Source organism: Neopsephotus bourkii, unplaced genomic scaffold (assembly GCF_033783945.1).
Source record: "Neopsephotus bourkii isolate Nb327-2 ecotype Australia unplaced genomic scaffold, CSIRO-AGI_Nbou_v1 NB_962, whole genome shotgun sequence".
Classification (NCBI taxonomy): domain Eukaryota; kingdom Metazoa; phylum Chordata; class Aves; order Psittaciformes; family Psittacidae; genus Neopsephotus; species Neopsephotus bourkii.
In genome coordinates, this window is record NW_026901456.1 from 3,587,873 (window position 1) to 3,659,007 (window position 71,135).

Sequence of the window (71,135 nt, forward strand, 5' to 3'; positions counted from 1 at the left end):
TTGCATCTTTAGTTTTTGCTCCAGCAACATCTTAAGTGAAATCCTAGTATGTCTTGTAAAAAAAACCCACTGCATCTTGCATTAAACACAATGAATGGTGGTCAGAAAGCTTCTATGCCTTACACCTGCACTGAGGAATTAAAAGGAGTCTACATGAAGGTCAGAGAAAGTCAGGCCCCATTACTTTCATGGGTGTGAGACTTGTGCAAGTAAATGGCCATGCTTGAGAGGAGGGACGAATGAGCCTGGAAGATGTAAGACACAGAATCTAGCCTGGGTTTTAAATAGTGATCTAATTATTTTCTCGTGGATGACAGCAGGGTCATAAGTGACAAAAGTTTATTTATAAAGAGAGTTTTTCCTACTAGATGAGAATAGGAGATGGCCTATTTCCTGCATCTTTTTAATCCTGCAAATATCACAAACATCAGCTCTAGAATTGCTGAGACTTCCCCTGGGTGACTCCTGTGAAGCTTCCCCAGTCTGTGATTGAATGGGAAGACGTGCTGAGATTTTGGCAAAAGCCATGTTCAAGCAAACAAGTGTTAACAAAAAACAATTATAGCACTGGAAAAAGAACCCTAAGGGGATCGAAATGTCTGCCCTGCTCAATGAACTCGAGTCCCTATCTTGGAGATCACAGGTATTAAATCTGTTAGTTGGGCAGGTGGACTTCACTTGTAAGCCCAGAACAATAGCAAAAAAAAAAACCCCAACATTTGAAGCTCATTGAGATACAGCTGGGGGGGGGGGGGGGGGGATGATAAATAAATGAGAGAAGAAAAAAACAACAACCAACCAACCAAACCAAACCAAAAAGGAAGAAAAGGGTCAAACCTGAGCCTTCAAGAAGTTATTCTCTGCCCTGACCTCCCCTCATACCTGTAAGCAGTGGGCACAGAGCTTGCAGGCAACCCCCACATTCTCCTGTCTTCAGTGTCAGGTGCTGAGATTTCTGGTCCTGAGCTGTTAGCAAGGGGAGGCGGCAACTGTGACCCCTGCAAACTCCCTGAAGACCACACTCCACTCTCAACTGCAAAGTTTAAAAGGCTCTGGAGCCGCAAAGCCCAATTCAGCTCCCATGGCCCTGCCAACAGATGGGAGGCAGACAGCACTGGGGATCAGGCTTTACGGTTTCTGAGGCATCACTGAAACTGTTTTCAGCTGCCAGTCCTCAAGAAGCCGTGGTCACACACAGGCTCTTCATCTTTCGGATGCCTTAGATTCCTTACAGCAGGGCAAGGGTAGTTTTAGCTTGGTTGTGTAGTATCCATGAGGAAAGGACCCTGGGCCATAGGCCTTGGGGGAATAGAGGCAATAACAATCCCAAGTAATAACCTAATGACATTCAGAGTGATTTTCAACATGAAAGCAACAGTCTGGTTTTTATTAAGTTATCACTTCATCATGTTCCCTGATTGCCTTCGTTCATGCCTGAGCTGCCTGCAGTCCCCATTAAGAAAAAAAGGAAAAAAAAAAGTGAAAAACCCCATGTTTATAGATAAGAAAATAGGCTCTGCTCCACATTTTAGTGTCAAAAGCAAGTTGAGGTGAAGAGCTTCTCCCGGAGCCCTCCCTGGCTGCTTTGCCGGGACGCACCTACAACGAAAGGCGGTTTCCGATACTGAGCCTTGATGAAGCGAGGGGAGGACGTGTGACAATTTGACATCTCACGGCACAGATCACCCCTTGCACCCCCTCCTCCTTCCGACGAGGACGGCAGAGAAGCACCGCCTCGCCGCCACCGCGCCGCACGGCAGCAGCCCCGCGGGCTGCAGGCGGGACAGAGTTCACATCCAGACAGACGGACGGTGATCATCCAAGGCATCACTTGCCCCATTACGGGCATAAACCCCAGTTTCTCAGACGCGGTAGCAGGATCTTCCTTCCGGGGGGGGTTGGGGTGCGGGTTGGGAGGGGGGGGTGAAGGAAAGAAGAAAGCAAAGGAAAAGAAAGAAAAACGGGGGAAGGAAGAAAAGGAAAAAAAAGGGGGGGGAAAGAAGGAAGTAAATGGAAACAAGCAGAAGAAAGTAAAAGGAAAAAAGGGGGGGAAGGAAAAAAAAGGAAGGAAAACGAAAAGGGAAAAGGAAAAAATAAAAAGAAAAGAAAAAAAAAAGAAAAAAGAAAAAATAGGAAAAAGGGAAAAGGAAAAGGAAAAAGAAAAGGAAAAGGAAAAAGAAAACGAAAAAAGGAAAAGGAAAAGGAAAAGGGAGGAGTCTGCGCAATTCTCCTTCCCCAGGACCCCGAGGTGCTCCGGCCGCTACCCATCCCCACGCAACCGGGGCAGTGGCCAGCGGTTTTCTTCCGGCAGGTACCCCCCGCCTCTGCTCCAGCCACAGGCCGCCCTCGCCAGCCTCCGCCCTGGCTCTCGCCTCCTCGGGGGCTCTTGCCTGGCCGAGAAGGAGCCCTCAGGTCTTGGTGGGGAGCTGCCTGCCCGCTCCCATGCCCAGGATGATGAAGAAGCCGGTGACACCCCGTCACCCGCGGCGGCCCTGCCGGGTTGCCGCAAACTCGACGGGGAGGACGGGCCCCGCCATCGTTTGGGGTGCGGAGGGGGGACTTGTTCGACCTTTTAAGAAGGAAAGGTCCCAGCCTTTAAGAAGGAGAATTACCAAGCCCTAAGAGGTGGAAAGGGGGACGAGCGATGCTGGCATTTTCCTGGTTTTCGCCCCAGCACCGCGGCCCCGGTGTGCCCCATTCTCTTATCCCGCCGCCCCGCCTGGCCGGCCCGGGGCCTGCTCCGTCTTCCCGGGCCAGGGCTGCCCGGGAAAGGCGCCGAGGCTTAATTAGTTGTGCTCGTTGTTGCCGTGTTTTATGCAGCTCCAACAATGCGCCGTATAGAGCCATCAGTCAAAAGGCAGAGGCAGGCTTCCTGCTGCCGCCTCGCCGCTCCCCGACTATGAAATAAATGCAAAGTTTGCACAGACGTGTGTGTGTGTCCCCTCCCCGCCCCGCTGCTCCCCCACCTTCGGGGCTCAGCCCCAGCTCCCCTCGCAGTACCCCTCTCCATCAGCGGGAGGAGGTGGGGGTGTCCGCCCTCCGGGCTCCGCAGCCCCACGGGCAGGTGCGGGCACCGAGGGCTGAGGGTAGCCCGGGGCAAGTTCCGAGTGGCCGGGCACGGGGGGCCGGTCGGGCGGCAGCGGGACACACGCCGGGCGGCGGGCAGCGAGCGGCGGCAGCGGGCCCGGCTGTCGCTGGGACAGATTTTCCCTAATTGACCTGTTACGGATCATCCCCGCAACCGTTGGGAAACACATTTCCACGCTTCACTTCTTAACGTTTTAAATACATATTTAACGGATGGTTGAGGCTTGCCGGGCCAGCTGGGAAACACACGGGTGTAAAAATAATACAACAAAGGCAAAAGGACCGGGGGGAGGAGGGATGCAGGGGGGATTTACCCCGGTGGGAGGAAGCCCCGACCCTGTTGCACGGAGAAGCCGGGGCGAGAGAGATCGCCGGGAGCCGGGCGAGGCGCTGAGGGAGGAGTGAGCCATTTCCGAAGGTCATTTGTTTATTAATGTCCTTTCTGCTTTCTTTCTCTCCCCTATCCTGCTACGGACTCGCTGGGGGGCACTTTGGAGGCAGGGTTTGGTGGACACTAGGGCTTCTTCTCCCGGTCGTTGCGGGGCCGTAGCCGGGGGTCCCCGCTGGGGCTGCCCTTCACCGCCCGGCGGCCTCCGCAGGGAAATCCGTTTGTGGGAAACGGAGTGGCCAAAATCGCTTTTCTCCTTCTCCCCCTTCGACTCCCTTTGCAGCGCTTAAGGGGAGGAAATACTGGGGGGAGAGAATGACCAGGATGGGGGCAGAAGGAGGCACCCGCCAGGGGAAGCTCGCCGGCCGCCTGGTGAGTGTAGCAGGGCAGCGGCTGAGCTTTCCCCGGTGGGACGGGACGGGGCACAGGGAAACACGGACGTGCTGGCGGGAGCCGGGCGCGCTGCGGCGGCGGGGCCAGGGGCTGTTTGTCCCGTGTCCGTCCCCGTTCCCGTCCCGCCCCCCCAACAGCTGTTCCCGGCGCTGTCATTGTTGCATTTTATTATGGATTTGACAAAAGTCCCTCTTCCCCGCCGCGCCCCCCCGCCGGGCTCCCCGCGCCGCGGCCGCCCGTCCCCCCTCCCTCCCCGGCCGCCCGCCCCATCGAGCCGGACCGGCCCCGGTGACATCAGCTGCTCCCCACCGGTCGCCTCCCCCCCCTCCGCCGCCGCCGCCGATTGGCGCAGCCCCCCTCCCGCCCGGTGACATCGTTCCTCCCCGGCGCGGCTATAAAGCCGCCGCCGCCGCCGCCGCAAGGTGCGCGCTGCTGCCGTGCTCGCCCGTCACGGCGAGCCGCTCCCCACGGCCGCCCCGCGCACGGTAAGTTCTCTCCGCGCCCTCGCCCCCCGGCGCGGCACCCCCCGAGCCGCCGGCCCGGCGGAGAGGCGCTGAGGGAGGGAGGGACTGGACGGGACCTGGAGGGAGGGGACGAGACGGGACGGGACGGGACGGGAGGAACCCCCCGAGGGCTGGAGGCGGGCGGGCAGCGAGACCTGACTCGCCGCGGGCGCTGGTCCCAGCCCCGCGGAGCAGCGGAGGAGCGGGCTCACCGACGTGTCGGGCGGGAGGCGGCGAAGCCCCGCGAAGTTTCGGCGGGCTCTGACCCGGGGCCGCCTGCGGGCTCTCTCACCTTCCCGCAGGCAGCCCGGTGCGCGCCGCCGTCCCGCCCGGCGGGCCATGGACTCGGACGCCAGCCTGGTCTCCAGCCGCCCGTCCTCCCCGGAGCCCGATGACCTCTTCCTCACGGCCAGGAATAAAGGCAGCGGCGGGGGCTTCACGGGGGGCACCGTGTCCAGCTCCACGCAGAGCGACTCCCCGCCGGAGCTGAGCGCCGAGCTGCGCAGCGCCATGAGCGCTGCCGGGGTGGTGGTGGTGGACAAGCTGGGCTTCAAGTCCTCGTCTTCGTCCTCCTCCTCGTCCTCCTCGTCCTCCTCCAAGAAGGACAAGAAGCAGATGACGGAGCCGGAGCTGCAGCAGCTGCGGCTGAAAATCAACAGCCGGGAGCGCAAGCGGATGCACGACCTGAACATCGCCATGGACGGGCTGCGGGAGGTGATGCCCTATGCCCACGGCCCGTCGGTGCGCAAGCTCTCCAAGATCGCCACGCTCCTGCTGGCGCGCAACTACATCCTCATGCTCACCAACTCTCTGGAGGAGATGAAGCGCCTGGTCAGCGAGATTTACGGCGGGCACCACGCCGGCTTCCACCCCGCCGCCTGCCCCGGCGGCATGGGCGCCCACTCCGCCCCGCTGCCCGGCCACCCCGGCCACCCGGCCTCGCACCCCGTGCACCACCCCATCCTGCCCCCCGCCGCCGTCTCCAGCGCTTCCCTGCCGGGCTCCGGCCTTTCGGCCGTCAGCTCTATCAGGCCCCCCCACGGGCTCCTCAAGTCTCCCTCGGCCGCTGCCGCTGCCGCCCCGCTGGGCAGCGGCTTCCAGCACTGGGGGGGGATGCCTTGCCCCTGCAGCATGTGTCAGGTGTCGGCCCCGCCGCATCACCACGTCTCCGGCATGGGCACCGCCAGCCTCCCCAGATTAGCCACTGACACCAAATGAGCCCCTCGGCGGGGCCGCCCCGGGCCGCCCCAGCGCTTCCAGGACCTACAAACACGGCCGCCCATCCGTCCGTCAGCCCCCTCCGCTCCCGGGCCGCCGGAGGGGCGGCGGGAGGGGATGGAGCCGGCCCGGGGTCTGCCCTGCTCCCAAAACGCGGGGAACGCCAGCCCGACACGAGCAAAAGCCCGCGCATCTTCCCTATTTTGATTTTACCTTGTCGTCGGTTACTCTGCTGGGAGGGGAAAACAGTCCTAGGCTCGTCGCAAGTGGAGGAACCAAAACTGCAGAGGGGGTTCTACTCGTTTGTTTGTTCGTTTGTTTGTTCGTTCCCCCCTTCCCGGTTTCGTTTCTACAACGCGGAGCCTTTGGAGCCATTCTCGGGTCGCAGCCTGGCTCGGAAAGCCCATCCCTTGCGCACCCGGCCGCCGCTCCGTGTCCGCCTGGCACCGGCGAGGAGCAGCAGGGCTCCGGGAGGAAGTGCGGCCGAGGAAGCCGGTTTATCCCTCCTCTTTCCTCTGCTCCCCCGGGTTTCTTTCTGGTTCGGGCTATGTAAATATACCGTTCAACGGCAGCGGCGCGAATCCGCTCTGCTTGAGCTTGCCGTCCGTGCGCTTGTCCTGTGTGAGCCTCCTGGGTGAGGAGGGGTCGGTCTGCCGTGATTTCGTTTATTTGGGCTCTCGGGGGGTGTTGGGTTTCGGGGATGGTTTATTGTTGTTTTGGTTTTTTTTAAGTGTATAACATGGTTTCGTTTTGGGGTTATTTTGGGTTTGTTTTTCGTTCCTGCCACCTTTAACCAAGTTTGAATAATGCTCTTTATGTGTAGGAACTTTCACACTTGTCCGTGTTGCAATACTGAGAACCTGGGCTTGTTTCTGAAATAACAACTTTTCTTATCGCTGCCCCTTGCAGAGATTTTATCATCTGTTTATTTTTGTAAAAAAAAAAAAAGAAAAAGAAAAAAAAAGGAAAAAAGAAAAAAAAAGTTGCTAAATAATATTTATTTCTTGTTTGGTTGCAAAAAAAAAAAAAAAAGATTCACTGTCGAGATTTTAAATAATAATAATAATAAAAAAAGGCATTTTAAATAAAGGGCTTTATCCTTTTCCTTGCTGCTCCGAGGCGTCGGTATCGGCGGGTGTGCGGGGCAGCGGCGGGGTCCTGCCGCGGAGCGGGGAGGGGATGGGGACGTCTGAGGCGCATCCTTGCCTGTTCCCGGAGTTTTTTGTTACTTTGATTCACCGGATAACCGAAACCGTTTGGGGGGTTTCTTCCCCTCACTTGTTCCTCGCACAGTACGGGCGGCAGGGAAAGAAACGACCGTTCCTGGGTTCGGAATGTGAACACTTTTCTGGCTACCGAATCCAGCTCTTGGCGAGATCTAAATATTAATTAGGGGAAAGGAAACGTTCAACTTGGCGGTGGGGCGTTTGCTCGCTGCAATGGCTTCTGCGCTCTTGACCTTCAACCAAAATCCAACCAAACAAAAACCCAAGAACGGAAAATTATTTGGGGGCAGTCTTCTATTTTCAATAGTTATTATTTTTCCTCCCGAAGCGGATACCGTCTCTCGCCCGTGTGTACTTGAGTAGTTCTGTACTCAGGTGTTATTTGGCCAGAAAATAGCTCGCCCTCTCTTAAACCCCAAGGAGAGGGCTTTCTTCACTCACTCAGAGTGCGGGGCTTACCCTTTTCCTGCAGGGACAAGGAGAACAACCCAAGTGAATCCCGGTTTTTTGAGGGCAAGCAGTTCGGCAGCTCCTCGGGGGGCCGGTGCAGGCAGTGGGGCTCCCCGATTGTGGGTCCCACCTTCCCGCCGCTGCCCGCCCAGGGGAGGGGGCATGGACATCACGCATCCCGCTTCCTTGCCCAAGCAAACCCTAACACCTCTCTCTCTCTCTCGATAAATGGCTAGACAGCGATTTAAAATAACTGATTACTGCATACACATAAATACACTATAGCGCGAGCACACACACACACATATATATATAATAACAAGCCAGGGAGGAGTTTTGGCCACACAGACCCTCGCGGGGAAATGAGAGCGAGCCCGGTCCCATAGGACTTTTCATTTTACTGTGTAAAGAGAAGCGGTTCCCTGGCGGGCGGGCCCCCCCTCGGGTGTGAGGCGGTCCTGGTCCCATTCCTACAGCCCCACCGGCCTCTCTAGGTTTGCTCCTTGCTTCAGCGGCGCTCACAGCGCCAACCATTTCAGGGAAGCGGAACGGCGCTCGGAAAGGAGTGTCCCCCATCCCAGCATCCCCCCAGTGATGATAAATAGTCCTCCCACTCCCCTTCTTCAGAGAATCCCAGCCCAATCTCCCTCGGCCCCTGGAGAGAAGGAGCTTCCTTTCCAAGGGCCCCCCGTATGGATTTTGACAAAGAAAACCCGTTTAAAGGTGGGAGGGACGAAGCCCCGGGGACCGACACCGAGCATCCCGCGGGTCACCCGAGTGCCTTTCTCATCAGGAGAGATGGCCCTGAAGCCGGTAGCCAGGAGGGCGCCGGCACTGCCCCTCGCTTTAGGGCCACCTTAGGGTGCTCACCCTATGTCAATCTGTGCCTCTGAAAGCGATTCTGGCCGTACAAGACCCTCCACTTCTGCCTTATCCGCTGATGGAAGGGGATAAAGTGGTGCAAACCCGGGACTGACAGCCAGGTGTCTGACAGTGGTCTGAGACAGTCTCCCCGACGGCCACCACTCTGCCAGGCTCCGCTGTACGCCAAAGGCCGGGCCGGGCCGGGCCGCAGAAAGGACAGAGGACACCCCAGCCCCCGTCGGAGCGCGGAGGCAAAGGCCTGCTCTTCCACCGAGCCTGGGGGAGCTGAGCCCCGCAGCGTCGCGGCAAGGACAGAGGCCTCCGGTCAAGCCATCCCCGCTTGGGGAGTAGCCCCCTTCTCCCCCGGTTTTGCTCCCGGAGCTCTGCTACCGGTATCCTACACCGCAGCCCTGCCGTCGTGTGTCACATCTCCCCCACCTTTCCCATGTGTAGGGAGGCCGCAATAAGCAGAGCAGCTTTCCCAATTAGCGGAACTCCGGCGAGGGAGTGCTGCTGCGAAGGAAGGGCTGGAGCAGGTGAGAATTAGAGGGAGCATCATTAGGAGCTGCTCTTTGTCTCTATTAAAGGCAATAATTAGCACCCTGACAGATGCAAAAGTCGGCAGTGGCCAAAAGCTGGTAAATCCTGCTCGGCTGCCTCCCTGACCGCGATCCCTTCCCCCCGAGGGTCGTTCGTTTCCCGTTCCTAACAGGTGGCTCCAGGGAGTCCCGATGGGCCGCAGCTCCCGAGATGGGATGGGGGTGGTGTCGTGGAGATCTGGCTCTTCTGTTGGGGCATTTCGGCTCCCCCGGCGGCAAAGACAGCGAGGGCAGCTTGCCCCCTCCGCAGCCCCCTGCCTGTCCGCTGTTGCTCCGGTTGTGGCCTCGGTGGAGGGAGCACCGGGATTGGTGTCAGCCCCTCGGTCGGGGCGGGCCGGGCCGGGCAGCCAGCTGTGATCCCCTGGCCCCCTTCCTACTGGGCTACCTGCAAATGAAATTAGCCGCCCCGCCGCCTGCCTTGTTCCCCATATGCTCCCCTGCACGAAGAAGCGCCCTGCAGGACTCCCCTGGTTGCGTCGCCGGCAGCAGAAGCCACGGCTCCGGCCAGATAAAGTTACGGTGACGCGAGGTAGCCCATATGCTCCGCGCACACCAGCGGTGCTGCCGCGGGTCACCTGAGCCTCGGGCCGGGCCGCATCACCCCCGCAGGCAGCGCAGCTACTCCTGCGCCCCCACCCCCGAGCTGGAGTGGCCCCCTAGTTCTCAGGTGCCCATCCGTTAATCCCCGTTCCACCGAATTGCAAACCGGCCAGACCCCTCCCCTCACATCCCTCCTGCTTTTTTAGGCTGTCTCAGGTCTAACGCGACTTGTCCCGACAGGAGGGAGCCCCCTCCTGCGTAACGCGGCCCAGACGGCTCCCTCCGATGGCCCCACTCACACCCTCAACCCAGCCCTTTCCCCTTCCCTAGCCTCCTCCCCACTTTCTCCTTCTCTTTCCCTCCTTCCCCACTTTCCCTTTCTCCCTTCCCTTTCCTGCCTCACCAGCCTTCGCAAGTATAGCACAGAAAGCAGGTAGAGGGTAGCCAGAGGTTGGTTACACATTTCAGGCAGAAACCGCAGTGCTTCAGGGAAGCCCAGGGGAAGGGAAAGGTTGGCCGTATCAGGGTGCCCAGGCAGCTCCTCCACTCTCACCCCCATGATGTTCTCATCTCATTTCAACAGGGGATTTCTTCAGCCTCTGCCTAGCAGATTTTAAGCCAAGTAGCCCAAAAGCTGCCGCAAAACCCTAGCCAAGGCATGCTGCTCCCTCCAGGGCCATGGCTCCTGTTCTGCAGGGATGTACCAGGGCACCAGCTGTGCCTGCCACTGATGTAGTTCCATGGGATGGAATCTGTCAGAGCTCCCTGCATGAGGCTGCAGGCCCCCTTCCCTTCCATTTAAAGAATGTTTGGAGTAAGTATTCAAATCCCACTCAACAGTTTTCCAAATATGAGTCTTTCAAATAAAAATGTGGTACTTTTTTATCTACAAACCTCTCTGCAGTAATACAAGCTAGGGCCTCCTCAGAGCAGGAGCTGCTTGTGGGTTGAGGTACACAGTCACAGGTTACCTGTGCCCAGTTTTAAGGTGGAGGGGGGGAAAATCCTTTTTTTTTTTCCTTGAGAACCTTACCATACTGATATTCTGGGCCAAACTCCCCTTGGACAGCACTGCAACCTCCCCATGCCAAGCCAGGGTCCTGGATGTGTCCTGTGATAACTGGGGTATTATTCCAGATACAAAAGCTAGAGCTGCGGCACAGCCCCAGGATGCTGTTTTCACGGTTGGAAAGGTGGAAGACTCATGTCCCGTGTACCCTGGCAGCCTGCAAACTGCCTGAGCCATGCTCCAGAGGACACCCCATAGGCCACCGGAGTGACAGGAGCCAAACAATCTCTGATGAACCATCAAGCCAGCAGCTCTCACTTGGTGTTGGAAGATGGTACTTGCAGTATAGCTCTGATTTCCCTGTGTCATGGTGGTGTTTCCATATCTCTATGTGAGATGGGGACTTCCATGCCTGTGACTCGATGTTACTCAGATCATTTCTGGGTGCTCAGGTGGTTTTGAATGTTCAGCTAAGGGCCAGATTTTCAGAAGAGTTACCAGCATCTTCGCAAATGCTCAGCACCCGTACCCAACCTTGTGCTTCTGAAACCCTGGCTGCCTGCACAGCGGTTGAGATGGGAAGGGAGGTTTTCCAAAAAGCCCCTGGCTCCAGCCATGAGAGCTGGCCCTTTCCAGCCTTCCAGCCCAGGTGGGTGCACATTAGAAATAAGACTTGGGCACATTGCAGCCTGCGAGCCCTCTGTGGATTACAGCATCAGCAGAACTGAATTTCCCACCACAGGCATTTGTATTTAATACCTTTAGATATTTCTACTAATAATTGTTAAAGGACACAGTAATTATAATGATGGCAACAGGGCCATGAGACTGTACCAGCTCCATCTCGGGGAAAGGGTGTTGCAGTAGTCGCTGGTTCAGCCTTCAAGCAGGCTCTCATCTGACTGCCCTCACTCCTTGGATGGGACTTCTGAAGGCGAGAGAGGTTTGGCATTGCTTTCGGTGGCCACACGGTTGGACTCAGCAGTTTTGCAGTCCATCCGCTTGAGAACAAGAAAGCAAGAGGTGAATGTGCAGCCTGTTCACCACACACACGCCTGAATAGCTCTGAGGTTGCTCAAAGCTCTCAGGAGTTACAGACAGCCTAGGGTCGAGATCCTCCAAAAGCACAGCACTTACCGCAGGGCTTTTTCCCTAAAAGATGGATGTAAATGCAAAAGAGTGTTTCCCTTTTTCATTCATCCCCATTCTTAGGATTAGCTTTAGAAGTTTTGTTCTGCCATTTATCTTCACTTGTTGGAGATGTCTTGACAAACTCCTGAGAATTAATTTCCCATCAGCTTTTTGCCTCCTCTTCTTGAACTGGCAGGTCAGATCTCACCATATGCATTAGAAGAGGTTATCTGGATGGGCCACCCTGCTCCATTGTCCCTTCTTACGCCTGTCCCTGTCCCAGCAGGAAACCAGTGTCATGCACATGGAGAGAGCACTGAGGGAATCAGACTCCTCTTCCAAGCAGCCCTCCACTCCCTGCCTGTCATCAATCATTGCATCCCGCTGCCAAAACCAATACAATTGGATCAGGCCCAATACATGGGGTGTTTCCTGCAAGTCAGAAGTGTGCCTTTTAGTTTAATATATTCCCAATGTTGATCCTATTAGCAGGAAAAATCAATCAATCACTGTCAGCAAACATCACCAGCCTGCAGATTGATCACAGTGTCAGGATTGTTGGAGGATTCTGCAGATGCAGAAGGCATTTGTTAAATGCTATTTTCAGAGAGACATATACATATATGTATGAATGACACACATTTATACACGTCTTTGTCTGCTTAAAAAAACAGAAAACCACACAGTTCCTTTTTTGTGTGTGGTTGGTTGTTGATTTTTTTCCTCCCAAAAGCAGTCACTTTTGAAAGAAAAATCCTTCTGAGTAAAAACTAGCAGTTTTGGGAGAGGGGGGGGAGCTTGTTTTGTTCCTCCTGAGAGTCCACAGCTTGCTCGGGACTCCCTCAGGAGGAGGGTTTGGCTTGTTCTGCCTAAGGGAAAGGAGGCCCGAGACATGTACTTCAGGGGTGGGAAGACTACAGGCTGAAATATCCAAAGAGCAGAGCTGGCCACAGCAAAAGCCATCAGTGTGCTCTGTGGAAGAGATAACCCACCAAGGTGTAAACCCAGCCATCCCCCTCCAGTGTTCAGCCTTCATCTGGGGCTGCGCTGAATAGCCTACCAAGGTCCTCTCCCCACACCCCCAGCTCCTTTCCCCCACCAGAAATAATGCATCTCTTTAATGCTGCTCAAGCAACACAGAAAGGAGATTTATTCTTTGATGGGCAGCATGGAGAGCTGAGTGTACTGGGACTGCAGGAACCCTTTCCCCATTCCAAACCTGGGGAAGCTTGGTGATCCTAAGAGCCAGGCAGAAGCCAGTGTTTTCCCTTGCCAGCCCCACCTTCTCAGTGACAGTGGAAAGCAGGTTGAACTCCCAGCTCTCTGTGGCGCTGTGAGTGGCAACGTGCACCCAGCACAAAATGCACATGAAGAGAGGGGCGAGGGAGCCTTGCCCGGCAGTGAATGTCCCAGAAGAGATAGGGAAATCTTTTTCCTAGTCAGAACTCCAGCCACAGTGGGCAAAAAACATGTGGGGGAAATGAGCTGCGGTGAGAAAAATATATTGAAGGGCTCTTGAGCTGAGAGATGAGAGAGGGGAGACTGCATAACTATGGCCCCTTCCCCTGTGCTCTCTGGGATACATTTCTGGGACTGGTTTTCCCACAGGGGCTCAGTCTCCACCAGGCACAGGGCAGAAGTACTGTGAGGAAGGATTTGCCTTCTTGGAACCCTCCCTGTCTGCTCCTCACTTCCCAGGATGGCCAGTTCAAACCATTTGAGGCTGAGTTTGCATGAGCCTTAAGCCAGAATCCCCTGAAAGCAAGTCCCTGTTTAAGTGAAGCCCTAAAGATGGCTGCGGGAGTGACCTGTCCCTTATAAAATATCCTGGGTTTACTGCATGGGAATGTGCTCCGTGTTAAACTGGACTGTGCAGTGGAAGGGCAGCCTGGCGTGACCTGGGGAAGGACCATGAAGTGGGCATCTCCAACGTGCAGCTCAGCATCACACCCTGGCAGCAGCAGGCTCCCAAGCTCCCCCTTCATTTTCAGGGAGGGTTTAAACAGAGTTGGCTTAAAGAAGGGAAGCACCCTCACAGGGATTGACCCTTCTTCCTGGCTCTCAGTTATGCTGAAGGTAGAGATCGAAGAAAAGAACTTTGCCCAGATTGCAGAGCCCTCCCCACTTGCAGGCTTTGCCCATGCAAATGCTGCACAATTTAGTTATTCCAACATAGAAGTGTCAAAATGTCTCAATGGGAATGGAGCTTTCTGGTGGGAAGAGGAATGGACAGCAACGCCCCAGGCAGCTTTTAGAGGAAGGGTGCATCACCCATCTGAGATCCTCACAAGAAAAGCTGTACCCTGATCAGGACTTACCTACCCCTGGGTTCTACTCAAGCACCATCCTGTCATAATTGTAATCTGGCATCCCTGACCCAGAAGTAGGAGATAACCCCTGAAACCTCTGGCTTCGGGGTTACTGTCTCTTGTCCACAAAACAAGTGGTGAAGAAGAGGGGAGATAGGAGAAAGGGAGACAAACTCACAGCATATGTGTCCTCAGGAGGGAGAAAAGAAGCCCCTCCTGAGGTGGGGCTCTGAAGAGCAGGATTTGCTTGAGACAACACAGTAAACACACGATTAAGATTCAATTTCTTCTTTCAGGTCTATGGAGGAAAAATGCTCAGTAGCTTCATTAACAAACCTGTCCCTAATCCTGCCTATACAAACTGATCCTTCGGACAAAAAAAAAACCAACAAAATGATATTAGCAGAAATCCACCCAGTCTTACAGAGTCTGTTAGTAAATGAACTTTTAATGTATTGAAAACATATTCATTATAATGTATAAAGAGGTAATTTTCATTTTGTTTGTGTTCTTAATAGTGTGACAGCGTCTTGTTTGTGACTGCCCCTGGGTATAAGCTATCATTGTGTAACTTAATTAGATATTCTACATGCTAGTGTGAGGGACATATGTCTATTCACTGTAACAAACATCAAGAGTCTGCCACATGCTTTCATGTTTCTGCTACGTTGAAATAAAGGCAGAGCAAGTGCAAGCTCTCCCAAGGACCTGTGGCCCCAAACAGCTTGAACACAACCCGCCGGCATTCACTGATTGGTTACAGTTTATTAACAGCCCATAAACATCTCATCTGCTCCTGGGCACTCGTTAGGGTTGTCACCTGCAACTGCCAAGAGCAGCACAATCACTGCAGACGTGAATCGGGGTTTCTCAGACACCGCCTTCGCTCGTCCTCTTCTTCCTGGCTCTAGCGACACTTGCTTTATACGGGGCATGGAGTTGGTTGAAGTGACCCAAAATTAAAAACACAAAGCCCACTGGTGAAGGCTTGGGAGAGCAATAGCTGCAGAGAGGCTACAGCACTGCCTCATCCTTTCAGCTCACAAACACATACTGAGACACCGATGTGCTCAGGTTTCCAAATCCCAGCCTGGGGACCACTGGTGAGCTGGCATCGCCTGTTTCATGTGCTCAGCACCCAACTCTTGCCTATGTTTTCCCTCAGTAGAAAAGCCAAAGATCAATTTTGGCAAAATTAAGGGATTTAAGAAGATGAGAGTGCTTGACAGTGAGTCAGGTCAGTTAGACTAGGATCTCTGACCAAAGGCAGAAATGGATGTTTAGAGGCAGGGTATAAGGACAAAGCATGGAGAGAATAGTATTTCACCCATATGCTGTCTGAGCATTTGGACATCTGTACATACCATTAAATACTTCAGGAAAAAGAGTCTTTGCCTTCTCTGTGTAGTCAACCTAGACAGCACGACCACACTGAAACACCCAGGCAGCACATCTAATTTGGCTACAAGCCTGAAAAATCCAGCTCTACATTCCCTTTCAAATATCTCAGCAGCTTCATTTGCTGTGGCACTGTATGTTGGGTGCTTCATTTGAAAGCAGATCATGCCAAGCCTTTCCAACCATGCCTTCACATGAGACCAGAACAAGACCATAGCAACTAGGGAAAGCTGGGGAGCGATATCAGCTCCCCCTCCATCATGCTAGTTAATCATGCACAGGTACCTGGCTGGGGAAACTGGGATAATTGGTGGGAATTAATGACCTGCTTGCCTGCTGCAGAGACTCACAGTCTGGATACAGCAGCTTAGAGCAGGTAGAAACAAGCCCAAGGCCTGCATTTGTTTTCTCTGCAATTTCTCATCGCTGTTGCAATGCACCCTGCACTGGCTGCCCAGCATCTGGCTGCCCTTTGCTCACATGGAGGGAGAGAGTCCCCCATGGCAGCTGGGTGTCTCTGCACATCCCACGGTCACAGCCAAGACACATGAGCCATGGGCCAGCTAAGGGAGCGTTTCCAGCAGCAGCTTGTATTTCTGTCATCCCAGCACTGCCGGGCACTGGAAGAGGGAGAAAACCCTGCTAGCAGTGACTGTCCAGGAAATACCACGTTTGACAAAGGCTTTCCAAGGCTGTTCAAATGAGTTTGTGGCAGGACTTCTAGTTTTATTATTATAATAATACTTCTGTATTATTTTTAAGAGGAGAAAAGCTACAGTGCTTGAATATCTTTTCGTGAAGCATAGATCTACACACACAAACATGACCTTTCCCAAGCAGGGAGTGCAGGAACCCCAAAATCCTGAGGAGCTCTGTAAGGCACTGGCCTTGGACCCATATTTCACAGAAACCATGGATGTTTCTGCACTGGAACAAGCACCACTCCTGTGCCTGCAGGGCAGGTGGGTTTTGTCACTGAGACTTCAGTTCTACTGTCCCTGCTTTTGCTTCTCATCAGTGGCATGCCCAGAAGGACAAAGGCAAAGAATGACCTCGCATCCTCAGCCCAACTAAATGCTTGTCTCATTTCCTCCAGCATGAATTTTCATCAGTGAGCTCAAAGCTGGGGTGCTGCTTGAGGTCACGGCAAAGGCCGGGTCCAGCCAATGACCTGACTTCAAGGTTACTGGTGAAAATGATCCCTTACTCTCTTTGCCTACCTCTGTTGTCTGGGGAGTCATGGGTCATGTGATTAGAGTCATAAAATGTTTTGAGCTGAAAAGGACCTTAAGATCACCGAGTTCCAATTCCTCAGCCATGGGCAGGGACACTTTCCACTAGACCAGGTTGCTCCAAGCCCTGCCCAACCTGGCTTTGAACACTGCCAGGGATGGAGCATTCACAGGTTCCTTGGGCAACCTGTTCCAGTGACGCACCACCCTCACAGTAAAGAACTTCTTCCTCATATCTAGCCTAAATCTCCCCTGTTTAAGTTTGAACCCATTACCCCTTGTCCTGTCACTACAGTTCCTGATGAAGAGTCCCTCTCCAGCATCCTTGTAGGCCCCCTTCAGATACTGGAAGGTTGCTGTGAGAATTCCAGGCAGCCTTCTCTTAGAAGACACTGTGTTTCCCAGAGCACAGGTACCTCTGAGAAGCTAAGCATGCAAGGAGCAAGTGAACGTTCTGGCCCTGATACTTTTAATGCCACTTTAGTACTTCCAAATTAGGTGTAGATGAAAAGACTAGATTAGAAACCCTGTGAGCATGGGTGCCATGTGTGTCAGCATGCAAAGGCAGCAAAGTTAGAGACTTTCCATTTGTATTTTTTGTTCCCTACTCACATGTGCACACACGCACATCCAGAATGCCCAATATTCCAGACACCTCTATCAAGAGGCCAAAATATGCTTCTTCCAGGTTTGCTTTTTAGGGAAATAAAATTGCTCTGTTTATCTTCACAAAGCCTTTTGCAAGGTGGGCTAGACTGTGAGCTAATCCCCACCGCCTCCCATCCCTGGACCATCCGGCCCACCCTTGGCCAAACAGCCCTCCCAGAGCAACAGGGAGGGGATTCATCTTTATGGGAACCATCTCAGCCTGACATGAGCAGGGCCACTAATTATGGGCTGCGCACTGCTCTGTATGCAGGGGGAGGTTTTGGCAGGGCACCCTGCCATGCTGTCCTGGCCATTGTTCACTGTGCACATCAACCATCTGGAAGAAGCAAGCTGCAAGAGCACCCTGCTCGCTTCAGCAAGCTCCCGCACACTGTCTGTGAGAGGGGACCCACCGGCAGCCGAGGAGACGGCCATGGCCATGGTACCACTCCACATGCGAGGATGAGGATGGGTCTTTCACAAGTATGCCACCAGGGAGCCCCTCCCTACAGCAGCTGTGTCTGCCCCGAGGGACTGTCATCCCAGCATTAGCATACAACATCTGTTGTGTTTGAGCCCTGGCACTGTACGGTGGAGGGTTCAATGCCATCAGCACATGTGTGTGGCTCTCATGTCATCACACAGGCACAGGCAACACACAGGGAGAGCCCGGGGTGGGTGCCAATGTTACCACAAGGTCTGTGCCATGCCAGGGTTGTGCATGCCTCCTCTCCCCGCACCTATACGCTCTCTTCATACACCCACCCAAGGAATAAAACTACTTTAAAAGTTCAGAGTAATCTTTATTTCATTTTTTGAGATGATTATTTGGAGATGTTTGTGAGTGAGATCTGTTTTGCACAGCTTTATGTGCAAAGAAGTCAGGTTTGCTGGCTGTACTGATGTCTCCGCTTGCTTTCTTCAAAGGCTTATTTGGCAGCATGTGCTTGATGAAGGCAGGTTTGTCCAGGCCAGGATGGACAAGCAACTTTTCCACAACAGCAGCATCTTTTGTAGCTAAATGTACCCTGGTCTTGCTGTGAGGACACTGCATCTCTGCAAGCACTAACAGGTTGGCTAATGGAAAAAACATGAGGGAAATTATAACAAGGAAACTATTACAGTGCTCTTTGCAGCAATCTGAGGCTGATCGTTCCCACTATTTGGTGTGTTTACTTTTCCTGTTCTGCCGATCTTCCTCACCAAACAGGAATCATTTTATTGACTGTTTTATGAGGCAAAGGCCTGTGGTGTCTGCCTTGCTTTCCCACGTTGTTCCTCCAGTGGGATCCTCAACAGGGTTTCGCTTCCCCATGCCACCAAATGACCAGGTATTGGACAGATGTATAGGGCATCATTCCACTCAGCATGCAAAACCTAAGCAACTTAGATAGCTAAATTCTACTTAACAGTGTCTCAAGGACCTAAAGTTCTTCATTAAGCTAACTTGCAGGCACTGTCTGTACTGGGAACCTCTCACATAATCAGAGATGCAATATGCAGCACCAGTCCCCCATATGAATTCCCTTCACTGCACTGACTTCCTGTTGTAGGCAGCCTTTAGGTCTCACACACCTGTCTTGCTTTCCACTGTGGCTGCCTAAGCCACCTACACCTTTGCCTCATGGTGAAGTGATGCCTGTGCAGCACCACAGATCTGGACCCAAAGCCACGTGTTTAAGCATCACCCTCCATCACTAGGGGAATCCTGAAGGGAAAAAAAACATAGTCAAAGACTTACTGCTGAAAAGATTGCTTTGCCTAACGTAACAGGAATCCCACATGGCCAGCCCTGCAGGACAGGCTAGGAACACAAGCCATGCAGCACAGAAAGCAGTGTTTCAACTTCCCCCTTCCTCAGGCATTCACTCCACACCGGGCTGGAGCTGTGATGGTGGTGGTCAGTCCTTAAGCTCACTGGTGGCAAAGGTTTGTCTCATGGCTTGTCTGAAATTTAAGCAAACCTGAACTTTGCTGAGACAATCGAAAGGCACATCTCTGTCCCAGGAGGAGGGCGGGAGTGGGAAGTGGGCTGGGAGCTGGAAAAGCAGTGGAAAGATGGGATGTAGTGAAAGGACTCAGCATTGTCCCACCGACCCAGAGGGTTACTAAATCATATTTTTCAAATCTACTATCTTGCTGTCAAAACCAAACAAATGACCAAAGAAATGGCTTTTATCCTAATTTAGGGGTAGCCAGGCACTTTACTCCTTACCATATGCGACTTACATTTCAGTTTAGCAGGTTCTTCTGCGCTTTGCTGAATCCTTAGGGCAGGTTGGGATTTTCAAAGGTGCCTAAGGGAGTCAAACAGCCAATCTCTGCTTAATTGCAGTGGGATTTGTGGCTAGTTCTCTTCAGGTTACCCTGAAAACCCTGTCTTTACTACCTGTGTATGCAGTGGCCTTGTGCACGGGCTGTCAGGCTACGCAAAGATGAAGAGAGCTGACATCTTAGATTTGCATCCTCTGGTCTCAGAACTGGATGCCAGACACCCCCCATTCTCTTTTGGCATCTGGGATCACCCAGTTTCCTTTCTCTGCAAACAGGGGTGTTTTTCTTCCTACATACAGCAAGCAGACATAGAAATCGGCTGCGCTGCAAGGAGGTTGTGCCAGCAGAAAGCAGACCAGGTGAAGGGGGAACAGTACCCCTCTGTGCTCTCCATAAAGGGGGAGAGCAGCTTTGTCTCCCGTTGCCTCCTGTTTTCGCAGGTGCTCTAGGAACTTGGCTGCGGGACGCCCGCCCACCACATATATTACCTTTTGGATGCCTATAATTAATCATTCATCCCTTTCTGGGCAGGGAGAATGGGAGTTCTGCCCAGTGTGGCCCCAGCCCTGGCTGCCTCCCCACCAGCCCATTCGGCCGGTTTGTTCCCTTTCAGCCCTGCTCTTCCTGCCGCTTTCTGCCCCCTCAATGGAGAAGGAGCGAAACCGGATGGCTGGCTTCAGCACAGGGAAATGACTTCAGAGCCACCTTTGTTTCCCCCCTTGTTTCTTTGCCCGCACTTGGCCGTGTGTCGCTATGAAAGGGCTCGTTTGAAGCTGTCTGGGACATCCAATAAGTGGTGTGGCTTCAGCCAGAAACACTTGCATCTTTTTGGGCCGAGGGAGAGGCTGAGCCAAGCTGCCAACTTTCTGCAGCGCAACTGACCATGACATTGGGCATTGTGTTCGAAATTAGCCACAGGCTTCCAAGCAAATTGTCCTTTTGGATTGTATCGGTGTAAGCCCTCTATAGTGTTTGGCTTTGGCTTGCTGAATCCAGAAACCCTCCAAGAATATTTCTTGCTCTCGTGAGGAAAGCCAAGGCTTTCAAAGGGGTTTTATACAGTAGCACATGTGATTTCACTGCTTGCTGGCATGACTTTATCTCGTGAAAGACTAGATACTATTTTGCATGCACCTTCTATCATGTAACACCCTTAAACTGAGCATGCAATTGCCTATTTCAAGTTGTTTGACAAAGAAAAAGCCTAATCTGTTTTTTCCCTCATTTATTTTCAGTGAGTGAAAACCGTGGGTAACTATACATTTTGCATTAATGCATTTCGGGTTAACAGAGTAGAGCCAACTCCTACAAAGTGATGTACTTATATTATTCTACTATTATTATGTAGTTTTTACTGAAGCATCCCAAGAAGCTGCTGATGTCTGCAGCAAAATATACATGTTCACTCAACCAAATTATTTGCTACTGAGATTTGAATTCATTTTTTGAGTGGCCACATTTTAACAAAAACTTTAAGTGTGTTTGAATTAGAAATGACTTTCAATCCTTTCAATCCATCCTTTGCATAGTTACTATACTTAACTGCCTGTGTTTCGAAAATGGATTATTAGTATGAAAACAAAAGAAAAGCAAGAATTTGCCACAGCTACCACATACATCACCCTCTCTACTAACCCCACAGAGTGTGTTAGCTCAGGTACACGCTTGTCCTGGTGACATGCTTAATTCCCACCTCTTCCCCAACACAGCATAAAAGAACGGCTTAAACTTATGCATTACATTAGGACTGTGTGTGCGTGCAATACCCACAGAGGTGCAGGTGCCACATCCCCCATGGTGGTCCCAGCAGGACCCACTGGGGAGGGAGCAGGGCAGCCAGGCTGTACCACAGCTTTATGAGCATCCAGAGAACACCAGGCAAGAGCTGACTTATAAATAGGAGGCAGCCGGTATCGCTTCCTCCCTGGGTGTTGTTCTCCCCTCTCCACGAAACACTAATTTGCCTGTTTCTTTCCTGTTTTTTCTCCTGCCTTCTGTCTAGTAGGGTGGCCAATTCAGTCACCCACCACAAACGCCTTTTTTTTTGCTGTAATCAAGAAGGTGACTTGAACACAATGAGAAAGGCCAGCTCTGGCCCAGGTTTGCCAAGTCTGTGCCGACAGAAGAGGCTGTGTGCCATGCCTATAAGCGTGCCAGGAGCTAGCCTGCAAGCGTGAGAGTTTGAGAGGAGACCCCTGCTTTCTTTTGGAGGGTTTTTCTTTCTTTCTTTCATTCATTCTTTCTTTTCCTCCTGGAGATCTGGGAAATGCAAAGAAGGGGGAGGGATGGTGGCGACCAGGATTGAACTCTTGCAACAATAACGCAAACCTGGTGGATTTTAACGAATTTTTCTTCCAGGGATGAAAAATACCCTTCTAGGAGAAAATAAAAACAAAACCCTGCGATGAAACAGAAGTCTAAGCCGTAATTTTTCAGCTTTGAGCCTGATGCAGTATATTGAGCAGTATATGTGCTCCTGTAATTTTCTCAGAGGACGAGAAGGCAAAATCATGTGTGCATGCCCAGATTTTCTATCCCACAGCAAAGAGACTCCTCTCCCTGCCCGGGACCCTCAGGATGCTCCCACCAGAGGTGGTTGTGAGCAGGGTGTGAAACAGAGAAACAGGAAAAGAGGACGAAGAAAGCCTGATGAGCTTAGTCCTCCCCCCCCCTCTCTGGCTTCACTTGTTACAAGGAGGAAAAGTATCTCATTTCACCACAGGTCCTGACACTTCCTCTGGCCAGGGACTCCTGAAGGGACAAGTTGGTTCCCTATTGGTCCTCACCTATCCCGAAGCCCTTCTACTTCGGTCAAAGGAAAGTCTGCACACACAATGAACAGTTTGTTCAGAAAAAGAGCATCCTTGGGAACTGCAGTCACAGCATCTTCTTGGAGACATTCTCCTTGTATTTTTTATTGTCTGCAGGATGCTTTGGAGTTTCTTTTTCCTCTGCACTGAATTTCTGCACAGGTTTTGGTGAGGAGCCCCAGGAGAATGTAGAGTATGCTACAGCTTTCAAAACAAGCTCTGAACACTGGAAGCACAATTCCCTGGAGCGTGATGTGTACTCCCTCTGCCCACTCGCCGTGCGAGCAGTTTCTGTTCATGGGTCTTGCCACTGCAACCAGCAGTGAAAAAAAAAACCCACCAAACACTGGGCAAAAAGACAGAAAGTGCTTCTCAGGGAAGAATCTCCAATTTACCATTTGGCAGAGCATGAGGGAGTTTTGGAAGTAGGAAAGGGATGCTGAAGAGTGCCCTGAGAGATACAGTCTCACCTATGTGTTTTTCAAGATTCATTAGAAGCTCTTTTCCCAGCCCCACCAGCAACACATTTGCTTCTCAGAAAGATTTTCTATGTTATGAGCCCAAAGCATTGCTGAACATGAAATGATCCCCCATTGGCTTAAACTGTCAGAAGCGTAGAGAAGTGTCCTTCAAAACCCGCCTGCATACTGAAAAACCTTGCCTGTAGCATGTCTGGATTTCATTTCACTTAGGCACTGTGCAGTAGAGCAACTACACGCTCTCACTGCCTGTACGCATCTACCCCTGCAGAACGCAAGCCCCCACCACCCGGCACCACGCCGACCTCCCCGAACACCGCCCACGCCGCAGGCCACAGCCAATGGGCACCCCGCTCTTCGCCGCGCCCGCCCTCCCATTGGCCAGCGCCGAGCGGCCGCGCCGGGTTTAAAGGGCTGGCAGCGCCGAGCGCCGCGCTCCCTCCGCTGCCTGCTCCGAGCTCACCGGGTGGGCTCGCCGGGAAGGGCGGCCTTGGGGTGCTGCTGGTGCTCCCGCGGGGTGCCCCGGTGCTCCGAGCGTGCTTCAGCTTCGCCGTGGGGGTGTAACCCCGCAGCGCCTCGCCAGCAACGGGAATTGTGCAGTCACAGCAGAAAAAAACACCCCACTGCTACTCACACATCCCGCCCTATGTGAGCGTCTGGCTTGTGGGTCTGAACTCTGTCACAGTTAGTAATTATATAATAAACATTATTAATATCTAACTGCTACAGGTGCAGTGCCTTATTTTTGTCAGTCCTCAGGCACCCTGTAATCAGCTTTGCCCTCATCAGGCAGAGCATGTGGGTAACTTGTGGCTGTGAGCTGGCAGGGAAGCATGGTGCCCTTCCGTGCCTGAATCTGTGAGGCTAAATAAAGCTTGTACCAGAGACCTGGAGAGAAAGGATACATCCTCCAAGAACAGCTTGGAGACCAAATAAATCAGGATGTCTGCCTCCCTCCCCCCTGCTGCTGGCATGGCCAGCATTTGTGAAAAAGAACCAGTGACTTTGTCCGCTGCATGAATGAAGCTTCAAGGCTAGTCCAGGTGGTTATTGTACAACTTGGGTGGTGGCAGGATCCAAGATGCAGGTTGGGCAGCTTGAACAACTCCAGGGAAAGGCTTGCCAAGCATTCACCACCTGCCTGGGCACGCTTGTCGGCACCATTGGTATGGGCAGGACATCACTGGGCGCTCGGAAAGCTCCATGTGCTTTCAGAATTGTGCACACATTTACAGTACTTCTAGGAATAAAAGGTCTTTGGAACTGATCTTGCTGCAGTAGGAGTAAAAGACTCCAGGAACACAGTCTCTGAATGTGAAATGCAAAGCAGCTCTTCAAAGCCCAACTTACTAGAAGCCTCTTTCTTGCAGTCATGTTGCTGCCCAGGTCATCTCACAGCCGTTTCTGCCTCAACAGGCTCTTTTTGTTACGGTTCTCATTTCTCCACTTTCACAGTGGAATTGCCAATGCTTTTTATTATGAAAATGTTTCAAACATTTGTTGATAAGAAGAGAGCAGCAAGATGAAATTGTTGCATATTTTGTATACAGGGATTTCAAAGTCCTTCTAAAAATTGGTGCATTTTTTTCTGTATTCCTACAAGTGAAGCAGTGGGTAACAAGTACTTAAAGGAGACATCTGAAATGGCTTGGGCCAGGGATTGCCATCACTCTCTTGTTTCATTCTAAGAACAAATCCAAAGCAATTTCTAGGCAGCCTGGGAGAAGTTCAAAACCTAAATTAGTCTTTAAACACAGGAAGGATAAATATGATTCATTTATTTGGGATTCATTGCAATACAAATCACTTCTTAGACAAAACTAGCAGGTTTCTTTCCTGTTCCTTTAATTAGAGCATAAATTTATTTGGGACTCTATCGCTACCAGTTTTGCTGCTGGATACACGCTTCATGGCAAGCTTTCTGAGTTTGGTCAGAACTAAAAGCACATGGAGCAAATTTCTGTGGCTGTTTTTGAAACAAACCTCTATATCGATTTTCTATGTGTCTCTCCCAAATCACCAGCACCCACACTGCTTCTTGTTGACATTTAACCTGAGTAATTTCTAATGGAAATGGAAAAACAACCTGAAACTTAAGCCAGCCTTCCTCAGGTAGCTCTGATGCTCTGCCTGATCCAAAGTAAATGTAAGTCTAATTCTGTGGCACGGTTTAGAGAAAATGCCAGTAAAGTTATATAATTACCCGGATGGATGGATGGATGGATGGATGGATAACTCAATAACACATTATTGATTTATTAAACAGCATTCTATATTTGGGGGCTGTGGGAGTTCTGAAGGCTTCATTGCAATACAAATCACTTCTTAGACAAAACTAGCAGGTTTCTTTCCTGTTCCTTTAATTAGAGCATTAATCTCATTCCCTGCCAGTTTCCCTTAGAGTGGCCCTTGGAAACCACGAGGACAAAATCCTTTGCTCTTGCAGAGTCAGATTCCTGCTTTAAGAGCAGAGCCTTCAGTCCTCATGTAGCCATTTCCTTGCCTGTGGCAAGGTTACAGTGTGCAGCAGGACACCATCATTTTATAAAGTAAGTAAAGTGAGTTTTGTCTAAGGCAGTGTGAGGCAACCTAGCAATGTAAATTAATTAATTAAAATGCCTCACAGAAGTCATATAACTACTTGCAAAAGAGGCAGCTGAAACAGGAGATAAATAAAAAGCATCTGTGCAACGTTTTAGGGACACTGATTTAGAGGGACTAATGAAAATCACTGGGAATGTTCACTCTGAATAAATCATTCAACTCCAAGCATATGTGTGCTCCTGGTTACGGAAATACACTCTGTAGCTGGCTCTAAACTGCAGGAATCATAGGAGATTCTGGGAGACAATGGCAGAGATACAAGACACAACCTTTGGAGCTGCATCTACATTTAAAAAAAAGACCTTCTTCTGTTTGTGCTTGATGTAGACAAAAATTTATGGCCCTCTGGGTCACAATGGCTTTGTCCTTTCTAGAAGTCCTGGTAAAGGGAAACATAAAAGCTTTCACTTGTCACAGAGAAAGAGAAGGTCTGAGGCAAACCTAAGCCCAGAAGAGAATGAATTCCACAGTTTGAGCTGGAACTCTGAGAGAGCTCTGCTGCCTACATGGAAAAGGTACCTGCAGAGAGGAATTGTCCCTAACTCATGAAGAGCAGGGCTGTCATTTGCAGACTTTGTGCTGAAGCAGGAAACAATCTTTCTGTCAACCTAAGCTTGGGCCATTGTGAAAATACAGCGCAAGACCTTGTGCTCAGCACAGTAGCTTCAGAGAAGCCAGTTCAGAATGCTGACAACAGATTAGATGGATTTGCAGAAGATGTGCTGCAGCCTTCAGTATCAGCCACCACCAGCTGATGGCTTCCTGGCCTGAGGTATCACACACTCTTGTGAACCAGGTGTAAGTTTGAAGCATCTGCCAGGTCAGGAAAATATCTTGTGGCTAGCTTACAATAAAAAGCCTGCACTGAATGAAGGTTAGGAAGGGTACGTGCAGGAGATCAGGGAGGCTCCCTAACTCCAGCTGTGAATGCACACAGGGATTTTTCACAGGAGCAGCGAAATTTTCTGTTTGGTTCTATCTACTCATCATTATCACCTTCACTTTGCTCACATTCAGCAATAGCGTTTTCCTTTCATCCATGAAGGAGCTCACTAAGGTTAGAAGATGTCTCAATTGTGGCAAGGTGACCATGTATGGTGTGCAAGAGGCAGGGCTGCATGCACCTGAATATGGCTGCTACTTGCCTCTCTTGTGACTGACAAAGCCACATTCAGTGCTTGTGGATGCTTTTGTATGGCCAGAGGCTAAATAAATCCTTATGGAACAGGGATCTGGATTTGTTTATCCTGGAGAAGCAAAGCCTGAGGAGACACTAATAAGCAGCTTCCTTCTGCCTACCTGGAGGCTACAGAAAAGGTGGAACCAGCTTCATCTGAGGGGCATGCAGCAAAAGGACAAGGGGCAGTGAACCAAAATCACCCTGATAGAACTTCAAAGTCATCCCCACTTAGAGCAAGCGGTTGGGTCACAGACTTCTCTAGGTTCCTTTGCACCTCAGTTTTTTATGGTTCTGTGACTACAGGTGACAGTATGCAGCCATGCTCTTTAAACCCATGTTGGTTAGCAGTTAACTCCTGTTGTGATGCATGATGGATTTTGGCTTTTCCATACCAGTGAGCTTTAAAAAAAAAGTAATTGCTATTAAACTTCAAATTTTCTCACTGTCCACACGGCCTGAATCAGTACTTCAGAAACTTTGAATGACAACTTAAGAAGATCTATTTTAATGCAGTCAACACAATGGAAACTAATCGTAGTGAAGAAATGCCGTACACCACTGCAACACTGAATATGAATAACTCGTGACAGTCACTCATCTAATAACATGCAGTTGCAGTCCCTGCTCAGCAGCTATGGAAGGTATTATAACACGACTAGAGGTGGAAATGTAAGACCCTGTTTATGTGTGTTTTTCACTGTATCAGTCTATTTCTTCTGTAATGGAAAAGCCTACTGATCTGTTTAAATACAGGCTTTTGGTAAACGAAAGGAAACCCAAACAGCTGGCATTGAGGAGTTTGAGTGTCTCTTTCAATCAGTCTCCCTGCAGGAATCTGTGCCAAGGTGTTTTTTGTAAAATAATGAAAAAGTCTGAGGTTCCTTGGGCTTAATTCAGTAATTATGAATTAGGGCATCTTATGGGAAGGAAAAAAAAACCATAACAGACCACCCCTCCCCCCAAAACCTAGCTTTCTGAATTGAATATACTTGGAAAAAAAATCTGCATGGGCTTCTACATTCAAGAAAATAAAGACATCTTCCAAACACTCAGTCTTTTTGTCCAAAGAAATTTCCTGACTGACATATGTAAGATCAATGAAACAATACCACGTAATAATACGATCGATCCTGCTGCAGTAATGAAACTGTAAGTAGAAAGACAGCAGGTAGAAGACCTCAGATTTTCACTTGAAACAGAATATTCAGCCTTATTTAGCCTGGGTTGGGAGTTCTTTTCCCTATGTCAGGTTTTTGAGTGGAAGAGTAGCCTCACCTGTCAATCAGCTAACTTGCAGCGCTAATAGATTCTGGTGTTTAGGGGGTCAGCACAGAATTTAATTTAACAACTTACAATACGCCCACATGCCCAGAAAATGTGGACAGCTTGATAGGGTTCACTGAGCCAAAGAAGTAAGACCAAAACAGTGCATTAATGTATAGGGGAAGAATAGTTGCAATCAGTTCCCTTGTGAATTGGACAGAGAACTTCGAGATGAAGCAATTATCAGCCATCGGGGATTAATAGTAAAGTGTGAATGCCAAGCTGTATATGTTAGGGGCAGAATATGTTGCCTATAGAAAACAACAAAGAGCGTTTCTTACTATTAAGTGAGATTAAACGTAATGGCCTGATTTAATCACAAAGGCAGAATTAAATTCAGATGGCAACTTCAAAGTGGACACATGCACAGAGCCTACTGCATACATTTACATATAGCTGGCATAGCTTGGCTTGCATCACAATGGAAGAAAGTTTCTTTGGCCACTTAAACAATTTTCTATTCTCGGCTTTTTGTTAACATTCACTGTATTTAGCACTAAATTGCTTTTAGTTAATAAGATGGAGCTAAGAGTTATATTTATTCATGGAAGCTGTATTTTTTATTTCCTTCAAGTAAAAAAAGAAAAAAAATCCACAAAACCCCAACAAAACAAAACAACAATGAAAAAATCCCAACCCACAGCAAAGGGTCAGTAAGAACAGAAAGGCTGTAATCAGATTGCAACAAAAAGCTGCTGTCCCAACCTACCCATTTTTGCCAGCACAGAGAGGTGTCACATGGTGCCAGGCCCAAGTGTGACACCTGACATGGCATGCACGCCCCTTCCTCCCTCCTCCCAGGGCTCCCATGCCAGGATAACACTGTTCAGGCATGTCCCGTGTCTTTTACAAAGCCATGAGAGGCACCAGTGAGGACATGTGGGGCCACCTTCCCCAGCCCCACGTTTCCTTCTTCACCCAGAAGCCTCCTGCTGAAAGCTGCATGACTGCATGACATTGCCAGAGCTCAACCTGCTTCGCTTGTTAAAAAGGCTTTTGCTGAACCCAGCTCATTATCCAAAGCTGTCTCCAGGCACTTCCACCACCAGGCTGGGCAAGAGCAGCACGCCCTGCTGGACATAGTGTCTCTGGGATAACAGCCCTGTTTACCCAGAGTTGGTCTCAATTTGTCTGGGCTGGAGATCAAGAGAGAGCATACACAATGCTCTTCATGTTGAACCCCCACTCATTTTTGACAGTTTTTCATGGCTTGCTTTCCCTGGTGTTCACCCCATGGGCATGTTAGGCACCCTCAGCCTAAATGCAAGTCCACTCTTCCACTGAGAAACAAGTTGCCTGAATTTACCATGCAAGGTTACTGCAGTGGAGCCAAAGAACCATAAAATCCTGTTCTAGCTTCTTTCACAGTCATGAGGTGAAAGCATGCTCAGCCTTTGGTCTGAACATGAAACATGGCTATAAGCCTTCCTTCCAAAACTCCCTTGTGGCTGGCTGGCAGAGCAGTGTTGTGGCACTACATCAGATGTGGTACAAACAGGTATTGAACATGGGAGTGACTTCAATAGCAACAGCTCTTTGCAGTTGGACTGTGTTGGCATAGAGCACCAACAGCACTCTCAGTACAAAAAAAAGATTAGGACCTATTGAGTCAGGCTCAATGAGACTGAGATCACTGAGATATCTAAACCATCAGTGAGATTATAACAGGAAACCTAAAACTTCAGTGCTCTCTGCCAAACCAATGCAGCTCACAGGGAGAGAAGCAGCAGCTTGGCAGAAGTGCTCATTCAAGCTCCAGCCAACCTCACATGGGATGAATCTCCAAGAAAACACTTTGAAACTTCAAAGGCTCCCTCCAGCAGGTTTTGCCTTCAACACACGGCATACAAGGATATCCTCACAGCACAGAGCCTAGAGTCCAGCTCCATCCTAAAAATGCTACGAGAGACCAGCATGCTGTGCTCACTTGCTATCCAGGCCCACAAGCTTCCTTCCCTGAGGACATGAATTGAGAAACTAAAGGAGAAGATATCTTCCGTCAGTACACAGCAATATCAGTGACATTGGTGGCCAAAGACCCAGTAATCATGGCTATGATCAGCTTCCCCAGAGTGACTCCTCTGGAGTCTTGTCCTCTATGTACATCTGTCCCCTTGAGGGGCCTGTCTGAGTCCTGCTCCGTGTCTTTGCCCACATCCTCAGGCTTAGGCCACCCAGATCCCTGCTCCTCAGTGTTCCCAACCGCAGATACTGGATGAAGTCCAGGGCAGTTGCTAAGCCAGAGCTGGCAGTGCAGCTGACAAAAAACCTTCACACTCCAAAGACTGGCTGTAAAAGGAAAAGAGACAAAACAGGCCAGGAGGGAGAACGTATTTCAGAAACACCTTATTTTCCCCCAGGCAGCTGTGAGCAGTGGTGCACCGTTGGCATAACAGCATTAAGAAAAGCTAACAGCTCCTGGGAGGCAGATGGCAGAACCATTTCCCTCACCTCTTACCGTCCCACTGAGTACAACCCACCCAGCCCTAACCCCAAGAAGGTGATCATGTCAAGTACCTATTGCTGGTGAGGTCCAGGTCATGGCAGGAGAAGGCAAAGCCACACAAAGGCCCATCTCCCACATCGAGCAAGCAGAGGAGACTCTCTCCCATGCACCACTCCAGCCATTAGGTTAGCAGAGTATAGCACCCTCCCTGGCACAGGATGGCAAAATTTACCAAGATGCCACAGTTTGTTCAGTGGGTTTTTACAGGGTCTGTTTTGATATTCCTTCTGGGAACAGGAGGAAAGGCCACAGTGCCTTTAAAACAAGTTTTCTAGCAGGGAAAGTCTAAAATCCCTGGCCCTCCTTCCATCAGCCTTACACATAAAATCTGTCAAGGGCACAGCTAAATAAGGGAAGCACAAAGTGAAGATATGGGAGCAGTTAATTTTCTGCCCAGTCACCCACCACTCAGGGTGAGCAGCAGAGCCCTCCGCCTTCTGTCCTGGGGCTGCTTTAATGCCACTGGGATGGGAACCTCTGCTTCAAAGGAGGTAAGACATTTCAGACCCTCCACTGCTCATGGAGAAACAGCTTTCACTCCTTACTCCCTTAACGTTGGCAGGCTGATGGCTCTAATGACACAGCCCAAATCCTCTCACTTCGAAAAGAGGAAGGCCAATTTCCCAGAACAAAAGCCTGAAGTACTAGTGTGACAGGTCACTAAACATGATCATCTCCTGCTCTGGGTAAGAGCTTTGAAGAGGGATCCTGCTAAGTAGGGACAGAATACAGGACAAGGTCTTAACCTCCGCCTGCGCCTTCGGACACTGGGATCGGCACATAAAGCATCTCGAGTGCCAGAGGGGGGGATGCTGAGAGCGGGAGGTGTCGGCCAGGGGCTTCAGCACGTTTCTCAGGCAACTGCAGGGGGAATGTCACAGCTATAGCAACTGGCTCTCCAGTGGCCTGGAGGGGAGAGGGGCCAGCAGCAGCACAGCCATTGTAGCCTTAAGCGAAAGGTCAGGCCATTTCTTTTTTCACTGGTCAGCTGTAAATTTCCCATCAGCTATGATTTACGTGACTATGCCTCTACCTGCCCTCTGGCTGGTGTCTTGGTAATGCACAGCTACATGCATTTGTGCTGTGCCCTCCCCTGTGTCCTGCCTCAGCCTCTCCAGCTCTTCACTTTTGCCTCAGGCCTTGGCTGAGCAGCCACAAGGTCTCCTTCCCACACAGCATCTTCCCCTAGACAACCATGAAGGTTGGGTAGTCATCACACCTGCTTTTAACCATGCAAAAATTAAGTGCCTGGTCTGAACTAGCTGTCCTGTCTCTTTTTTGCACTTATGGGAGGTGCAGAGACACCCACACTTCCTTAGGATGGATGAGGGGACACAGGAGCCCTGAAGAAGATGAGATAAACCCTGCCCTGTGTTTCCTTCCTGTCCCAGCTAATGGTGTCGCTTCACTCCACTTTCTGCCCCGAGAAGCATTCTCTTCTCTTTCATGTATCAAGACTGGGATGTGAGGATGGGTGGGATCTGACAAAAAAGCATCCCAGCATCACATCATCAAGCCACCAATGTGATTTTGAGGCCTCCTTCTTCTGCTCATGCAGTTAGTTGCTGGGGTAATTTCAGTGGCTGGGAAAGCAGGTCCATAAAACCTTACCCATTCCAAACTGATACCTCCATCCTCCCCAGACAAATTCTGACTGCAAACACCCAGCAGGGTTTGGGGCTGAGCAGCCAGGCAGTGCTCAGTGCTTCACCACACAGCTGGCCTGTGCCAAGGCTGGCTTGGGAATCCCTCCTACACCCTCCCAGATTTCACATGGACCAGTAAGGGAGAACCGAAACTGAAGTGAGCCTGCATCGCCATCCCAGCTAACCTGATGTGCTCATTTAGGCCTGGTGCAGGTTTCTTTCTCCTTTGCTTCTCTCTCTAATACAGAGCAAATGCTGCTTTGCCACATCAGGAAGCTCCTGAAAGGACTGGTATCAGCACGGCTCTTGGGGAATGGAGGGCAGGTGGTAAATAGTCTGATATTTATATTTTTCAGGAGCAGCAGCATCTCTAGGGCAAGCACATGGGTCTCCTAAAGGAGGCACACCACCTTCGCACCACAGTTTTATGAGGAGGAGCTAGCTGCTGTCTTGGTTTCATGTGCTCAAAAAACACGCAAAAACATAACGTTTATATCCCACAAGTAAATAAACTTCACACCTTTCACAGTAATAATGTGGGCCGTGTGCTGAGCAAGAGCACAGACCTGATCCTCCATCCATCCTCTTCTGTAGATGTACTGACATTGCACCTGGAAGAAATCACAATCTTTGGTTAGCAAGACAGGCAGTCAGCAGCAAGGTTTTGCAGCATCCCGCTGTCTGTAACTGCCAAAAATAAGTTGTATGGGTTTCCTTTCTTTGTAACCAAGAACAAATATTCTGCCAGCTCATTAACTATTGCCACTGGTTCAACGAGCTTTGGATCGGGTTCATAATCATGCAGACAGTAACAGCGCTGAAACTCAGGATATTTAATTCTCCCCAGAGGTTCTGCTATATGATGGATGAGTTTTATTTATCACTGTCAAACATGCAAGTATGCCTTTAAATTATACCGAGGACATGAATATGCAGCAGAGAGAAGGGTGCTGGAATATGGAATGTATAGAGGTGATCAAAGAAAAACAACATCACTTAGAAGTTTAAAAGGGATATTCTAGCCTTCATTAAGAAATGGCTTTCAAATTATTTGAAAAACACTATGAATACTCATGAGACTAAAAAGATTTAGAGCACAATGTTCAAAGGACACTGTACAAGCTATTTGTGTAAATTATTTCTTCTAGTTCTTTGGCCAAGCATCTCTCATCTTGTATGTTTGGAAACATGGGATTATGAATCCAATTGTTTTGAGAGGAGGAATTATTTAGAAAATACCAAATCCCTCTTACACGTTTCCCTTCACCCTGCAGGACAGTCATAGTGCAGACTACGCACAGGTCTCAGCTTTACTGCTAATATCCAGAGCCTGAACTTTCAAGCAATGAGGGAGCAGGGGAGGGAAGAAAGCGGTGCCCTTTGGGAGGGGGCAGGTGAATGAAAGAGATGGAGCAGGGGGTCTTCAGGCTGGTGGCTTCTCAGCAGTGCTTCCTCTCCTCCTGTTTCATAAGCGCTCCTGAACAAGCACCCTTTAAGCTAAAACTTACTCATTCCCTGGAGCCACTTGGTTTATTAAACCCCAACCCTCCTGCTCTAAGGTCTAGATGTCTTTCTGAAACCAGCTGCTCAGAAGATTCCTCTCTGTCCCCCCACCGCAGGGTCTCCTACCTGCTGGCAGCAAACCAAATCCTGTCCACAGGCTCCTGTGGAGGCACTCATAAACCTTGGCCGACCAAGCACTGCGCCTGCTCTTCCCACCCTGAGTACCCAGCACCTCCCCAGAACCAGCGAGATGCTCAGTGACCACCAGCAGCCAGGACTTAATTTTTACTAAGGTGTCACTTGGGCTCTTCCAGCTGCTGCTTACTGTAATTATCTCATTTACCCAGAGAAATCCAGGCTGTCTGTGTTAAAGGGAACTAGTCAACTCAAGTGGAGATTTTTCCCCACAAGCATCAGAAACAGCAGCAGTGAGGGTTCAGGCTCTGGCTCTCTGTGCTGCTCCCAAATGCTTTACCTCTGCTTGCACTGGGGGACTAATGCTCAAAACCTCCTGCCACCAGCAGCCCAGCCTTGCCCTCCCATCTGCTCCCCTTTTTCTTTATGAAGGCAAATATAGTGTCAGATAAAAAGAAAAAACCCACAATAAAAAAAAAAATAAAAAGAGAAAAGTGCATGCAGACACTAGTTTTAATGACTGCATCGTTAAGTGGCAGCCGATCTCCATTTCATGCATGTTCATTAATCCGCAGCCGCGCTCCCTTTCCCATATGGCTTTGTTTCTGTACATACAGTTGGAGGGAGGCGGGAGAGAGGGTAAGCAGGGGAAAAAGAGGGGGGAGTTGTCGAGATCTTGATGATTTCATATCGTCATAGGTTATTGCTGGTGCCTTGCCAAAGCCGTCAAGCCGAACCATCTGGGTTTGGGAAGGTTCTGCACTTCCCAGGGCTGGGCTCCATATGGGCGGCGCGGCGGGCGTCCCTGCCCTCTCCTGGCCCGCTGTGAATCACACTGATTGTTATTCAGGTGGGATGGCCCGGTCATGAACTGCACTAATCAAAAAACAAACTGCACCAAAACACTGAGGCTCACACACTGGCTCGGGCCTCCCCCTGACCTCTGTTAACCAGCCGCTTCCAATGGATGTAATGCAGGTTGTTCTTCTGGATTTTTGCACCTTCCACAGTTACCAGACATCTGTGTAAATCCCCACCCCCTCGTGTTGGGCATCAGGGTCAGTAATGTTCAACAATTCAACGTGGGAAGTCTCACTGAGGAAGTACCAGGCCATAAATTTCCTTCAACAAGAGCCACCTATCAAGCTAAGCCTTGTTAAGAAGCTTCCCAGATATTAATCACAATAAAGGCCGCCGCTCCTGTACCGTTGTGTCAAGAGAATGAAACAGTCGGAGCCTGCAGATAAAGGTTTCTCACTTCTTTACCCTTTAATATTGGAGCAGTTGTCATTTCACAGTCAATGCTGGCATGCTGGTGAGCAATCGCCCCTCTGCCTTAAGCTTGCAACGCCATGAAAAGCTGCTCAACTCACGCTGGCATACTCCACTGCTTTCCACAGGACAACGGCCTTGTCTGCACCAGTGCACACTGTATAAAGTTCCCGTTGCACCTCGTGGCTGTGTAATCAGGTAAACCCAGCATGCAACTGCACCCCAAAGGCACTTTTATTTGCCAGGGTTGCAGGCTGCCACCGCCTGCCGCTGTGCCCCCCAGCGCTGCAGTTGCAATGCCATCGGTTACTCCATGTGTGTGTTGGCATGCGTGCGTGTTTGTGTGTGTGTGTGCGCATCTGCCCATGTGAGAGAGTTCTGCAGGTCTTGGGATGCCACAGCTGAGGACAGCAGTTGAGGTTTGTGCTGGTGATGGCTCATGTCTGGAGCAGGGCTTTGCCCTCATGTTTGCAGTCTCCCCCAGCATTTGCTATATTTGTTCCCATCTCAGAATTCAAAAGGGGATAAAACACCTTGTTTACAAGAGATCACACTGCTGTGGGAATGTAACTTCTGACGACTGGCTTCCTTTATTCCTAAATGAGAGGGTGTATCAGGACTGCTAGAGGCCAAAGAAAATACAGCAGAGCATTTAAGGGCTTGGGGACCCATTTTGCTTGGATAATTTTTATTATTTTAAAAATCATTGGTCTGGTCTGAGGACTAAAGGACTGCTCAGAAGTACACAGACTCCTGCCTGCCAGGTACAACTAAAGAAAAGAGGTGGCTGGGGTGGAAAAGAATAGGGCAAGGCACAAGCAAAACAAGGTGTTTATCTGAAAAGAAACAATGCAAGCCTTACTCTTTTCCAGATAAAGCCGTGGTCCTTCAAAGACCCACATGTGCACTGTACTTGTGCGCGTGAACAGCCAGCCCATTGATTTCAGAGGTGATAGGCGCGCTGTGCAAAGTCAGAGCAGCCCCTGACCTTTGCAGAACTGTAGCCTAAAATGAATTTATGCTCTTTTAATGGAGATAAAGGCAGAAGGGGAGAACATAACTCAGGGAGACAGTTCTGCTCCATCATTCCCTCCTCGGTTAAGAGCAACTTTTTTGCCTCAGAAAAAACAGTGAGAGCTTAAGCCCTTGAAGCACTTGTAAGTAAGAGCCTCATCCCTTTCCTTAGACAGTGAGCAGCTGGCTGGGTAAGGAGCAGCCTTGCCAGACTATGAAGAGGATGCTACAGTGCTCACAGAGCAGAACTGGTTTCTGAAGGAAAAGAAATAAATCATAGAAACAACTAGGTTGGAAAAGCCCTTTAAGACCATTGAGCCCAGCCAGATGTTAGGTTGTCAGGACTGTCAAGCCCACCACTAAACCGTTTCACTAAGGGCAAAGTGGTCTCCCCTCATGGCTGCCCTTCATGGCTGCCCCTCACAATCTCCACTCACAGCCACCCCCCATCTGCCCCCTCATAGTGGCCCCACACAATATAGCTGCTGCCCCTACCCCTCATGGACATGCCCCATCTCCCAGCAAGATCTCTCCTCATGGCCAACCCTCACAGCCCATGGCTGCCCCTGCTCTCACCTCATGATCTCCCCTCACAGCCACCCCACCTCTCCCTTCATGATCTCCCCTCATGGCTGCTCCTGTTCTTCCCTCACGATCTTCCCTCACCCTTCATGGCCGCCTCTCCTGTCCCCTCACAATCTCCCCTCTCAACTGCCCCACACCTCCCCTCATGATCTTCCCTTTCTGGCATTTTTGCTTGAGGATGGGAGGTTTTTCAGATCCATGCATGCAACATGCACCCATTGGGTTTGTGACGCAGGTGCATGGAAATTCAGGAGCCTCCAGAGCTCCAGAATTTTGGAGCTACCCTCTGTCTGTGGTGGGAGTATAAGTGGTTTGCTCTGTTAAACCCACACCTGTCCCCGACAGAAAAAAGGGGCTCCCCTTTTCATGCAGCTTGGAAAACTGCTTGATCCCCTGGGTTGACTCCAATGGGAAGGGGCACACATATGCCCCTCTGCCAAGCCAGGGGTGATTCCCAGGGCACCTCTGTGCCTACGGGACACGGGTCACACTGGCTCCCATCGTGTCTGGGTGGTGAGTGAAGCAGTATGTCACGATAGCCCTGGCTATGCCTGACAGAGCTGCAAAGCAAGGGTCTCCCTTCATTAGCCCGTTGAGGAATGCAGGCTGATGCCACGTCCCCTTTTTACCCCCACAGCTCTGTTTTTGTGGGGTTGGCAGAAACTGACACTTTTTCTTTTGCTTAATTAAGTTGTTCAGAAGAAGGCTGGTCAAACAGTTGCGTCTACGTGGGGAGTCTTGAAGCGAAGAGAAAGCGGTGGGCGTTGCCAACATAAAAAGGGGGATTCTGTTATTGTTTGGGTGTAGACGGGTCATTTTTTCAAAGTTACTGCTGCCTGAGTGACCACAACTCTGCAAGCAGCAGCAATGAAAGGACATTAAAGCTGCTAAATGCAGCTACCTTGGGCTCCAAAGTGTAAGGGGAAGAAAGAAAGAAAGAAAAAAAAAGGGGGCCAAAAAAGAAAGGAACCAGAAAGCAGGAGCAGTTATTTTCTTTCTCCGGAGAAAACGTTAACTGATGTCCATACAGTGCAGTGAGAATTGCAGCGGGTCCCTCTGAGCGTCCTGTTGCAGGGGAAAAGATGACAAAGCTGGTGCCAGGAAAGCTCTGATAGGCACCCTACTAACTGTCCATCCGCATCCCTGCGTTAACAGCTCATTTGGTATTCATCCCCAGCAGAGGAAAAAGCCCTAGCAACAATTACCCATCTCTTTAAGTCCACCTGGCTTTCAGCAGAAGCCTGCCTGTGTTTCCAAGAACCATTAGTATCCCAACTCTGAGGGGTGGTTCTTGTATTTTGGCAGTCCAAAGGCAGGCCTTTGACCCTCAAAGCTCAGCATTACACACGGCTGTGGTGTCTATATGCTGCTTCATGCTCTGAAATATTCACTGACATTTTACTGCACAGGTTTCAAATCCAGCAGGACGTGGCTTCTAATGCGAGCGACTGAGCAAAGTGCAGGTCTTACGTCCACCAGCACAGCTCTCTTCAGGCAGCCTCAAAAACCCTGACTTAGCCATCACTGTGGTGTGAAGTTAGGCTTATGGTGCACAACATGTTGCTTAGCCACAGTTTGCCACTTGACCAGTACTCATGGGTTATGACTTTATAGCCATGCAATTGCACCTGATAGAGTCAGATACGCATGGCAGGCCCAGCATTGGCATCAGGCTAGGGATTTTTAATTGAGACCATGGATCAGAGGAGGATGCCTGCTGCCCCAGTAGCAGTCAGAGCTGTTTTGGGTTGTGGTGCCAAACCCTCCTCTCTGGGAGCTGGAGGGTTATATCTCTATGCAGTTCACAGACCCACCACTCAGACACCACAGCCTCGAGTGTTTAGCTGTATAAAACTGAGGCTGTTATGCAGGATTTGGAAGCGTCCACACCTTACTTTGACTAAAAGCTGATGAGGAATATATGTTCTTGATCCACAAGCCTGTTTGCAAAACCCAGTGATTTTCCCCTCCAGGGTCTGGACTCAGGCTGAAGGTCCCAAATCTCCCTGAATTTGCAGGCCTTCTCTAAGGAGCACTGCAAAATGCCTCTCTCCATCTCCTTCCCACTGCACAGACTTAAGCAACCAAAACACCCAGTGTCCTCCATCCCCACCCCACCAGACCTCCAGATCCCACTCTAGGGTCTGCTCCATGGGGAGCACACAGGAGACCCACAGCTGTTCCTGATGGCTGCAGCAATCAGCATTCCTCTTTGACAAGCAGTACACGGCTGGCAACTTTGCTTTATTCTAGGTGTCTCTCCTTCCTTCCTTTCTTCCTTCCTTCCTTCCTCCCTCCCTCCCTCCCTCACCGGCTGGAGTCGGTCACAGGTTTTCATGCAGTGTATGCACAGCCCCTCGCAGCCGTGCACTCCAGCTGCTGGCAAGAAAGAGCCTTTTTGTTCGTCTGAGACTCCACCGACATGATGTCTTTACTCCCAGGAAAACAGAAGGCCTTCCTTGACATGGGCAACCCCAAAAGGGTTGGGATGCTGAAGGGAAGGTCCTAAAAGACAGAAAGGAGGATTCACAAGGGCTGGATGGAAGCCATCGCACCATTCCTGGCACTGGCCCTTCCACATGGGGCTCTGCCGCCTGGCAGGACAAAGAGCGCGGTTTTTACCAGCCCCATGTTCTGCTGACGAGCGCATAATAAACTGACAGAGGGAGACGAAGCAGCATTTCAAAGCCCCACGTGCGGAGGAGGTAGAGCATAGCGGGAGTGGGGATGGACACTTTCTGCAGGTGTTCGGCCAGTGTCCCCCTATTTGCATACATTTGCATACTGTCAAATAGTTGCCTGACAGACTCTCTGAGAAGGTCTGGACTGAACCCAAACCTGTCAGGGACTTTCTCCTTGCCAGTCAAGGTTGGCTTTGGTTACAATTAGAGAGAGGAAAGAAGTACTTCTGACATTGCCATATAGGAAACTATGGATGGGGTGAGTTTAAACAGAAAATGTATGTTTTCTTCAGGAAAAAAACCCTCTGAATTACTCTGCCAGGCCTGGGGGAGAAAAATGGGGAGAAAAATGAATTTTACCTCTTTGGTCTGGAGGAAAATATCTTTTTCCCTCCTCACTTGCTGGCCAGCGCTCTGTGTGTTACCAGCTCGTGGGAGAGCCACAGCCAAGGGAGGGCTTTCAGCAGTACAGAACAATAAATAACCAGAGATGGACTTGGCAATGATCTACCTGCCCAGGCACCACACCTGTACAGGGACCTACAAGCAGGAAACAAAGGCGTGATGCTCCTGAACCCCTCAGCCATGGGTACAATAGTGGTGGAAGATGTTCGCCAGTGAGGGGGCAGAGGATGGAGGGGACACGAGTGCTTAGCAACATTAGACAATGGCAAGGCATGAAAATACCTCACGGATATTTACTGGGAGAAAAAAAACAGAAGAGACAATGAGGATATGTTTTGGAAGCCCACACCCCTTTTACTTGTTGTTTTACATATTCTTCCCTCAGCCGTGAAAATTTCATACTTCATCTTTACCCGGCGGTGGACACTAGAGTTTCACGAGCAGGGGACAATAGGTTCTGTTTATTCACCCACAATAAAGAGCCTGTTTAACTCTGGACTGCAAGTGGCTGAGCCATCTGGCCCATATCTTCACAGTAAAACATTGTCCATGACACAAAAAATGATTACATCCACAGGACAAACTAATGTGACCTCTAAATAAAGCCTTCCTCTGAAGCTATGATATCATACTGCAGAGGGGACACCGGCACAATTGAATCTGGTCACCCAGAGCACAAGTGAGATAGGACTATTTAAATCCAATTTTACAGGAGACTTTTTGTCCTCCGTGGCAAACCACCCAGATCCGACGACAGCATTGAAACATCTTTTTTTATGCACTCTTAAGGCAACAGAGCGGTTCTGTCTGGCTTTGGCAGTCCTCTTCAGCTTGCCCTGGGCCCAGGAAGCACCCGTCCATTTTCAGAGCCAGCACCTGCAAGCTTTTCTTCCAACAGCATTTTACTGATGGAGCACCACCTGCACTGGCCCCCTTCTCCTTTTTTCCCCCCTCCGATAGTGGGGAAACAAGCATCTCTTTCTGCTCAGTGCCAGTTGGAAAAGTCCAAGTCTGCCACGGCCTCACAAACAGTTTCTGAGCTTGAACAAGGCGCCCTCAGCCCTGCTGTACCTGAATGGCAGCTTCATGGGGCAAAACAAGGACCCCGGCAAAAGGCCCATCTCAATAGCAGGAACGTTGCTCTCTCAAAGAAGGCAGTTTATCTTTGCTGGTACGGTGCTCTTACCACTGTATCTCTTAGAGAAATGTTTGTAAAAGGGGATGATAGATCTAATTAAAGAGGTAATCCCTTTACAGGGACAACGCTGCTGATGTGTGGATATTTACAGACTGTGGGAATGCTTTGCAGTAACCCCAATGATTAATACGAGCAGAACACCCATTTTATGAAGATGTGTGTCTGTTTGGCTGGAAGGCGCTCTGACAGGCAGGCAGGCTAAAGGGTATCTCTGCAGCGCTGCGTGCTCGCAGGCATGCACGTCCCTTCCACTTACACAAGTGCTGGCTGCTGTTCCTTTTGCTAGGGTACTGCCTGCACTGGGGCAGGATCAGATCCATGGGCTTACAGGCACTAAAAGCAAAAGGTGGTCAGAGAGGATAAAAATGGACAGGAGGCCTTTGCCAGCAAATTACTTCCCTGTGATAATTTCGATAAATTTGGGGAAGCAAACCTTGTGGTAGACACATTAACAGTGATAGCACCTGCCTGGGAAAGCACACTCTCCTCGCACAGGTCAAGCAGGCTTTGCAGCTAATTCATAGCAGCAGAACTGCAACTATAATGAACTGAAAATAAAATCATGAGCAGGCTATCTTGCCCAGTTTTATCTTGGCTCTTTGGAACTGAAATCAGGACAGGTTCAAACCTCTCTTTTCATATTAGCAGAAATTCTTTTTCACTCTATCTTTTCATATGAAAATACAGTTTGCAGGGCCAATAAACAAAAAAAAAAAAAACTGGTCACCAACATAGAGTTTTCAATGGCAAAGTCTCTTAATCCACTGTGGAATTATAAACCTCGCACCCAAAGGATTAAACTTCTCCAACACAGATCATTAAATGGTGCCGCATTTTTGGCATGGCACTTCTGTTACTCACATAGGTTTCCAAACCCAGGCCTCTTAGCCACACAACACCTGGCATTAAAAATCCTGCAAGTTTCCTTGAAGCCCTGAAAAGTACCCTGAAAAATGCAGCAAAAGCTTTGGTCCTGGGGCTCAGTGCCAGTGCCACTGATCTGGGACCAGCAGGGAGCTTTCACTGATGCTTTCTCATGTTGGGTCCATTGACCTACACAGGCAAGAACACAGTTCCCACTAAAAAGCAAATGTTCAAATTCATCCCAAACACAGCAACTATATACATATATATATGTACAGACACATGCATTCACAAAACTCCAACATTATCAGGTTGAAAGAAGATTATTCAAGTCCAAATGCTGGCTTCCCAGAAAAAAATGCATTTGAATTTAAAAGACCATTTGCTAAAGGCATAATTATCAGTAGGATATAGCGAGATTCTTTTTTAAAGCAAGAGGTAGATTGTTTTGCCAGAAAAAAAGGCACCTTTTTGTTTTGCTGGCTCTTTACTTTCTTCTTCCTTTTCCTGTACTGAAGCAGAGATTTAAATACCTTGTTCCACCATCTCAAAGATTATCTAGTAGGAAAACTCCCTGGAGAAAGTACATAGCTCCCCAAAGACAGTGATTTTTTTGCTTCTTTCAAACATCTTTCATTCTAGCTCTTCCCTTTCTCTCTTTCTCTCATTTTAATCCCTTTGAACTGTAACACTGGATTTATTTGAGCCCTGCTTCTCCTCCTCTGTATGTTAGCAGTTATCTGCAGTAACTCCCAATACCTTGATAGAGTAATAGCGAGGTAACTGAAAGGGAAAATCAACCATGACTTTGCACTGAAGTTCAATTACATTTTTAGACAGTGAAGTAGAATAAGAAACAAAATAAATAAAAAAGGGAGAAATGCCTTCTCCTTCACAGTCCTTCCTGCCACAAGCTTGCAGACACGGAGTGTGGGCAAAGCAGGCAGCAGTTCTGCTCAGGGCAGCGAAAGATGTGCACTGGGGTTTAGCTAGCTATTAGCACACTGTGTACAAACAAAGCAGAGAAAGGGGAAGGGTAAATTCTGCTTTTCCTGTAAAATAATGAGCAGTTGGGATGGAGCTACCTCTCTCGCAAATTGAACTCCACCCATACTGTGTTACAAATAAAAGCCCTGGGATTCATTGCACCAGGCTTCAGGTGTACAATGGTTAGGCACCCCAACCCACCGCAGCTCCCTTGACCACCAAAGAGAGAAGATGCTTCTCACTTCACAACAGGTTTCCCGGGGACATGGTAGGAGAAAACTGGGGGGAGAGGACTCCCTTGTAAAGATGCCTAATGCTCTCCCATGGTGTCACTGCTCCCCATACCTGTCTGGAAAGCAACCAAACAGCTGCATGGCTCCAGGCACTGGCCCCAGCCCACAGTGGAATGGGAGATTCATCTGCTAGAAGACATATTCGGTCACCCCTGCCTTACTTCCTTCCAGGAAGTTGCTTTTGTTGCCTTCAACTCTAAGAAAGTGCTTCTTGTCAGCACAGCAGAAACTTAAGCAAAACCAGTAGAGAGCTGTGTAGGCAGTTCTCCAATGGAAAGGGGCTGGAGCTGGCCATGCAGGTTGCTACAGGAGTGGGCAGGGCTAATGTAAAGGTTCTCTAGCAGGGTTCCAGAAGACTCAACCTATGAAAAAAATGCAGGAAACAGAAAAATACTGCATGCTGTAGGTATTCTAGGGTCACTACTTAAATATTTCTTGTCTCTTGTACATAAATTACTGGGGTTTCTTTCCCACAGGGCAAGGAAATGACCAGTTCGACCCTCCAGTCTCCCATGTTTCCTGCTGGAAAGGGATGGGGGTGAAAACAAAGATAATACTGAGAACTACAGCATTTTAGTCTGCTCATTTGCAAGGTTTCTTTGCTAATTATGACAACATCACAACACTGAAAGAGGGTGACTAACCCAGCCAAAAACTTCCTATTGGAAAACCCACACTAGCATCTGCAGTGGCAAGAACCCAGTCCCCATCACTGGTCTTTCCTGACTTTTGGAGGAGCTGAAATCTGGACCACATCTTTTTGCTTGGGCACATATGTAAATAGCCCAGATGTTGCAAAAATGTCCTTTCAGCCTTATTTTTTTTTTTTTTGGAGGGGATAAACTGGTCAGGATTAGATTACATTGAACGTAGGCATAGACTTTCAATTTGCTCTTGTTCAACAATTTAGGAAATTCAGGTGAATTTAAAAAGGCTAAAGGAAACTTTTTAATGAGATCTAGTTACGTGAGTTATGGTCAAGCCTTTCAAAAAACACTGCTACTTTGAAAACTTCTGTTAGATTTTCCATTAGGGAGTCTGGATCATCTAGGTCTTGACTGGTTCTTATCTCTTAGGCACCGTGACCTGACCTAATGGAATGGTTTGTGACAGGAGGGATTTTAAAGTATCTGGTAGACAACAGGAGTCATTGTGCTATGATAAAGCACCTGCACTTGGGGTGGGCTTCCGGGTGTGCTGATTTTGTAATTGTTTTCTGAAGAGGCAAAAGCTGAAAACCAGATTGTTGTAGGAAGGTAGAAAAGGAGAGCAAGCGAGACAAGGAGTGTGCATCTTATGCTAGAGAACAAAACTAAGTGCTGTCAATTACAATGTGCCAGAAATGGCAATTGCTTTAAGGCTGCAGGACACAGATAAAATCTTTCTGTGCTATACAAGAGAAATAATGGCTGGAGTAGATTAAGAAGCACTACAGAAGCACAGGTAAGGTAATGCTACTTGAGGGTTTTCTGTCACTTACATACAACATATCAGGGACAAGCACAGTTAGGAAATGTACAAGGTAGACAGCCTAATGAAAACGGAGAGAGGAAAAAAATCCAAACAAACAAACTTGAAAGAAATAAACTTGAAAGGTGTTGGCTGCAGCTTCCCACCTCCATGTATTCACCTTGGGTACCTCTTTCTGCATCTTTTACTTGCTCCAAGTCTTCTTTACTATGGTAGTTGGACTGTGCAAACGTGGATCAATGTGGCTGAATCACAGGACTTGCAGAGATGGCCTCTGATTCATCAGCCTGCACCACTGCACTCACTGATAGTCTGGAATACCCGTCACATGCTTACTGAAGTGTTGATAGTAAAACCATCAACATCTTTCCTGGGAGCTACAGCAGCAAGCATTTACATCAGTTTCAGAAAGCCTTTTCCTGAGCTGTACTCTGTGCCCTATGAAATATAACTTATTCAGCTTTCTTGGGGGAAACAAGGAGATAAATTTCTGGTCTGGTTGCAGACTTTGGATATGAGAGATCCCAATGGATGTCTAGAAAGTTCCTTACAGGTGCATGTTTTGCAGTATCAGGAGCCAGCATTGTGAGGCTTCTCCTAAGAGCAAGAACTGTTGGTTTAAGCATTCTCAGTAATATTGTGTTAGTCACACATAGTGGTGATTTCTCCAAGCTTTTTATAGTGTGTTTCTTTCAGGGATATGCCCCTTTACGCTGCCACCAACCTATTTATTTCCATTTTAGTCAAATCCTCCCTGTCCTTAATCCCAGTTTCAAAATATAATAGGCAAATATGTAAAGCTTCAGTTTCTTTAGCTAAAAGAGCATGCATTTTATTTACAGAGCTTTCTATTTCTTCTAACATGTCACCATAATTCTATATAACACCTTCTCAGCTAATTTCCCTGCAATAATTTCTGGTGGTTTCAGCTACCTGCACCAGAAAAATCCTGCAGCTTAAACCGATGCGAATCTAAACCAGCACTACTTGCCTCTAGATATGTCCATTTAATATATCCAATACAAGCAGCCAACTGCTGTTCTCAAAAGACTATCTGACAGATTCTATTCACTTTCAAAGTAGCTCTCCATGGTTTGAATAATTATCTTTCATTTCCCCCTTTCTGACACTTTTCAATGATTTGTTGACATCTGAAGAGATATGTGCAATCTCACAAGAGGCAGCTGGACTTTCTACCCAAAAGATACAAATACAAAAAGGATTCCCATACAGAATTTGAAATAACTATGTTCTTTGCAAATGGAAGACTAAATCTGCATTTTAATGGGACATGTTTTTAAAAAGCGGAATTCATGAATAACCCTATGAGTTTTAACTTTTTCACTGCCAGTGACAAATCAGAACTACCCCTGGGAAGAAATCCTACCTTCTTTTTGTCCAGTTTGCTTTCCCAGCACTCGCTGCCATAGTGGCTGGAGCTTTCCTGCAAAATGCCTTCCTTGCCCTCCTGGCACAAAGCTGAAGATGAAGCTCTCATGCCTAGCATGCACATCCTTTAGCAGCTACCCAGGTTTGGAAAACAAGCGTATCCCCCCTGCTGTCTGTGTGCAGCCAAAATCACATGAAGCCCACAAATAGGTAATATATCTAGGCAGCTATCCAACCTCCAGCACAGGGCAGTCTCCAAACTCAACAGAATTTATGCTTACACCAGTTGTGTGAATCCTTGTTTACAGGTGGAAAACAAAGGCAAAAAGAGCACAGAATTCAATGCCTCACTCAGGATCACACAACAAGCCAAAATGTGATGCCTGTTTGTGAACATCAGTCCGTTACTGGATGCTTTCCCCATTACTTTGCCTGCATAACTATTTTGTTTTACTTGCACTGCGACATGTTAAATTGTCCCTGTCAGGAAAGGGCTTTATCCCCTCATCCCACCTAAACAGTGTATGAAAAAATAGCATTAAGCAACAAGTTTTGTGTTTTGTTCTTACGTTATAAAATGTTGTGTTTATTCTCTTTGACTCCCAATAGATTAATTCCTCAGGGTACAAAAGAGGACACACAAGACCTTTTTCTCCCTATGGCCTCTCTCTCTTGCTGATGATGGCATCAAATGGGTCTCTGAGACATGTAGGCGCAACAGCCTGGGCAAGGGTGGCTGGAGCATAGGTCACTGCTGTAGGGCCCGGTGCAGCCCAGATGCATTTTGCTCCATGGAAGTCCCCCTTTGTGGGAGGTCTGCTACCCAGCACCCTGAGCTGGTACCTTGCTTGTATGCCCCAGGCAGAGTGAGGAGCGTGCAGTGGGACTGGGGGGAGCACAACACAGTCAACAGTTAAAAAGTAAGTGCTGAAAAATGCCAAGTTGGATGGGGCTTGGAGCAGCCTGGAATGCAGGTTACTAGTAGAATGTGCCTCTGCCTGTGGTAGGGGGGTTGGAACTAAATGAGCTTTGAGGTTTCTTCCAACCCAACTGTTCTGTGATTCTATGAGAAAGAGGTGGGCCGAAGGAAAGAGAAGCACCTGAGTTGTGATGGCAGGAGGAATGGAGAGGCAGAAGCACAGCACTCTGTAGTTTCAAGCAGTGTTATGGGAAGCCCGCTGTTGTCCAGACTGCTACTCTGGTGCCTCAACGATCTGGAAGCACACAAAGCAGTAAGCAGGAGGAGAGATTCGGGGCATTCCTGGAAATTCCCACATTGTGAAATCATATCTCATGCCACGAGCCAACGAACCGCTGCGTGAAAACCCACCCGGTCTGGAGCCGTGGCTACCAAATGTGGCGTCCCACCACCACGCACGTGTAAGGTACTACTACCGTTGAGAAACAGCCCCAGCTGCGTCAACTTGCCTCCCCGGAGGCGCTCAGGGCAGCTCTGTGTCTTACCGGGAGCTCTAGATCTGGCGGTTCTTCCCGGGGCAGCCCCGAGCACCCTGGCACGGACAGTAACCGGGAAGGCCGCGGTGTCTTACAAGGAAGCTGGAATGGGGGAGCTTTAACCCCCTGCCACAGAGAGCCGAGCAGGAAGAGCCGCCTCAGCCATCCCGCGCCGCAGCGCCGCCTGCCGGCCCCGGGGCGGCCCTGCCGGTGACTGAGGGAGAGCCGAAAGCGGCCGGGCTCTCCTCGGGCTCTGCCGCCGCGCTCGGCTCAAGCGAGGGGAGCAGCGGGCTCCCGGGCGAGGCGCTGCCACCCTTTGCTGTGGTGAGAGCCAGCGACCCATGTATTCAGACAGCCCTGTCGGACAGCCGGTTCCGCCGCAACGGGAGAAATAATCCAGCGTCCTGAAGCGACGGCGTGGAGGGTTCAAGTCATTACAGCAGTAATTGTCCGTGGCATTTACGATTTTAATACTCGGCTCCTGTAAATAAAGGCCGGTCACGTAAAGTATTCAGCTTTCATGTATAACAAATGCTAGGATACTTATTTACACACACTGAATTGTAAAGCAAGTTGAGCAAACAGACCAAGGCAGCAGATACCCCCCAACGCCCTCCTCCCCTCCAAAGTGGATTCCCAGCTTCCAGGGCCACATACAACCCCACAGTGCTGCTGCTGCTCACCTGCCAGGGCCACACACCAATACACCCGCTGAATCACTCAGGTCCTTGGTTCGCTTGCTGAAGATCATTGATTAACATCATGTACATTCCAACCCTAACTATGCTATGGTTCTGTTTCTTGAGTGCCAGCATAGACTTGGATGTAAATTGATCCATGAGGAAAAAAAATAAGAACAGAATAAAGACACATCAGATATAAAAAGTACAGAGATAAAAACCTGGTGTGACCTGATATTGCCATTGCTGATATCTAGTTTAAAATAAATAATTTTCTAGATTGTGGCACCAAGCTAGACAAGTGCACCATTTGGCTGTAGGTACCATATACTGTAATACTTGTTGTTCAGTCAATGCACACTCTAGAAGCAGGGCAGTTTTAGAGCAAAAGCCGGTTTTGCTTGGGCCCAGACCTAATGGTGATGTGTGAGACCTCAGAATACCTCCGTTTATTTCCTGCAGGTGTCACCTGTCTGAAATCACAGGGAGCACTTAGGAGGCTCTGCTTTCACCTCGATCTGCCCACAATGACTTCTTCAAACAGTTTCACCAAGCATTTTGTTTCAGAGGCCCTCCAGCTTGTTCTGGAGATGCTGCTTGATCCATGAGAAAAATGTAAGCCTTTGCTTATCCATCTCTGTATCTGTGGCCTCAGCTTTGAGGCCCACTGGGACTGGTCCCAGAGCAACCAGCTAGTGCAAAACTGGAGGACATCTTTGCATGCTCAGCCTGCCTTTTGCTTGTGGTTTAACTCCTGAGGAAAAGGGGTGTTGTGACCAGGATTTGTCAGCCCATGTTTCCTTTGGAGCCATTGACCAATTTCAGCTAAACCTGGCTCTGGCACTACATATGGATTCTATATTTTTGCAAGATTTTGTGAGCATCAGAAGCAGGCAGTGGTCTCAGCAGGGTGCCTTCTGCTGAGGGATGGGGGCAAAATCCAGCTCTCTGCCCGTGCCAGCAAGTGCCAGCTTCTGGCAGACCTTGCCTGAGGTCAAGCAAGGCCTGCTACTTGTTTTCCTCCCCAGCTTCCTCAGCCCACAGCAACTAGAAAGAAACAGATTACGTTGTCTTCTCCTTAAGTAAGTGTGGGGCAGGTTAAGATTCGTGTGTTGATTTTCCAATTCCTCTGTCAAGCTTCATGTAAAGGCACAAATATTTCCCAGAGACAGTTGATACACCACTACTGTGGAGTTAAACATACTTCTCACCATGACAAGACCGGAGGCTAAACAGCATAAATGCTTTTATTGTGCCTAATTTTATCTCTGTGTGTGCCTCATTACTGTGTGGTAGCTTGTTTCAGGCAAGTGATTGCTGGTTTCCAGAAAAACAAGAGGACCTGTGGTGTCTGCATCGAAGGTATTCCTCAGAGAATAAGAAATCTCCAGTGGAGAAAGAGGTGGGTTCTTGTTAAGCACTGGAAATAGGCTGAAATGTAAATCTGTATTCCTCTGTGCAACATGCCTAATTGCCCATAAATGTCATTAAGTCGAGAAATGTTTTCCACCAAATTAACTTTGACTCCTCATGTTTAATTAGCTGGAGATGCTGAAAGATAACAACTTATCAGTCACTGTTTAAGAAAACATACTTAATGGTTGACTTTTTTGTTAGCAGCCATGTTGAACCAGGTATTGCAGCTGTCAAAACGGAGCATTATCAGAGCAATTAAGGACAATACCTCGGTGCAGCTTCCTATGGAGATAATTTGACAGCTCGTTCAGAGACAGGAAGTGCAGTTGAACCTAAACTTTCTGTGAGTTGAATTTTCATTGCACAGAAGCAACCACGAATTTTACTTCCCTCCCCCCCCCCCCCCCGGGTGCTATGTGTAAGCTTTCTTTTCCTACTTACCTACAATCCAGTTCTCCAAAAGCAAAGGCCTTATCGTCAGAGTTTTCACGAGGTGGTATTCAGCTCTCTAAAGTAAATGAAGGGATGGGGAAGGGATTGTATAATCTTTCACTGTTTAAGTCTATAGAATCATAGAACAGTTAGGGTTGGAAAGGACCTTAAGATCATCTAGTTCCAGCCCCCCTGACATGGGCAGGGACACCTCACGCTAAACTCCTATAGCTGTGTACATAATTTTATCTTCTACAGAAGGTAAGCTTTTCCATGAGAAAGGTTGGTGACCACTGTGCATAAGGGGCGGCACTGAGGATGTAAAGCCTGACTTCCTGGTGCATAACCCAGAACACATTTAACAAGATTATACTGCAAAATGGAAATCTCACATCTAGTTCTCACAAGGAAAAAAATATCAGGCTCCCAGAACTGCCTTTATCTTAGATGCAGTCTCTTATACAAGCTTCTGGGTTGCCCTCTGCTGAGTTTATTTCATACTGCCCTCACGCACAGCTGTTTGTTTGACTCCTTCATATGTGCCCCCTCCCATTCACTGGTTTTCTTTTTCTGTCAAATAACTTTCAAACTTTCTGACTTCTTGCTCAGAGCTGGTGTAAATCAGCAGAGCTCCACTGCAGCCAATATATCTGTAATTACACATTATAAGCACCTGCTTCTGAAAACATAGCTTTTTGGTAGCTGGAAGATTATCATCCTTATCTTCTACCAGATTATTATCCATTTGGAGATTTTAACACCAATTTCTGTCACTGGGTTTTCACCCATCATTCTGATGGTACACACTTCTTCCATTCCTTCTTTCCTAAAACATGCTGCAACACATCCAGGTGTTAACAGCTCTACAGTAAAAAGAACTAAGTTTCCCTCCAAAAAGCGATTTTAACCGAATCCCCATTTTTCTCCTTAAATTGTGTGTGGCCGTGTTCTGTTCAATACTTTATCTAACAAGATGTGTTAAAGGAAGAATAGAACTAAAATCTATGTGGCTGGAGAAGGGAATGTGTTAACAATCCCCACAGTTACGTTATAAATTAGAATTATATTTCTTCTAGCCTGGGAGGTTATTTTAATCTCAACACTATGAACATTTCTCATGGCCCATTGCACATATGCCACCCACCAAGGACACTGAATCCTTGTTGTAAAGAAGATGCTGACCTCCAGAAAAGGTTCCATAGTTCAAGCTTGGGATGACAAAATAGGAATAGATCCTATCCAACAGAGGCAGGCCTATGACTTCCGACTATTCTTGTTTTATCCCAGTGGGTTGTAATGTAGGATATCAAAGGCCTGGGAGCTGCAAAGCAATCTATGGGATGCAGACACCAGTCTGTTCGTGCAAATAGAAGGTGTGTGGCTAAACCCTTGCAGGGCTGATTTTCAAACTCTCAACTGTTTGGGATAAAATTAAGCACACATGTAGACACCTCAGTATATGGTACTGTGCATTACATTGTGATATATTGCAGTTATCTGCTCTCTATTACCCACTTCCTTTGAGATGGCTCCTTTACAGTACTGGGGGGTGACATTACTTCTTCCTGCACCAATTGTTTGTGCCTGGCAAGGGATGTCATTCATCTCCCTCTGTCTGCTTGAGGAGGGGAGCTGGATTATTTGGCTCTGCATGCCCCGAGCCCTCCTCTGAGCAGCAAGCTTTTCTTCTAGGCAGCCTTCAGCAGAACAGCCACAAGCCACCCCCAGCACCAAGACAACAGCCCTGTGCTCCTGTGACAGTCCAGCACCACTGCTCACACAGCATCTGTGAGGGTTTTCGACTTTTGCACCCTTGCTTGACACCTGCTCATTCTGTTCATTATGGAACCTGTTCTTCCTGACTTAGTTGGGGTTTTCTTAGCCTCCCCCCCCCCCCTCCAGTGTCTCTTCCTTGCCCCCGTGGCTATCCCTATGAAAAACACCCTTTTCTGCCAGCTGAGCAAGCTTTTTTCCAAGCCGGACAAAAGCTCTCCATCACTGTCCTTGTTATGTGGGGGCCTACACAGTAGGTAGCTACCACACGAAACACGAATGTGTGACAAAGTTTGCATGGAGGAGTTTTCCCCTTCAGAGTCTTTTCCTCTGCTTCTCAAAAGCAGCAGTCAGTAATATCTATCCTCCAGTATTTTCCCACAGTTATTCTAGTTTTACGCTGAACCAAAACACTCTCTTTGGTCTTGCATAAAAGGTAAGGTAGGACATGTCAACTGGGGAGTACCATTTTCTCCTAGTTATGGCCAAAGACATTTATTTATACTGGGATTATCTAAAACATATAGAGTCTTGAACCTGGATTTTTATTCGATATCATTTCATTTTCCAAGAAAAAAATGAAAGTCTCTGATGATCTTTTATGAACAGGTCCTACAGCTCAGTTGGAAAATTTTGCACATCACCTTTTTTTGTCTCCAGAATGTAAAAGGTCTTTAAGTATTTCTCTGTCATTTCCTCATAGTAACTTATCATTTACAAAATATAACTGCATATTCATACATTATGTAATGATGGTCTCAAGTAACCAGCATTTTGTTTCAAGTGGGCACATATCTACAAACTACCTTACTGCATGTACCACTCAGTGCAGAAGTGGGTCCCACAGAGCAGCTGCTCTCAAACCCACAGAAACAGCAAACACAGCTTTGGAGCAGGAAGATATAAAATAGGTCTGATCAGGCTGCTCCCCCATTCCATTTACAAGGGTAAGTTGGGTTACTTTAAAGCCTACCCAGGACACTAAGGTTAACATCCCTTTGAAACCTTCACACAAACAAAAGTGCTTAAGGGATTTTGAGCCAAAAATACTCCAGAGTGCAGAATCCCCTAAAGTCATGAGGAAATACTTGCTTTTATACTGAGTCAGCTCGCCACGCAAGATAATTTAATGGCGTGCCATGTAAAGAGTAACAGCCATTGACCCAGGGCCATACAAGCTTTAACTGTTACCTCCCAGTAAAAAAACCCCACGTGCCACTTGTCAGGAGGCTGATCGAAGAAGCTGTTCAGCTCTTAATAACTCAACAGCGTGAAATATCCACATGGAAGCTGGGGAGGTGGAAGTCAGAAACAAATCATGGAAAACTTAGTTCAAACTATCTTATAGGCACTTACAAAGCTGGTATTTCCAATTGAATTATAATAATCACAACTTTCTGCTAGGGCTGGGCACTATAGAAGTTTCAGTCCAAAGTAAAATATTGACTTATGAAATTCTAAAATCAAAACTTCTTTATGGAGTATCTATGACTCTCTTCTCTAACTGCAAATTGCTTCTTAATGGAGAAAGCCAAAAAATAATAAAATATACCTTGTAAAATGGCTAGGGGCTTAAGTAACACTTCCCAAACACAGCTTTTGCATTACTTTAAAATGATCTGATTTGAAAGCCAAGCAAACTAATTTTATTTTTTTTTTTTACCTCCTTTACCTTTTATATCACTATTCTGGCAATATAGAAGGATGATATTTAAGTGTACATTGTACTGTAGTCATTGCCACAGCTCTCATGAAAAAACAGGTTAATAGGGAGGACACAGGGAAGAGAAACAGCAGCAGCCTATTTAGAAACAGGGAAAATGAAGTTCTTCCTGGATCTCTGGCAAACATCTCCCTTCTTTACTGACTTACAGTGTGCAGACTTAAACCCATCACTTAATCTGACTGCAGGAGAGCTGGAAAGGCTTATTCACTCGCCAGTGATACCTGTTGACCGGTTTCTCTCCCTCTCAGTTTCAAATCCTCTGTTGCTGTCAGCGACACATGCTTTCCTGCTCATCTGGGGTGGCCCAGCCTCATTAGCAAAGGATTTTGTGCATGTTAGTTAATTGAGCCCCATTCCCGCCACCTGCCACTCGCGAGCCTCATCTGCGCACTAACTGCTTCTAATTGTCATCATACGGCCGGCGCACCGCAACAACTTGAGAACAGACCCATAGCAGCACGCACCAGGCAGGGCTTTCCCGTGATCGAGGGAACAGCAGTGCGGTGAGCGGTGGAGAGTGGAACAATTTACCAGGGGACCAGATGTTTCGAGGGGAAAGGCACCTTGTGCTAACATCAGGTGCTAAAGCTTTGATGTTTATTATCGTGTCAGACGCTGAGGCACATCTTGCTGGTAAGGTGACTTGATAAATGAATTGGCCCTAGCTTCTCCACAGCCTTATTGACAGCAGAGATACAAACAGGGGGGAGCAAATACAATGATTTAAACATATGTGAAGTTTTGCAGCTCATTAATCTATAGAGTAAATCCCACAGCAGAAGTCCCTTCACTTGCAAAAATGAGACAGGACAAAGCGTGAAGAAGAAGGTATTCCAGAGGGATAAGGCTGTAAGAAGGAGTGGACAAATTGACCTCCTATGTTTCTGATATCTCCAACGTTCATGCATAAACTGGTGCTGCTGGGCATTTTGTTCTGAACAAATACAAAATGGATGCAGCCTTTAATCTTGGACAATCTGGCAGCATAAGTGAGAAGTTCTTGGTTTCCACAGGCCTCTTAAATATGCAGGCTGCCCACACATTGCAAGACAAGTTCCCTGTCCTGAGGAATGGTGGTCTTAAAAAAGCAGATAGTAAATTACAGTAAATTTAAAAAAGTAAATAGCAATAGTGGATATTATTAAAGAGAAAAACAGGGAAAAAAATCAGGATTTTTTTCTGTGCACAGCACATTAGTGTCATCAGATTTAAAAGAGTTCTCCTGTATCACTTGCTAAGATATTCCCAGATATGTTGTAAATGTGTTCTGAGTTCTAATTTTTAAAGAACACACAGACATTGTAAATAACCAGGCTATTTCTGAGCTACATCTGTAAATGCAAGGGAATATATTCTGATGGCGTGAAAACCTGACTTAAACGTTGTTAAACTCTGGTGTCTGATGCTCACAGCATAGTGTCAGGCTCTGAGATCTGTACTGAATACACTCAACCTGGTGACACCTCAAAATGATCCTGCAATGCTCCCTCCACTCATCGGGATCGATTTCTTTCCACCAGCACCCCCCTGTGCCTGAGCTAGAGGTTTTCCCTGACTCCTAGTCCAGGATTCTCTTTGGAAACCCTGCAGCTCAGAAGACAAGGGAATTCTCCCACAAAACAGACATTAAACCAATGGTGAGACAATTGTTCTCTTAGGAATAACCTTCCAGTAGCATCATAGCCTGCAGTACAATTTTCTCCTTCAGACTCGTTTTCCCATGCCTCTGCTCCCTACTGCAGGCAACTTCCAGGTGCTCTCTGCAGACTGCAAGGCACTCCATACACCCCCACCGCTCCTTGCCTCCTGCCCTTAACCATCCTTTGTTGGGTTGTGCAGGATCCATCCTCAGCTTTCAAGATATACCCAAGCAAAGCCCCAAGCAGCCATGTCTGATCCAAGAGCTGGCCCTGCTTGGGCAGGGGTTGGATCAGAGACATTCTGAAAATCTTCCAACTTAAGCTAAACCCTCTGATAAAACTCACCCAGGGAGTTATAAGCCAGGCAGGCCCCGTATCCAAAATTCAGTGAAGGATTCAGGGTAAAATCCTACTGTGAGCCACCCATCCTCAGGGGAGTTGGCAGTCCTAGAGATGGGGGCATCTCGCCTTGTTTGAGCCTGTTGAAGGTTCAGCATCTACACTGACTGCAGCTGTCCTCTAGGATCCATGGGAAAACTGAATTGCCCCACACATCTCAAGCCCCAGACTTAAGACAGGACAAATCCCTCTCTGGCAGAGCAGGTCTTTTCCCAAGACTGAATCAAGGAGTCTATGCAGCCAGCTTGGGATGGAAGTACAGCAAGGCAAAATTGCAGGGGATTTTAGAAATGGTGCTTGAGATCTCCCACAAGTCTTTTGCAATGGAGAAGTGCAGACAAATTTTAAAAATCAATTTTGCTGTCTCATTTTATGAGTAAAATCTCACATTTCTGAGCTGATAATCAGGGAGGACAACAGTAACAGTCAATGATAGGGTCTGAAGAGAAGGGTGATGCTCATAAGCCATAACTCCAGTTGATGTGGTATCTTAAAACACAGCAGTTAGTGAGTAAGAATGAACGGTGCTGGTGATCTCAAACACTAGCTTAATTTCCAGATGTGTTAAGGTGAAGTGGACATAAGTCCATCCCCTCACATGCACACCTTGAAAAACCACACAGCTTTCATTCTGGTACCAGAATATGAGCAACTTCAGTGCTTCATTTTGTGCACCCAGGATTAAGAAATAATGCCTGTGACAGACCACAGTTGTACAGTCACAGTGCAATCTTCTCTGGCTCACAAGAGCCCAGGTTTTCAGCAGAGGTCAGGGCTGAATGAGAACATCTCTAACTGGATAGTCTCTGAACATCATAGTATATTAGCCTTTTTTCTTCTCCTTTTTTCTTTTTACTTCAGTTTCTATAGACACCCACACCAGCAATGAAGCAATGCTCCTTCAGGCTTCAATTCATACCGATTCACAAATGCCCGCCACTGATCCCTTGGCAAATAGAACCACAGTCCCCTGAATGCAAAAGATCTAAAGAAATTGCTTTTCAAGTTGCAGACCTAAAGCTGGCTCATCACAATGCTTTTCCTTGTTGCCTTGCCTAGGATTTCTTTTTATTTTCCTTTTGTGGTTTTGTTTACTCAGTTAAAGATTATCCCAAGAAAGGAAAATAATGAGATTTCATTTTTTAAAACATTTTCTTTTATTTTAAGATAGGAAGGGACGTATCATTTCATCCCCAAAGAGTGTACTCACTGTGTGCTGTCCTCTGGTGCAAACGCAGTGTCAAAGACTCCATTGGGATGTTTTTAAGCCTCTTGATTAAATTCTACAGGAGCAAGTTTTAAATGGTTGATATCAAAACCTGTTTTTATAATTCCAAGACTCCTCAAATGTTTAACCCTTTGCAGTGCAGTGCTTTGGTACAGCAATAAGCAACTAAAAAAATCCATATGGGTAAACTATATATCCTGCAAAATATCACAGAATGATAAGTATTATGTCAATCTGAATTTTGCCCTGTTAGGCTGATAGCCACAAAGAGGTTTAGCTCAGTTTGGCTTCTGCAGGTGACAGCAATGCAGGAGAGGAATTTAACACCACGAAGTGTGTCTGTAACAGGCGGGGCAGAACTGAGTGGGGTGCCATTGACAATTAGCATCACTCCACTGCCTGAAACCCTGGCAGGTTTTGCAGAACATTAACAGCTCTGAAATATTTTGATCACCTTGCAAAATAGAGTTTTCTAAAAGAGATTAATGGAATGGTGTACCAAGAGAGTGGTGGATGGAGGTGTTAATTCAATCTGATTCCTTTTCTGCTATAGCACAGAGCTCATGCCAGCAATAAGCCACACTTTGTATGCACTAACTCTGTAGTGGAATTATCTTTTTTTTTAAAAGAGAGCTTTAGTGAAGTCTTAAACTCCAAAAGCAGAACTCTCCTGTAACTGCAGAGCTTAGTGTAAATGCATAATCCTTGATATACATGATCTGTTTGTCCCCTGGCCTGTGAACTGAAGGCTGGGGCTTTGCTGCTCCAGAGATGTGGCAGGCTTCAGAAGAAGAATGGCAGTTTGACACCGTACTGTCACAGTGAAAGCGGGTCCTTCATGTGACCCAGGCTTGGAGGCTGATGCTCTGTACCCAATAACAGCTGAAGCTGCATCTGCCACGTTTCGTGGGCCCGCCACACCATGCTGTGTGACCAGCTGCCTCTGTTTATGCTCGGCCCCTCGCAGCCTTCTGGCCGGGCTGCAGCCAGCCGCAGCCCTGTGCTCCAGAGTGGGGCTTCAGATGACGTGCGCCGGTCGCGGCACCGCGGGATGCCCAGCGGCTTGGGAAGGCTGGGAAAAGGTCTGCCAGCTCCGTGAGCTGCAAAGTGAAGCTGGCAAACCAGCGTCATAGCGAGCAGCCTCTTTGCAGGTGGGATATCAGGCTAAAAACTCTAGCAGGGAAAAGGTGCAAGGGGCTGGGAGAGCCACTGAAGATAATCACCTTAAAACATCTTCGTATTAGAAATAAATCATCCGTGCTGCTCTGCAGCACAATCTTAATTAAAAATCAAACAACATAATCTTAATCAAAGCAGATATCATTCTGTGCAATCAAACCACCACAGCATCCTACAAACAGCAATAGCTAACACCACATTTTTCAAGCCAGCTTGCCCTATAGCAGGTGTATGCACAAGGTGTATGCACAGAACCCCCCAATACAGCAGGACAGTAAGTCTTTACCACAAGAACAGTAACTGCCTCCTCCCCACCTCTCTGGAGAGGAAGGGAAAGGGCCCAATCCTGCTGTTTCACTATCACAAGAATATGCAGGATCAGGCCCAGGTATCTTTCCATCTACCAAGAAAACAAAGCAATTGCACTTCATCAACCCCATGGCTGATTGCTGCCATCACACATCACTTCCCATTCATCCCTTAAAGATGATCCTGGGACCACAGGCAGGAATCCCTTTGAAGAAGGGATAATTCTGAATGAAGAAAATAATTTTGTCTTCAACAAGGAGAGTTTCAAAGCAGCAATAAAATTGGCACTGTAATAAGGAAGTGCCAGAACTAACAGAATGGGACAAGCCGTCCAGGAAGCAGGTCACAGCACTGCTTGGCTTAGTGTGCTCTGAGTGCCCCTGGGTTTGGTGGAGAGCAATGTGGAACTGGTACAGCCTCTTATGAAAAGCACAGTGCTGCACTGTGTGTTAACTCGGTCCCCGCAGCTTGGCTGCAGACAGGGCTGACTCCTGAGCCTCTGCCTTTGAAAAAAGTTTATTTGGTCTTGATTACTGCTGTTTCCTAAATGGAAACAAAAAAAAAAAAAAAAAACCCCAAACATAGTAGAACTTCTTTCAGGTCTTGCTTTATGCATGACAGCAAAACTTCTGACCTGGTCACAGTGATCTCCCTGAGTAAAATACTGTGGACAATTTGGAGACTCTTTCTTTGAGTCTGTTTCCAGTGTGAAAAGTCTGTTTCAAAATAAAAATAGTTCTTTCAGTATAAAGAAACTACTCCCACAGTCTGATCTTCTCCTACTGCTTTCCTACTGTTTCTCAGTTTAGAAATTATTCTGATGCTGAAGAATTACAGCTGAGAGCAGGCAGAATCAGTATGCTGCCCATTTTTGCTTCTTTCTCTTGCTAGATTATTGAGAACAGCTGTTCAAAAAAGATTAAGGGACACTGAGCTGAATTCCCATTCTCCATAGGAGAAAAGCATAGGCAAAGAGTGTTAAGAAAAGGAAGCATGATCTTTGGTAATTCACCAGCATAACAGAGAGTTAAGGTAAATGCTACCATTCCTACACTGAAGATGAAATGAAGTAGCTTGTCAGTAAGAAAGCAAACAGCAGTCAAGCACCTAAACACTTTAAAATGTATTATGGAAAGAGTTGTCACTAGAAATCCTGTTCACAGCTCTAAAGTCAGTGAGTAGGACATCCTAAGAAGTGGGACATCAGCATTGCCTCTCTCATGTTGAATGGTACCCACTATCAGTCTGGAGGGAGGACAACTCCACCTCCCAGAATGGGAGCTGCCTAACTGACATTCCATCCACAGATAAAGCCAAAGACAGCAGTTATGGCATTTTACCCAGAATGCTTCCTCCAGACCCATGACCCACTGAGACAATTCCCTTTGCAGGGGCAGGAATGAGAATGCACTTCCGCTAGCTGCCAAGTTCAAGCTCAAGCCACCAGGCACTGCTATGTCCTGCATGATCTTCTCTGTGCTCAGAGTGGCAAATGATAGCCTGCCTGTGCAACACACACACACTGACAGTGGGAGGAAGGGTGCTTTATTGGTGCACTTACAGCATTTGGACAAGAGAAACAAGGATAACTCTCCCTGCTCTGGTTAATCTTTAAATAATTTGAATTATTTATTTTCCTCCCCAGAATACCTAAGTCCGGTCTGTCAGTAGATGCTGTTCACCTGGGGCCTGAAGTTACTGGATTCCTGTTATTCTGAGAGGGCCATATTTGTGATGCTCATGCATTGATCATTTGACACAATATGAAACAGAGATTCAGGTATTTGTTTCTACCCGAATACACTTTTAAACACTGCTGGCCTTCTCTTCACAAAATATACTAATGCCCACTTTTCCTTTCACATGTCTAGCCACAGGCTTAGAAGGCCTTACAGTATAGTTCTGAGGGCTTCATCTTCCACCATCTTCATCAAAGTGGTGAAAGACCCATGTTCAAATTCCTTTGAGCACAAGTGGAAGTTGAACCAAATTGCTGCCTACTAGAAAAACACCATTTGTGAGAAAAATAGTATCTATGCTATGAGGAAGCCAGATGAATCGTGGCTAGGAAGTGAATGGCAGATTCATGAGTCTCAGCTCAGCATGTCAGACTGAGCCCAGAAATTTGGGGACAGTATTATGTGCAAGGCACACTTCTAAACTCCCAGATTAGGCAGCACCCTGGTCATCTAAGACTGCAAGTTTTGGAGCCTATGGGAGCAATTGGTGCCCAAGCCTTCAGGTGGCACAGGCTTCCCACCCTTCACTCAGACTGGTTTCTGGCCTATTTAGTGGGACACTTTGATGAGAATGAAAGGTACACAGTTGTCAGTTGTGCTCATGAAAACAGAGAAGTACCGAGAGACCTTGTGATGAAGAAAGCAAGCTAGATATATTAGCATTAATTGAGGACCTTGCCTCATTTTCACCATTAACCACCACCTTCTGAAAGAAAAAGGTATCTAGAATCATAGAACTATAGAATCAAGCAGGTTGGAGAAGACCTTTAAGATCATGAGGTCAAAAACTTTACCCCAAGACTGCCAAGTCCACTACTAAAGCATGTCACGAAGGGCCTCGTCTACATGACTTTTCAGGGGTGGTGACTCTACCACTGCCCTGGGCAGCCTGTTCCAGTGCCTGACTACCCTTTCAGGGGAGAAATCGTTCCTAATATCCAGTCTAAACCTCCTCTGGTGCATTTTGAGGCCTTTTTCCTAAGGCTTTTTTTTCTTAAGGGACCTGGTTTAGCGGTGGCCTTGGCACTGTTAGGTTTACAGTTAGACTCAGTGATTTTAAGGGTCTTTTCCAACCCCTATATATTATATAAATGATTCTATGATTCTATAATTAAATACGGTTGAAATTTTGGCTGAAAGTTTTGATTGCATTCTTTGTGTAATTACTGCCAAGTGTCATTCAAAAGACTCCTTGAGGGTAAATCCTCAAGTAGTATAAGCTGGCACCATTCCCTCAAGAATATGGCTGCGAATATTTAAAAACATTTAAAACATTAAAAATATTTACAAACTCTTGAAGCCATGCAGTCATAATTGTTTCACAAAAGCTAAGCAGCGGTTTGTGAAGTCAGACATTACTGTAAAGGTTGCTAGTGTTTTTTCTGACATCAGTCCATGTTTTGCAGTGATGCTACAGCTTCCAGATGGCGAGGGAAGGCTGAACTTTGGCAATTAAATTCAGCACTGATTTCAAACATAGAAGGTCACCTTCAACCCTTCCTCCACCTAACCTTAAACTCCACTGAAGAAAAAGAATGGGGAAAGCAGTTCTGTCTTCTCAAATGTTTTGTTGGGGAAAAAATAAAATATTCACAGCCTAAGATCTCAGCAGAAACAGAAATGGGAGCTGTGGCACAGAAACTAACAGAGATCCATCCTACAGAAACAAGGACAGCAGGAGTGGAAAATGCTGAACACTTCTGAGGATCAGATCTTAAACACAGCACACTGGCAGAGCCTGTTTCCCTCTCAGTAGGTTTCTAACATCCACAACTGCTTTCTTTCAGATTCATATTTCACACATAGCAAAGAAGTGTCAGGCTGAATGAGTGCATTGAAAAGCCTGAATATCTGGAAATCAATGCTTTTCAGCAATAAGGAGTAAAGAAAAGGGAAATTACCAAGTATACATTTGAAGATGGAAAACAAATAATTAGAAATAGTCCATGAAGAACTTTCCTAGACGCAAATACAGGTGAATGGATCTCTTGAAGATTATCCCAGTACTTTGTGACAGCTAACTATTACTATGTAAATTTAGGTTAGTAGTTCTTTTCCACCTAATCACAGACTAGATTTTCTGTTCAAAACGAGCACTGTGGCTCTCCATGGTCAGTTTATCCACCTTTGTGAGGATGAGCTCACCAGCACAAGCCAGATTACCTGCAATCACACTGATGAGTGCCTAGGCTCTGAAGTCCAACTTTACATGAGTCACGACCCTGTTTGCCCTCAGATCGGTGGCTCTTCCATCCTCAGTAGATGTGTTATTCATGCTTCCAGTGGACAATTCACCTGTGCTTTTGGAGCTGTTGCTGACATCAAGTGTGCTGTGCTGGTGCTTCCAGCCCATGCAGGCAGTTGGGATTGTCTTGTTGGAGTTCATGTAGCTCTTTCCAAAACATAAAGCTTCCTGTGGGTCTGACTTTCACAAACCAAATGCCTTCTGACCTCATGTTGCTCCCTTTCAAACTTCTTTTTTAAACCATTCACACTCTTGAGTTTCACTCCAGCCTTGCTAACCTCTTTCAGTTAACAAAATGTAATTCAGTTGCTGCTGTCTGTGAGTGGCAATGGTTGTCTGCCCGGTTTGTTTGGGATGGACTTCCATTTTCATTTCTCTGACCAAATCTCCACCTGGATTCTTAGAGTTGATTTAGCCTCCAAAAGAAACACCCTAGAATTATAGCAGCAAAACCATCTTCACTTTCTCTTTGCAATTGGATTTGAATTATGTCATTCACGTTTACATGATCCTCTGACACATGTAAAGCATTCCATAGTTCCTCCATTCTCCCAGGTACCCAACATTTTTAGATATAGAAGGAAGCACTATTTCAAACCATTTCTTTTCAGATGTTTCTGAAAAAAACTTTCATTCTAAGAGGCTTTTTAACTACTACATCCTGCTGCTCCAGGTATTTTCCTCCTTTTGTTTTCTTATCTGACACCTTTCATGGACAAAGAAAAAAAATCACCCATAAAATCAGAGAGATCTGCATCATTCGGTGGTCAGACCATTGCAGAGCACAAGAATTGTTACAACCAGATAACACAAAAACCTGCTCAAAGCTGCAGTCTCCCACAGCAAGACTGAAATCCAATATGTTTTCTCTTTTCCAAAATTAAGCTGCTGCACTATCCACAAGATACTATCACAGAGAGCTTTTTTGAGGAGCTTGTTTGCTTGCAGGCTGAAGGGAAGCGTTGTTGTAGCACAAGATAAATTTCAATAGGAGTGGTTCCAGTGCTTTCAGATTTGCACCTGCCAATGACTGAGCACCTAGATTAAAACTGAAGTGTTGAATTTGGTCTGTAAAACCTTTTGGGGATTGGGGATTCCTCTCTGAAGGACAGTATGCTTTATCTGGGCTATGATGACCCAGCTGCAATACACGTCATCATTTATATTGGAGCTACCAGGAAAGTATAAGGGTCTCTTGGCTTTGGTATCTGCTTCTCACCGCTTAAGTCCTATAGGTTTGAATTCTGCATGTGGCAGACACCATCTATTCAGTAAGCTCGGCTATGGGAAGAGAGGAGCTAAGGCCTTGTGGTGATATCTTCTAGAGGTTTACACTCCAGGCCTATGTTAGGCTTTTTAAGACCACACTGTTTCTGTCTGGCCTTCTTAATGGTGTATAAATGTAATAAGCTGCCACAGCACAGGTATCTTTGCACCAGAATCCTTACATACTATTTTAAATCATAAATTCCTAGAACATTCAAGTTCCTAAAAGAGTTCAGGAGATGCATTCTGATGAGGGAGGAAATATCTAGAGTTAGTAAAAACTTCTATACCATTCCAATCACTTCACAAAATCCTGGCCCCACAGAATCCAGAACCAAATTACCCGTCTTCCTACTGATCAGCCACACCTCAGTAAATGAGTCTTCACATTATATTCTATTCTGGTTCTGAGGTATCCTATCTTAATTAAACAGAGATTTTAGAAATGACCTCTAAGCTTTGTGAAAAATCAGCCATGCTGTCCTCCAGTCCAGCAATGACTTTCATATGATGCTTCTCATCTCGTGTAATAAATTCACAGATGGACCATCCTTGTCCTTCCAACAACTAAGAATAACTCCTAAGTACTGTTCCCAGGGGATTTGATTTAGTTTACACACATCTGCTGAGATACGTGTCTTTGAGCCCAGATTAAGTCTTTGTTTGACTATATTTGAGCATTTGTGAAACTATTGGCAAGAATGTCTTTATTTTATTCATTCAAAACATGTGCTGATTGTTGCCAGTGTGATCTGAACACCTTGGACAGAATTGTTGTCTTTCATTTTCAACCTATTCACAGGGAGAAAGAAACCAATTGCAGGAAATGGTCAGCTATATTAGCCCTAAAGATGTGCTCCCCCAGAGCCTCTCTTCTTAAATAATAAAAATCAAGTGCTCTGTTTTTGAGCAAACGCATTTCAGGCCCAAACCTTTCCCTAAGCAGACCAGAAATGTTTTGCTCTGTTAGCCTCCTGTCTCAGTTTAATACCTGTTTTACTCATTACTCTTGGACATGTTATGTATCAGATGGGGGATGTTTCAAATAAAGTATTTTATCTTTCATGGCAGAGAAAGGATTAGGAAACTGCAAAACCTAAGCTTGCAACTGCCTCTCCAGAAGAAAGGTAAGGATGCCAAGGCCGTGGATGTAGCTCAAAAAAGCAAAACATGTCTTAGAAAGAGTACATGACACTTTGAGTTATGTCCTAGACTGACTCAGCATTGTATAACTGAAACCTGCCTTTTTGAGTGTAAACCACCTAGTCCGTCAGACAGCAAGACCGCAAAGTTGACATCACTGAACCAGCAGTGCAAATCTGTGCAGCCCAACACCTCAGGAGGACAGTGTATCAGGGCTTGAAGTTTACACAATTTTGTATCACGCAACATCATTGACGTGCTGATCTGCTGTCCTTGGAGTGTTATGACACCATTGACCAGAATCACGTTGCCCAGAAGAAGCAATACCTTTGTCATTCTATAGGAAATGCGGCACATGGTTGAGCTGTGGCCGCCTTCTGGTGGCTTATCAAGTTACCACAGGCCAGCCCAATGACCTTCCTCATCCTTGGCGTGCAAATAGTTATAGCTGGTCCTTGCTGCAACACAAAATGTGCCAACTCAGATCTCTCCTAGCGAGATTATTATTACTATTATTTTCACACAGAAAAGGGGAGGATCCAGTTCTTACCCTCTCCTTCAGGAGCAGCTTGTAGTGTAGGTGGATACAAGAGAGTATTTTGGGGAAAATCAGATTCCTCCTCCCTGCTGTGCCCCAGTTTACTAACTCAGGTGGCAAGGCAGAGAAAAGAGGCTATAACAGCACTGGCAAGGGAGGCTCAAAGCAGTGGCTTCATGTCTGTCCTGACAGATGGGGCTGGTTACTGTTCAGTCTTCTCCAAGGCAAGGACAACCCTCAGGCCAGAGCAGTAACTTCTGTGCTCTGATCCTTTCCCTCTCCCACTGTGGCAACGATCCTGCTTTGGGCAGAATTATCCCATGCCTAAGGGCCTCCCCATTGCAGATCTTTCAGCACAACCCAAGCAGCAGCTTTGAGCACAGGCATGGACCAAGCACCACCACACTTGTATGAAGTGCTGCATGAGACAGATCAAACCAGTGCCAGTTTTCCAAACAGCAAGCAGAGGATACATACTAATAAAACCACAGGTGGTTCCTGTGCATCTACAGTCCTCCCAGAAAGGTGACAAATGTTTAATAGAAACCAATGGCTTATGGTTTCTAAGTCATGCTTTTAAATGTAACACAGCTGATGCCACAGGAAGCCCAGCAGAGGGAAGTCAGAAGACTTAGGACCTCACACTAACCACAGAGAGCAAGCCCAGGCTTGCTGGACCTTGATTCACCAGACACGCTCTGCTTGTCACAACTGCAGAAATGCAGCTTTGTGGGGAGAGTTATTTTGACACTTGAGCTGATGTGACACTTAAGTGCAGATGCAACAAGACCTGCCCTGTTCAGAGCAGTCCCAGAAGTTTTGGGAAGCATTATCCACACAGGACTGGTCCCTTCTCAGTGCTACTTAAGGTGTTAAAATTGAGACATTTTCTTTCTGTTAGCTGTGTAAGTGCAATACTGTGTATTTTTCCTTTCATGCAATATCTGTTTTGCATTTTCCTCTGTTTACAGCACTCCTTACTTAGGAGTGCCAGTAAACTTATTGTAGGTTTGCTCCTTTGATATACTTGGCTACAGTGGGGAACTTCTCATCTTCAGTTCAATCTGGAGGCAAACAGTAATTCCTTCACATATTATCCTACCTTTTAATCAGAATGGAAATCAGTTTTTTTTAAATGAAAAACAACTAAAACCTCTCCCATTTCAGCATATTCTTAAGCATTCTGGCCAGGAGCTGTGTTGCCAGCCAAACAAGACTGTCAAACAGAGGATGAAACAGAGGAGGTCACTGCTTTCAAAACATTAAGACTTCTTTTATTTTACTTCCCTGTCTCCTGGGGTGGCCATGTTCCCTTAGCATAGCGTAGCTGTGCTGCAACTGTCCCAGCATTCCCATCTTGCACTGGAGGAAAGAGGAACAGTCAGTTCCTACACTCACCCAGTTTCTGTATGACTTAGACTGTTCTTAAGCTCCTCCTTATTATTTTTGTTTAATTACTATTGGAACAAGCCCAAATATCTGGGTACCTATCATGAAGTCAATTTTTAAATCAGAATTTGTTGCATTGAAGTCATTATTTAGCATCACTGAATCCCCAAGCTGTTCCTCCGTAAAATCCCTCTTCTTCACTGGTGAGTGCTGCTTACAGCAGTCACGGCTGGAAGGGAAGGAAGGGGATCAGGGTGAAAAGGTGGACATGCTGTGGCCTTGCAAGGCTCCCTTAAAGTTCAGTTGACAACAGCTCAGTTTTCTGAGATAGTCATGATCTTTTCCAATGTCCCAGTCATGTAAGCAGAGCAAGAGCAGAGGTGGCTGGGACCTGGGCATTTTCTAGGCTTTGGGCAAACTGGGATCATATGCCATACATTTGTGGTGAGTTGTTTATCTGCCCTTATAGTGCCTCAGCTCCGGCCCCTGAAATGGAGGAAAGAGCAGTTCTTTACACACCGGGGCAGATGCTGCAAAGATAAACCTGTAGTAGGCAACAGTGAGCTGTGTGTAAATATGTATGACACACCAAGCTCACTATCACACTTGCACCCCAGGTGAACATTTCCCTTCTCAGGTCCCTCTCTGGAGCACTAACAAGACGTATAGCAGATGAGGACCAGGGTTATAATAAGGAGGTGCCTGTACAGCTGCAGCCAGAGGAGACATCAGAGAAAGCAAAGGACACAGGAGCTGCCAAAAGCAGAGCAAGAGGAGTGGACGTTTTGCAAGCATTCAGCGTGGAGCCATAGGGGAGGGTGTTACCCTGTCTTATACCAACACATGGCAGTCTCAGTGTGACTCCATGTTGGCTGTTGTGCTTCCAGGAAAGCAGAGAAGGAATGCAAACTGGCACACGAGACTCCCCATCCATCCTTTGGAAGAACGGATGGGAGCTTTTGTATGCCTGCCAAAGGGAAAAAATAGCAACACAATTTACCTGGGAACAGATGGGCTTCCTAGGCAGCCAGCCTTAATTAACCAACAAGACAACTTAACAGCCTCAGGCCATGGCACATTGCAGAGGCCTTGCCGGAGCAGCACAGGGTAGTAGCCCAGCCAGTGAAACAACACCAAGCCAGGAAAAGCCCTGGACTCAGCACAGCAGTGCAGGGGCAACCGACGAGTCAAAGATGTCACTTGTTCTTTGCTCTCCCTGCTGCTCCTCCATATCACACTGCTGACACCGCATCCTGGGGCCAGCGCTTGGGAGGAGAGATGGCAACCCAAAAGGCCAAGGACGTTTCCCTTTCAGGACAGGGAGGGGAACTGATGCGCTGCAGTGCCAAACCTGAAAGCCTGCCAGAAAAATGCCCCCTCCCCAGCTGCTCAGAAGAGGTCACCTGTGGTGCCTTGTGCCATCTATTTTCTCAGTTTTATCAGAAGTTAAGAGTTGCAAAGTTAATTCAGAAGCACTCAAAGGCAGATGGAGAGGGGTAAAGGGAAGGAGCACAAAGGGACTTCATTTGCGATGCTGGAGGAAGCCTTCTCACTTGACCAATTAACAATATTCACTTCATTTTTCAGCCCATAAATGGTTCTTCCTCAGCAGCTCTTCCCACTAGGCTCAAGAGCCATTCGTGAGTCCCCATGTGCCCCATTCATAAATGTTGCTTGTTATCAGACATGGCTGAGATGGTGCCTCCATTTCAGATTGTGCATCTGTTCGCTTTCAAGCTCACGTTCACTTCTTTACTCTTGTCTTTAACCTTTTCTTCAACTTAAAAAAAAAGTCATTTTAAGGAGAGTTTCAGAAACAATCCTTACACATCTGAATTCCTAGACAAAGAAACCAGAGTAATTTTGCCTTCAAAATGATGGCACATACTCTTTTTCTGCAAGCAACTCAAACCGGCTAGAATTAAAACTGTAAAGCTATGGACAGACTAAAACTGTAAGCAATGAAATCTACGTATGGGTCCTGTTTGGAGTTATACAGGGTTTTCTTGCATCAGCTATTGAGAACTACAGTCCGAGAGCAAGTGCAGGTTAAAGATGAGAGACCAGCATCAGTTCACAAATAAGACAAGTTGATCTTTTATATGTATTTCTGTATCTACACATGCCTATCTAGCTCTGTATACTCAAACATATATGGAGACTGTGGATCCCGTTTTTCCCCTTATTGCCTTCCCCATTTTTAAGAAGGCTTTTTTTTTTTATAACTGTTGTTAAAGAGCTGCAGATTTGACTTAGATTATTCTGTCTTTTCAGTCAGTGAATCACTGATTTCAGCACAGGGCTAGCTATAATTTAATTGATAGTGATAGATAGTCCAGAGAGCAAGTACAATCCTCTGTCTTTATCCTATCACGTGTTGCCATCCTGCCGTATGTTTGTCTCGGTGGAAGTTATTTCTCTACACCATGTTACTTTTGAGGGGTTACATTCCCTTTGGCACGGAACCTTTAAAAGCAGCAGGAAACCATTGTTCCCAGCACAGTAACTGTCAGAGTACTTCTTTTCCTATAGATGCTGCATCTACACAGACAAAGCAAAACTAAGTGTAGGTAAACTTGTTTCTGTGGTTATTGGATTCATCTCCATTACATACAAATACGGTAATTTCAGATCCCTGGTTTTGGATGGTGCAGTTCGAGTCACCTGCACAGTCATAAATGGGTAGCCAGTTAGATGAAGAAGTTTAATTTTTTTCCTACAGAAACCAGATTATTGGATTTTGAGCTAATCTTTGCATTTAAGAAAGCGTCAATGGCCTTTCAGAGTCTGGGATTTTCTGTTAAAGCATATCGGGATATTCCCAATATGCTGAGTAAAAGTTCATTAGCTCTGGTTTTCTATATCATTGAAAAGATGAAAAACAATCCCTCCTCTTTGCTGTTAAAGGCAGCTGAGCATAGCTGTCTTTTACATGATGAGCAGACAGCAGGGCAATGTGAAGACAGTCTTCCTTCCAATCTAAGCAAGTGAAGCCCTGCACTTTTAGACCAAACACATTCTGGTAAGTTGTAGTCAGCCAAAAATATGAAGAAAACATAGTAAAAGGAGAATATATCATTTCTGAGACCCTTTCTTTTCCTCAGATTTCTATTATTGGCCTTGCATTTTAAACAAGCTCATAACATAAGACTATGTTTAGAGCCTTTGGACAGGCTGCTCTGGGCCTGGCGATATCAAGGGGAAGCCACATTTAGATGAAAAAGAAATCATCTTTTAATGTTGCCCATAGCCAGCCTGATGTCCATACCACATGGAGGAGTTTTAGCCCTCCCATTTACCTCCCTCAGGCAACTCTTAAAAAGCAAGGCACAATTCCTGATCATTAATGATTCATTATCTGTACCCCTCTCTTTCTCTCTTTTGTTCTAACTGTCACAGTGTAATTCTTTGTCTATTTACTGTGTATTATTGGCCAATAACACTTTGTAGAGTCTCTAAAAAGAGCTGTTTACTCAGAGTCAATAACACATTCATCTGTGAGGAGTTAATGCTCTCACATACACTAAGGGGGACAGTTTCAGAGGGCTGCACAAATCCCACAGCATTGTTCATAGGGATTTGTGCACAAACTTCTGCTTACTCCTGCTTGGAAATCTACATTTAATTCTGTTGTGTATGGTAATGAGAGTGCAGTGTGCTAACATTTCCATGGCTGGTAACCCAAACACGTTAACAGAATATACTTTTTATGTCATTGTCCAACACTGATCAGGCAGTTGGTTGGCTTTAGTTGATAGGACAAAGGTGAAAGTCTGTCTGCAGCTGAAGAATTCCTGATCAGGAAAAGTACTGGAGGAGGTATAATCCAACTAGAACAATGTGCTGCAAACGACTGAAGAACATGTGCAGCAACAGCAGCAGTCCTGTGCTGGGTAGCAAAGAGAAGCCTCCAGGACTACTTGTACATTGCTTGTGCAATGGATTTGAGACATGCAATCTAATCACTGGGAATTTCCATCAAAAGAGACCTTGCACAGCAGTAAACATTAAAAGTTTGGAAAGACTTTCCCAAACCATGGTAAAAACTGCACATCAAAAAACTGTATAGAAGACACCTCAAAGCACCATACAAATTTTGCACCCACTGCAAAGCCCAGTACTGCCTCTACTTGGAAATGAAGCAGCAGTGCTTTGTCTACTCACTCTAAACTTCAGGAAGAAATGAGCTAACTGAAGATACCATCTCCCTTCAGCACCATTACCACACAATATACAAACCTGCAAGCTCAAAAAAGGGATTCAGAAGGTATGAAGACAGATACAGCTCAATCACAGTTTATCAGAACACCAAGTTATTGAAATAATGACCAACACTTTCCTTCAGCTCCCTCTTTTGTAGGACAGCAAGTTTAAAATAGATCAACTCAGTAAGTCTCTCTCTGGCACAGTAGATCCTTACATGTTTTCAAGTTTTTTTCCCTAAGTCCCTGTCACTAGCCAGTGGTCTCTGGGTTTGAATGAATTATCAGGATGCCCATTTTAGACAGACTAGAAAAAGAATGCCAGGATCTTTCCTCTTGTGGGTATTTATGACCTTTCTCACAGTTCTTAATGCCAGCTGAGGTTGCCAGCACTAACTAAATGGACAGGACAGCAGGTTGTTCTGCTGCTTTCCAAAACCCCTAGATTTCAAGAAACTAGGGTGGGTTGGGGATTTTTTGTTCTCTAGGCAACTGCCCGATAGCTTGGGAACTGCCAGTTAACTGCAGCCTGTCTACACACAGGAGACACATCCTCTGAGAAGGTGTCTGTGGCAAGCTGCACAGGAGGATTTCTGTTACTCTGCAGCTGGCTATCACTTGTCTGCATGCTGTGGCTGGATGCTATTTTCTTGGCAAGTTGCTGGCTGTAGAGTTATTTGTCTTTGTGAAGCACTAGGTACTATTTACTTTATAAGAAAACAACAAAGCATCATCAGTGATGCTTATGTAGCCCTCTCCACAT

General features: G+C 47.5%; 1 protein-coding gene and 2 long non-coding RNA genes across 5 annotated transcripts; 1 reads left to right on the forward strand and 2 right to left on the reverse strand.

The window, feature by feature from the left end:
- Nucleotides 1-4,222: 4,222 nt before the first annotated feature.
- Nucleotides 4,223-6,690, forward strand: OLIG2 (oligodendrocyte transcription factor 2). Its single transcript, XM_061359026.1, has 2 exons — nt 4,223-4,353; nt 4,674-6,690. Exon 2 carries the CDS (start codon nt 4,711-4,713, stop codon nt 5,587-5,589), a length of 879 nt encoding a protein of 292 aa, XP_061215010.1. The 5' UTR covers nt 4,223-4,353; nt 4,674-4,710; the 3' UTR covers nt 5,590-6,690.
- Nucleotides 6,691-17,726: 11,036 nt separating this feature from the next.
- On the reverse strand, nt 17,727-37,757 carry LOC133215206 (uncharacterized). Of its 2 annotated transcripts, XR_009726340.1 has the most exons (5): nt 36,659-37,757; nt 35,590-35,732; nt 32,338-32,428; nt 18,571-18,703; nt 17,727-18,072 (listed from the first exon to the last, which is right to left on the reverse strand). It is a non-coding gene; the product is annotated as an uncharacterized LOC133215206 (long non-coding RNA). The 2 variants fall into 2 exon arrangements; XR_009726341.1 differs by lacking the exons at nt 17,727-18,072; nt 18,571-18,703 and adding an exon at nt 24,810-25,061.
- Nucleotides 37,758-38,260: 503 nt separating this feature from the next.
- On the reverse strand, nt 38,261-44,010 carry LOC133215352 (uncharacterized). Of its 2 annotated transcripts, none has more exons than XR_009726392.1 (3): nt 42,916-44,010; nt 42,663-42,810; nt 38,261-38,831 (listed from the first exon to the last, which is right to left on the reverse strand). It is a non-coding gene; the product is annotated as an uncharacterized LOC133215352 (long non-coding RNA). The 2 variants fall into 2 exon arrangements; XR_009726391.1 differs by lacking the exon at nt 38,261-38,831 and adding an exon at nt 41,297-41,663.
- Nucleotides 44,011-71,135: the final 27,125 nt, after the last annotated feature.

What these genes read in the sequence shown, in the direction of transcription:
- OLIG2 (XM_061359026.1), top strand. Translation starts at nt 4,711, where the DNA reads ATGGACTCGGACGCCAGCCTGGTCTCCAGCCGCCCGTCCTCCCCGGAG.